At 31.3% G+C, this 72,089-nt stretch overlaps 1 protein-coding gene and 1 pseudogene across 1 annotated transcript; one reads left to right on the top strand and one right to left on the bottom strand.

Moving 5' to 3' along the window:
• Window positions 1-16,541: 16,541 nt before the first annotated feature.
• On the top strand, window positions 16,542-37,778 carry LOC107261982 (probable ADP-ribosylation factor GTPase-activating protein AGD15). Its single transcript, XM_048370672.1, has 8 exons — window positions 16,542-16,718; window positions 19,074-19,132; window positions 19,797-19,887; window positions 22,240-22,294; window positions 23,394-23,484; window positions 25,265-25,454; window positions 29,184-29,352; window positions 37,469-37,778. Coding segments are annotated over exons 1-8 (711 nt in total). The 5' UTR covers window positions 16,542-16,664; the 3' UTR covers window positions 37,471-37,778.
• Window positions 37,779-40,357: 2,579 nt separating this feature from the next.
• On the bottom strand, window positions 40,358-41,564 carry LOC107261981 (annotated as a pseudogene).
• Between the last annotated feature and the right edge of the window lie 30,525 nt (window positions 41,565-72,089).

Below are 72,089 nucleotides of genomic sequence, written 5' to 3'. Positions count from 1 at the left end.
TCCAAAAAACTAGTATGTTTGTCAATCTGAGAAAACAACCCCGTAAGAGGGGTATATCTTTCGACATGAGAAAAAAACCCTAAAAATGTAGTATATTTGTCAATATTTGAAAACAACCCCGTAAGAGGGGTATATCTTTCAACATCAGAAAACAATCCTAAAAAACTAGTATATTAGACAATCTGAGAAAACAACGCCGTAACAAGAGTATATCTTTCAACATGAGAAAATAATCCCAAAAAAGTGGTACATTTCGTAAGAGGGGTATATCTTTCAGCATGAGAAAACAACCCCAAAAAAGTGGTATATTTGTCAATATGAGAAAACAACCCCGTAAGAGGGGTATATTTTTCAAAATTTGAAAATAACCCCATAAGAGGGGTATATCTTTCAACATGAGAAAACAATCCCAAAAAAGTGGTATATTTGTCAATATGAGAAAACAACCCCGTAAGAGGGGGCATATTTTTCAATATTAGAAAACAACCCTGTAAGAGGGGTATATCTTTCTAAATGAGAGAGCAACCCCAAAAAAATAGTATTTTTTGTTAATATGAGAAAATAAACCCGTAAGATGGGTATATCTTTCAACAAGAGAAAACAATCCCGAAAAAGACGTATATTTGTCTATATGAGAAAACAACCCCGTAAGCGGGGCATATCTTTCAACATGACAAAACAATCCCAAAAAAGTGATATATTTATCAATATGAGAAAACAACCACGTAAGAGGGGTACATTTATTAATATTAAAAAATAACCCCGTAAGAGAAGTATATCTTTCAACATGAGAAAACAATTCCAAAAAAGTGATATGTTTGTCAATCTCAGAAAACAACCCTAGATGAGGGGTATATCTTTCGACATGAGAAAACAACCGCAAAAAGTAGTTTATTTGTCAATATTTGAAAACAACCCCGTAAGAAGGGTATATTTTTCAACATGAGAAAACAACCCCAAAAAAGTGGTATATTTGGCAATATTAGAGAACAACTCTGTAAGATGGGCATGTCTTTCAACATGAGAAAACAACCCCAAAAAAGTGGTATATTTGGCAATATTAGAGAACAACTCTGTAAGATGGGCATGTCTTTCAACATGAGAAAACAACCCCAAAAAAGTGGAAGCGTATATTTGTCAATATTAGAAAAGAACCCCTTAAGAGAGGCATATCTTTCAACATGAGAGAATAACCCCAAAAAAGTAATATATTTATCAATATGAGAAAACAACCCCGTAAGAGGGTTATATTTGTGAATAGTATAAAAGAATCCTGTAAGAGGGGTATACATTTCAACAAGAGAAAACAACCCCAAAAAAGTGGTATCTTTGTCAATATGAGAAAACAACCACGTAAGATGGGTATGTTTGTCAATATTAGAAAACAACCCCGTAAGAGGAGTATATCTTTCAACATGAGAAAACAACCCCAAAAAAATGGTATATTTATCAATGTTAGAAAACAACTGCGTAAGAGGGGTATATTTATTAATATTAAAAAAAATCCTGTAAGAGGGGTATATCTTTCAACATGAGAAAACAACCTCAAAAAAGTGGTATACTTATCAATATGAGAAAACAACCCCGTAAGTGGGGTATATCTTTCAACATGAGATAACAATCCCAAAAAACTGGTATATTAGTCAATATGAGAAAACGACCCCGTAAGAGGTGTATATCTTTCAACATTAGAAAATAACTCCAAGAAAGTGGTCTATTTATCAATATTAGAAAATAACCCCGTAAGAGAGGTATATCTTTCTACAAGGGAAAACATCCCCAAAAAAGTGGTATATTTGTCAATATTTGAAAACAACCCCGTAAGATGGATATATCTTTCAACATGAGAAAACAACCCCAAAAAAGTGATATATTTGTCAATATGAGAAAACAATCCCGTAAGAGGGGTATATCTTTCAACATGAGAAAACAATCCCAAAAAACTGGTATATTAGTCAATATGAGAAAACAACCCTCTAACAGGTGTATATCTTTCAACATTAGAAAATAACCCCAAAAAAGTGGTGTATTTGTTAATACTAGAAAACAACCCCGTAAGAGGGGTATATCTTTCAACATGATAAACCATCCCCAAAAAAGTGGTATATTTGTCAATATTAGAAAGCAACTCTGTCGAAGGGGTATATCTTTCAACATGAGAAAACAACCCCAAAAAAGTGTTATTTTTATCAATATGAGACAACAACCACGTAAGAGGGGTATATTTGGTAATATTAGAAAACAACCCCATAAGAGTGGTATATGTTTCAACATGAGAAAACAATCCCATAAAAGTGGTATATTTATCAATATGAGAAAACAACCCCGTAAGAGGGGTATATTTATTAATATTAAAAAAGACCCTGTAAGAGGGGTATATCTTTCAACATGAGAAAACAACCTCAAAATAGTGGTATATTTATCAATATGAGAAAACAAACTCGTAAGAGAGGTATATCTTTCAACATGAGAAAACAATCCCAAAAAACTGGTATAATAGTCAATATGAGAAAACAACCCCGTAAGAGGGGTATATCTTTCAACATTAGAAAATAACTCCAAGAAAGTGGTGTATTTGTCATTATTAGAAAATAACCCCGTAAAAGGGGAATATCTTTCAACATGAGAAAACATCCCCAAAAAAGCGGTATATTTGTCAATATTAGAAAACAACCCCGTATGATGGATATATCTTTCTACATGAGAAAACAACCCCAAAAAGTGGTATATTTGTCAATATGAGAAAACAACGCCGTAAGAGGAGTATATCTTTCAACATGTGAAAACATCTCTAAAAAACTGGTATATTTGTTAATATGGGAAAACAACCCCATAAGAGGGGTATATCTTTTGACATGAGAAAACATCCCCAAAAATGTGGTATATTTGTCAATATTAGAAAATAACCACGTAAGATAAGTATATCTTTCAACATGAGAAAACAACCCCAAAAATGTGTTGCATTTGTCAATATGAGACAACAACCCCGTAAGAGAGGTATATTTGTAAATATTAGAAAACTACCCCGTAAGAGGGGTATATCTTTCAACATGAGAAAACAATCCCAAAAAAGTGGTATATTTGACAACATGAGAAAACAACCCCGTAAGAGGTGTATATCTTTCAACATGAGAAAACAATCCCAAAAAACTAGTATATTAGTCAATTATAAAACAACACCATAGGAGAGGTATATCTTTTAACATGAGAAAATAATCCCAAAAAAGTGGTATTTTTGTCAATATGAGAAAACAACCCCGTAAGTGGGGTATGTTTGTTAATATTAGAAAATAACCCTGTAAGAGGAATATGTCTTTCAACATGAGAAAACAATCCTAAAGAAATGGTATATTTGTCAATATGTGAAAACAATCCCGTAAGAGGGGTATATTTGTTAATATTAGAAAACAACCCTGTAAGAGGGATATGTCTTTCAACATGAGAAAACAATCCCAAAGAAGTGGTATATTTGTCAATATGAGAAAACAATCCCGTAAGAGTGGTATATTTGTTAATATTAGAAAAGAACCCCGTAAGAGGGGTATATCTTTCAACATGAGAAAATAAGCCCAAAAAACTGGTATATTAGTCAATATGAGAAAACAACCCCGTAAGAGGGGTATATCTTTCAACATTAGAAAATAACCCCAAAGAAGTGGTGTATTTGTCAATACTAGAAAACAACCCCGTAGGAGGGGTATATCTTTCAACATGAGAAGACATCCCCAAAAAACTGGTATATTAGTCAATATGAGAAAACAACCCCGTAAGAGGGGTATATCTTTCAACATTAGAAAATAAGCCCGAAAAAGTGGTGTATTTATCAATACTAGAAAACAACCCCGTAAGCGGGGTATATCTTTCAACATGACAAAACAATCCCAAAAAGTGGTATATTTATCAATATGACAAAACAACCCCGTAAGAGGGGTATATTTATTAATATTATAAAATAACCCTGTAAGTGGGGTATATCTTTCAACATGAGAAAATAATCCCAAAAAAGCGGTATATTTGTCAATATGAGAAAAAAATTTCGTAAGAGGGGTATATTTGTTAATATTAGAAAAGAACTCCGTGAGATGGGTATATCTTTTATCATGAGAAAACAACCCCAAAAAAGTGGCGTTTTTGTCAATATGAAAAAATAACCCCGCAAAGAAATGTATATTTGTTAATATTAGAAAACAACACTGTAAGAGGGGTATATCTTTCAACATGAGAAAACAATTCAAGAAAAGTGGTATATTTGTCAATATGAGAAAACAACCCCGTAAGATTGGTATATCTTTCAACATGAGAAAATAACTGCAAAAAAGTGCTATTTTTGTCAATATGAGAGAACGATCCCGTAAGAGGGGTATAGTTGTTAATATTAGAAAGCCACCCCGTAAGAAGGGTATATCTTTCAACATGACAAAACAATCCCAAAAAGTGGTATATTTATCAATATGAGAAAAAAACCCCGTAAGAGGGGTGTATTTGTTAATATTAGAAAAGAACCCCGTGAGATGGGTATATCTTTTATCATGAGAAAACAACCCCAAAAAAGTGGTATTTTAGTCAATATGAGAAAACAACCCCGCAAGAGGTGTATCTTTGTTAATATTAGAAAACAATACCGTAAGAGGGGTATATCTTTCAACATGAGAAAACAATTCAAGAAAAGTGTTATATTTGTAAATAAGAGAAAACAACCCCGTAAGATGGGTATATCTTTCAACATGAGAACACAACCCCAAAAAAGTGTTATTTTTGTTAATATGAGAAAACAATCCCGTAAGAGGGGTATAGTTGTTAATATTAAAAAATAACCCCGTAAGAGGGGTATATCTTTCAACATGAGAAAACAACCCGAAAATGTAGTATTTTTGTCAAAATGAGAAAATAACCCTGTAAGAGGTGTATATTTGTTAATATTAGAGATGAACCCCGTAAGATGGGTATATCTTTTAACATAAGAAAATAACCCCAAAAAAGTGGTATTTTTGTCAATATGAGAAAACAACCCCGTAAGAGGGGTATATTTTTTAATATTAGAAAACAACCCTGTAAGTGGGGTATATCTTTCGACATGAAAAAACAATCCCAAAGAAGTGGTATATTTGTCCGTATGAGAAAATAGTCCCGTAAGAGGGGTATATTTGTTAATATTAGAAAAGAATCCCGTAAGATGGGTATATCTATTAACATGAGAAAACAACCCCAAAAAGTGGTATTTTTATCAATATGAGAAAACAACCCTGTAAGAGGTGTATATTTGTTAATATTAGAAAACAACACCGTAGGAGGGGTATATCTTTCAACATGAGAAAACAATTCAAGAAAAGTGGTAAATTTGTAAATAAGAAAAAACAACCCCGTAAGAAGGGTATACCTTTCAACATGAGAAAACAACCGCAAAAAAGTGTTATTTTTGTCAATATGAGAAAACAATCCCGTAAAAGGGTTGTAGTTGTTAATATTAGAAAACAACCCCGTAAGAGGGGTATATCTTTCAACATGACAAAACACTCCCAAAAAGTGGTATATTTATCAATATGAGAAAACAAGCCCGTAAGAGTGGTATATTTATTAATATTAAAAAAAATCCCGTAAGAAGGGTATATCTTTCAACATGAGAAAACATCCCAAAAAAGTGGTATTTTTATCAATATGAGAAAACAACGTCATAAGAGGGGTATATGTGTTAATATTAGAAAACAACCCTATAAGAGGGGTATATCTTTCAACATGAGAAAATAATCCCAAAGAAGTAGTATATTTGTCAATATGAGAAAACAACCCCGTAAGAGGGGTGTACTTGTTAATATTAGAAAAGAACCCTGGGAGATCGGTATTTGTTTTATCATGAGAAAGCAACCCCAAAAAAGTAGTATTTTTGTCAATATGAGAAAACAACCCCGTAAGAGGTGTATATTTGTTAATATTAGAAAACAACACCGTAGGAGGGGTATATCTTTCAGCATGAGAAAACAATTCAAGAAAAGTGGTATATTTGTCAATATGAGAAAACAACCCCGTAAGATTGGTATATCTTTCAACATGAGAAAACAACCGCAAAAAAGTGTTATATTTGTCAATATGAGAGAACGATCCCGTAAGAGGGGTATAGCTGTTAATATTAGAGAACAACCCTGTAAGAAGGGTATATCTTTCAACATGACAAAACAATCCCAAAAAGTGTTATATTTGTCAATATGAGAAAACAACCCCGTAAGAGGGGTATATTTATTAATATTAAAAAAAGTCTCGTAAGAGGAGTATATCTTTCAACATGAGAAAATAACATCAAAAAAGTGGTATATTTGTCAATATGAGAAAACAACCCCGTAAGCGGGATATATCTTTAAACATGAGAAAACAATACCAAAAAACTCGTATATTAGTCAATATGAGAAAACAACCCCGTAAGATGGGTATATCTTTTAACATTAGAAAATAACTCCAAGAAAGTGGTGTATTTGTCAATATTAGAAAAGAACCCCGTACGAGGGGTACATCTTTCAACATGAGAAAATATCCCCAAAAAAGTGGTATATTTGTCAATGTCAGAAAACAACCCCGTAAGATTGATATACCTTTCAACATGAGAAAACAATCCCAAAAAAGTGGTATATTTGTCAATATGAGAAAACAACCCCGTAAGAGGGGTATATTTTTCAACATGTGAAACCAATCCCAAAAAACTGGTATATTAGTCAATATGAGAAAATAACCCCGTAAGAGGGGTATATCTTTCAACATGAGAAAATAACCCCAAAAAAGTGGTACATTTGTCAATATTAAAAAACAACCCCGTAAGAGGGGTATATCTTTCAGCATGAGAAAACAACCTAAAAAAGTGGTATATTTTTCAATACGTGAAAACAACCCCGTAAGAGGGGTATATTTTTTAATATTAGAAAACAACCCCGTAAGAGGAGTATATCTTTCAACATGAGAAAACAATCTCAAAAAAAGTGGTATATTTGGTAAAATGAGAAAACAACCCCGAAGAAGGGGTATATATTTTAACATGAGAAAACAACCCCAAAAAAGTGGTATATTTATCAATATTAGATAACAACCCCATAAGATGGGTATATCTTTTAACATGAGAAAACAACCCCAAAAAAGTGGTATTTTTGTCAATATGAGAAAGCAACCTCGTGAGAAGGGTATATTTGTTAATATTAGAAAACAACCATGTAAGAGGAGTATATCTTTCAACTTGAGAAAACAATCCAAAAGAAGTAGTATATTTGTCATAATGAGAACACAACCCCGTAAGAGGGGTATATTTCTTAATATTAGAAAAGAACCCCGTAAGATGGGTATATCCTTTAACATGAGAAAACAACCCCAAAAAAATGGTATTTTTGTCAATATGAGAAAATAATCCTGTAAGAGGTGTATATTTGTTAATATTAGAAAACAACACCGTAAGAGGGGTATATCTTTCAACATGAGAAAAAAATTGAAAAAAAAGTGGTATATTTGTCAATATGAGAAATCAACCCCATGAGATGGGTATATCATATCTTTCAACATGAGAAAACAACCGCAAAAAAATGTTATTTTTGTCAATATGAGAAAACAATCCCGTAAGAGGGGTATAGTTGTTAATATTAGAAAACAACCCCGTAAGATGAGTATATCTTTCAACATGAGAAAACAATCCTAAAAAGTAGTATATTTATCAATATGAGAAAACAACCCCGTAAGACGGGTATATTTGTTAATATTAGAAAACAACCCCATAAGCGGGGTATATCTTTCAACATGAGAAAACAATACAAAAAAAGTGGTATATTTATCAATATGAGAAAACAACCCTGTAAGAGGAGTATATCTTTCAACATGAGAAAACAACCTCAAAATAGTAGTATATTTATCAATATGAGAAAACAACCCCGTAAAAGAGGTATATCTTTCAACATGAGAAAACAATCCCAAAAAAACTGGTATAATAGTCAATATGAGAAAACAACCCCGTAAGAGGGGTATATCTTTCAACATTAGAAAATAACTCCAAGAAAGTGGTGTATTTGTCAATATTAGAAAACAACCCCGTAAGTGGGGAATATCTTTCAACATGAGAAAACATCCCCAAAAAAGTGGAATATTTGTCAATATTAGAAAATAAATTCCAAAGAAGTGGTATATTTGTCAATATGAGAAAACAATCCCTAAGAGGGGTATATTTGTTAATATTAGAAAAGAACCCTGTAAGAGGGGTATATCTTTCAACATGAAAAAATAATCCCAAAAAACTAGTATATTAGTCAATATGAGAAAACAACCCCGTAAGACGGGTATTTCTTTCAACATTAGAAAATAACCCCAAAAAAAATGGTATATTTGTCAATATTAGAAAACAAACCCGTAGGAGGCGTATATCTTTCAACATGAGAAAACAACCCCAACAAAGTGTTATTTTAGTCAATATGAGACAACAACCCCGTAAGAGGGGTATATTTATAAATATTAGAAAACTACCCCGTAAGAGGGGTATATCTTTCAACATGAGAAAACAATCCCAAAAAAGTGGTATATTTGACAATATGAGAAAACAACCTAGTAAGAGGTGTATATCCTTCAACATGAGAAAATAATCTCAAAAAACTGGTATATTAGTCAATTAGAAAACAACACCATAGGAGGCGTATATCTTTCAACATGAGAACATAAACCCAAAAAAGTGGTATTTTTGTCAATATGAGAAAACAACCCTGTAAGTGGGGTATGTTTGTTAATATTAGATAAACAACCCTGTAAGAGGGATATATCTTTCAACATGAGAAAACAATCCCAAAGAAGTGGTATATTTGTCAATATGAGAAAACAATCCCGTAAGAGGGGTATATTTGTTAATATTAGAAAAGAACCATTTCATTCTAATTTGATGATAACCACTTTTTAGATCAATCTTGGTAAACACAACAGCCCTATGCAACTCATCAAGCATATCATCTAACCTAGGTATAGGATGACGATATTTAATAGTTATTTTGTTAATTGCACGGCAATCCACACACATACGCCAAGAACCATCTTTCTTAGGGACAAGTATAACAAGAACAGCACATGGACTTATACTTTCCCTAACATAACCTTTATTAAGAAGTTCTTCCACTTGGCGTTGTAATTCTTTGATTTTCTCGGGATTTGCTCTATATGCCGGCCTATTGGGTATGGTAGAACTGGGTACAAAGTCAATTTGGTGCTCAATTCCACGAATGGGAACCCACTTGGAATTTTATCGGGAAACACGTCTTCAAACTCCTGCAAAAGAGACTTGAAAATTGAAGGCAAAGAAACATTAAGATCGTTAGTGGTTAGAAAACTTTCTTTGTAAACAAGCACAAGTATTTATTTTTGTGACATTAAAGCTTTTCTCACATCTCTCTCTCTTGCCACAAAGCTCACGTTTCTCTCTTTTGCACTCAACTCACCTTTTTCTTGCACCTCACAACTCAATGTTTTCTTTTTGTGCAAACTCTCTTTCTCTCCTTTTTCCTCTCTTTTCTCACACTCCTTATGGTTTTCCACACAGCTCTCCTTTTGCTTGTGCACCTTTTCTTTTTCACATGCACTCTCTCTCTCTCTTTCTTTTTCTTTTTCATAGGCAGCAACTTTAAGTTTCATTGTACATTGGTCTTTATTAATAATCTTTGGACTTAAAGGTGTAAGAGTATAAAGTTTATTATGAAGTGTAAGACAATAGCAATTTGAATGCCCTTTGTAGATGACATCTCTATCAAACAGCCATGGCCTTCCCAAAAGTAGATGACAAGCTTGCATTGGGATCACATTACATAATACTTCATCTTGGAACTTTTGTACACCAAATGCCACCCTAACTTGCTTTGTAACCTTGATACCTCCCAAATCATTCAACCATTGAAGAGTATATGGTTTTGGATGTTTGGTTGTTGGAAGTTTCAATTGATCTGCCATCATTGTGCTAGCAACGTTAGTGCAACTACCACTATCAATAATTAAAACACAAGGAGTTTTTCTTACCAAACAGCGTGTATGTAAGATGCTCTCTCTTTGGCTTTCATCATCAGCCCTTTGTTGCACGTTCAAGGATCTAATGGTGACTCCACATAGCTTGCCTGAATGCCCCTCTTACTTAGCTCTATCATCAGAATAGCAGTCTTTCAATTCGGCCATTGAATCTTCATCACTTTCAGCTCCACTATCTTCTTCACTAGCATACACCAATTCGCCTCCTTTTAATGCTAAAGTGCGCTTGTTTGGACATTGAGAAGAGATATGTCCATTGCCTAAGTATTTGAAGCATTGGATCTTTTTGGGCTTGCCTTCTTGAGTTCAGCCTTTATTACTTTAATCCCCCTTTGTTTCGGCTTTATTATCTTTAGACACTTCCTTTCCTTTGTTTTGGCCAGAATTTGGACCTTTCCAATTGGATTTCCAATTAGAATTTATTGAAGATGAGTAATTGCTCTTTTGCTTCAATTGCCGCTCTATCTTGATTGCCATGTATAGCATGTCCTCCATCTCTACATAATGCTGCAATTCAACAAGATTAGCAATATCTTTGTTAAGACCATGTGAAAATCGAGTCATAGTAGCCTTCATATCCTCTTCTATATTGGCCCTAATCAATGCAATCTCCATCTCTTGATAATATTCCTCTACATTCTTTCCCCTTGTACCAAACTTTGTAGCTTATTGTACAACTCTCTATAGTAATGAGAAAGAACAAAGCGTTTTCTCATTATTCATTTCACTTCAGCCCATGTTTGGATCTCCCTCTCACCATTCCTACGCCTATTACTCACTAGTTGATCCCACCAAATTGCGGCATAATGGGTGAATTCAACTACGGCCAATGTTACTTTCTTCTCCTCACTATAGTTATGGCATTCAAATACTCTCTCAACCTTCTTTTCCCACTCTAGATACAACTCGGGATCACCCTTACCTTGGAAGGAAGGAATTGTAAGCTTAATACTACCCAAGTTTGAATCTACCTTATTTCTCCCATGGTGAGTTTCGGTTCTATCTCCCCATTCTTCTTCATCCCTCCACGTTTATCTCCTCGCTCTAGACATACTTTCCTCATCTCGAAAGCTCCTACCTCTCGATTCAGATTTGATTTTTATTAGTTCATCCATCATTTCAGCATACCTATTTTCATTATCAAGCCATTGTCGTTCAAGAAGATTGATTAGACATGGTTTCAAGAAGATCGGTTTCTCCCTCACGTGTTTGCACTCAATCAAAGAAAGAGTTTGTTTTTGTGCCCTTCAAAATTAACTCAAATTGTAAAAGTTAAAATCACAACCAACTTAATAAAATACAATTAACAAGTTAGAACAGAAATTAATTAAGCTAAAGATAAATTAGAGGAAAAGGAGAATAAAATAATGAACTAAGAATAAGGATGGAAGTAGAAGAAATATAGAATAACAGAATGATAAAGAGGAATATAAGAAATCGAATAGGAAACAATTAAGGAAAAGTAGAATAGGAAAAGGAATTGAAAAGAGAAGGTTATGTGATATCTTCAAACCTGATTTTCTTTGGATTTTGACCTTGACCAAGTTAATCTTTTTTTTGAATCAGCTCCAAATCTTGCTTTCTATACTCTTTCTTTTCTTTTCTTTTTTCTTTTTTTAAGCCTCACTTCGGATCAATAATCCAGATCCACACATAATTTTTTTTTTTATTTAACCAAACAAGAAGATAACACATGGAGCTTAATTTGATTAAAACGTCTCGAAGACTTTGATCAAGCAAATTAAAGGAAACGAAATAACAAGATAAAGATATCACAAACCAATTTATCTAGAACGTCTCGAAGACTTTAACCAAACAAAAGAGTATGTGAGTAGAAGAACAACGAAGATAACAAATAGGATATGTAACCAAACCTTGTAAGCTAGCTCTGATACCAAATGATGTAAACCTTCTAAGGAAGAGAAGGATACACGCCAAGATCGATACTTATAAGGTTTGCCAAAAGATATTTGCGGAACTATCACGCTTATTTATAAAGAAATAAGATCAATAGCTATAATGGGATTAACTTAATTAATCCTAGAAACTAACAAGTTAATAGAATTAAATTAAGGTAGAAGTGAAATCAAAACCTAAACAATAAGTTTTAATCTCAAGAACACTTAAAAAAACTCTTTAAGCGAAAACAAGATTTTCTATTCAATCAAAGATATGTGTTTGTCGAATTACATAGCTCTATTTATAGAGTTTAAAACATATTAATCCTAATCCTAGAATGACTAGGATATGTGGCCAAGATTCCTAAATAAATAAAACTTTGAATTAAAAGAAAAGAAAACTCCTATTTTAACTTGGATTTGTTAAAAGAAAACTCCTAGTTTGACTTGGATTTTGATTTTGAATATTCAACCTTGGACTTGGGCTTTACGTTTGGGCTTGAATTCAATATAAATCAGAGTTGATCTTCATGTCTTTACGTTGGGCTTTAATCCATGAATGAAATACAATTAATCAAAGTTGAATCTTGATCTTCTAAGTCCAACTCGCTATCATTGCTTCTTGAATGCATCTTATCTATCACGTGGACCATGAAAGAACACAAGGCAGCCTTGAATCTCTTGCTTCTAGCTCGTGTGATTGGACCCTCATACTTCAATGGATCCATTCGTGACTTGCTTGGTGGTAAAGGATCAGCCTTGATTTCATCATTCAGGCATCTCATCCTTACCCCGGTGTCCACTTTCCGCCCTTGTCAGACCGCTTCTCTAGATCAGACTGTTATAATTGTATTTACATTTCATTTAATTTTATATATTATTAATAATTTTTTAATATCAAAAGTATTCCTACACTCTAAGAAGAATAATCTGGAGTATGAGGATATTCTCATCTTTTAAAAACTATATATGAAGTAATATCCATCATGTTAGACATAGAGTACGAAGCATCAGAACGTAGGTGAATTGACCTACTGCACAATTTGAATCTAAAAAAACTGAGCAGACTTCTTCACTAGTCATCACTATTAAAAACTGATAAGAAAAAAATTAATCAATAAAAATAACAATTAATAAATAATATCACGTGTCATTTTACAATTAGTTTTATATACATATAACATAATAAATGAAATCTAAGTTGCACCTTTAAAAAATTTTATTATGTGTCCGTAATCTTAATATTAAGTATTATATTTATGAAATGTGCGAATAAAGGCATAATGGTAATATAATTTAATGTTTATTTATTTTTGATATCTAATGTATATATAATTAATATATTAATTAATGAGTTTCTTTTCTAGTTAGACATGATTTGACCTTAAAAATATTGTAGTAATTATCATAACAGAATTTGTAATGTTGAAATAGGCATGATAGAATAAAATTAAAAATATCAATTGTCTCGTTTCTTTGGAAATTCCTATAATAAACTATTATTTATATACGATTTGAGCTAGATCTTACCAACTGCCGACGAATAAATAGATATACAAAAATAATCTAATTACAAAAGGATTGATTTGATAAAATAAACTAGATGAGTGTCCGTCTTTTAGGTTGGTTAAAATATTATTAAAATAATATTAAATAATTTTAATAGTATATTATACATAAATACTAATAAAATATAATTAAATATTAAAATATCAGATAATTATATATCATAAATCATTAGCTATTGCGCTTCACAACAATTAGTGCTTTATGAATTATTGATAATTTCAGTACCTAATAATCTTTCTTTTAATACTATTTATTTCTAAATAAAATATCTAAAAAAATCAAGACGAATTTTAAAATTTAAAACTTGTATGATTAAAAGTGAGAGAGAAAATTAATATGGATGAACTGATGAAAAAGTTTTAATTAAATCATTAAAATAAAAAAAAGAAAATAATAATACATTAAAAGAACACGCCAAATTAGGAGAAATATCCTCAAAGAATAGAAAGAGCGCCATGTAAGAATATAAAAAAACTCTACTAGAATATGTAATAATAAATTTTTAAAAGAATATACCAAAATGCATAAAAGTGACTTAAAAAAATAGAGAGATGCATTTAGAAAAGAGAAAATATTTTCTAAAACACTATCTTTATACATAGAGAAACTACTTGTTTGAATTTAACTACCATGGGACAAAATAAGTAAAAGAAGATGAAGAAAAATTTATCTGTCCATAAAAAGAAAATCCATGACAAACATAAAAATAATGAAGAAGTTGAGATTAAAAAAATGATAATCGCTTGTGAGTAAAATAAAATAGATTATAAGAAGATAAAAATGAATGATAGAAATATGGAGATTAAGATTTCTTTTTTCTTTTCTTTGAAAATAGGAGAATAGAAATTAAAGAAAAAAGTAATAGTTGTATATAAAAGAAAAAAATGAAAGAAAGAAAGTTAGAAAATTTAGATGGAAGAGCAATGAAAGAAAAAAAAGATGAAAAGTTTAGATGAAATAAATAAATTTTTTAAAAATTTCATTTTAAGAGAAAAGAGCAAACTTAAGAAAAAAAGATTAAATTATTAAAAGAAAAATAGAAAAAATACATTAAAAGAAAATATCAATCAAAAGAAATATCATCAAATAATAGAAAGAGTGCCATGTAAGAAAAGGAAACTATATTAGAATATGTGATAAAAAAATTTATAAAAAATAATATCAAAATATTTAAAAGTGGCTTTAGAAAATGGAGAGATGCATTTAGAAAATAGAAAACATCTCTCAGAATATTCTTTATATACAGAAAGAGACTGTTTGTTTGAATTTAAGTAACCTGACATAGAAGAAGCAAAAAAAAGATAAAATAAATTTACTGGTGCATGGAAAAAAAATCCATTTAAAAGATATGAAAAAGTTGAGTTGAAGAAGACGGTTGTCGCTTGTGAATAAAGTAAAATAGATGACAATAAGAGAAAAGTAAATAACTGAAATAATGGAGATTAATAGTTTTTCTTATTCTTTGAAAATAGGAGAATAGAAGTTTAAAAAAAATTAGTTATATGTGAAAGAAAAAAAATAACGAAACATAGGAAGTCAGAAAGTTTATATGAAAGAGTAATAAAAAGAAGACCAAAAGTTTAGATAAAATAAATAAATCTCTTAAATATCTCATTTTAAGAGAAAAAAAAAAGAGAAAAATAATATATTAAGAGAACGAACCAAATCAAAAGAAATATCCTCAAGAATAAAAAGAGTGCCATGTAAGAAAAAATAAACTATGCTAGAATATGTAATAATAAACTTTTAAAAAACAAACCAAAATGCATAATAATTTTAGAAAATAGAGAGATGCATCTAGAAGAGAAAGCATTTTTTGAATACTCCTTTTATACGGAGAAACTACTTGTTTGAATTTAACTAACTTGATATAAAAGAAGTAAAAGAGGAAAAAGATAAATTTACTTGTTCATGAAAAAGAAATTCATGGCATACGTAAGATTAATGAAAAAGTTGAGTTGATGAAAATAGTAGCCATTTGTGAATAAAATAAAATAGATGATAAAAATTAATAATTAAAATATAAAGATTAAGATTTTTTATTTTTCTTTAGGAATAGGAGAATAAGAATTAAAAAGAAAAATTAGTTATATATGAAAAAAAAAAGGAAATTAGAAAGTTTAAATGGAAGAGCAATGAAAGAAAGAAAGAAAGATAAAAAAATTTAGATAAAACAAATAAATCTCTTAAATATCTCATTTTAAAAAAAAAAATTTTAAAAAGTAATTTATTAAAATAGTATATTTAAATAAGAGAAATACCCTAAACAAATAGAGAAAAAAGCCATATAACTAAAATATGTCTAAAACATTATTTTCATATATAGATATTATTAATTTTAGCCACGTTATATGTATATAAATCTCTTAAATAAAAAAGTGTAGTAAGTATAGTTTTTATTAATATATATTTAATTATTATTAATCAAACTTTATATGTATAAATTTCAACTCAGCTCTTTTTTTTGTATGCAAAATTTTTTCAGACGTAGGAGGTCGATAGGCTGCATTTAACTGGGTTTTGGATACCGCAATCTCGGCGCCCCTTTGTGCTATAATCTCATTTTGTCGGGCCAAGGCTGCTCTAATTTCCGCCAGTTGTTCTTCCACTGTCTGTACGACAGAAAGGGCCAGAGAGAATCAGTCGTAGTCATTGCGTGTAATAAAACTAGCCCACGTTGTGAAGGGAAAGAAGTCGAGTCTAACTATTTAATTAAGAAACATATTTATAATGAAGATAATAACAGTACATGCATTATCCGGATAAACAGATAATTAAAATAATTTATAGCTAAATTATTTTGCAATAAATGAATAAAAGAACCATTAAATGTAAGTGCAAAGTGACCATCAACGCTTAGTTACAAATAAAATCAGTCCTACACCTTTTAAGGATTCCCAATCATTTTCCCTTTGTTTCTGGTTGGCCATACATCTCAAGCATCAAACACAGCCAAAAAGAATCTAAAAATATGACAACTTCCTCTTTCTTCACTTCATAAATTCTATCTTTTTATTGCTCTCTTTATTTATTTATAAATTTGTTTTGGGGATTTTCAGTTTCTTTATCTAAATTTAATTGTTCCTTTTTTAAACTTCTTGTATTAGAAATTAATACAATTTGATAATATATATATACACATAAGAAAAAGAAAAAGGAAAAGGAAAAGATAAGGAGGCAAACATGATGAATGGAAAGGCCTCTGTCTCCAAAGAGCTCAATGCCAAGCACATTAAGGTCTGTTGCAGTCTAACCCTCTTTCATATGCTTATTGCAATTTCTAATTTCTTCCCTTCTTGTTTCACATATATTCATATTATTATTGTTATTACTTGTGAACTCTGCATTGCTTTGATTTCCTTTTGTTGATTCTGCTTTCTTTTTTGACATAATTTACATGCATCTCTTGACATTATATTATATATTTTTTAGCTCAGTTTTTATTTTTCACTGCCTAGTTGTTGGTTTAAGGTCGAAATTGGATTAATGGAAAATTGGAAAAAAAAAAAAACTTATGATATACTATATCACAAGATAATTATATTTACCTCTTAATATTTATTTTATTATGTACTTTTGTTCTTCCGTTTTTCAAAATATACACTTTCATCTTTTTATTTTATGCTTTGTTCACCATTACTTTGTTAAAGTTTTTGGTTAAAATATTGAATTTATGAAATTTGTTCTCTTACAAAAAAGTTAAGCCTAGATTTATTTTATGAACAAATTTTCAGAAATAAAATTAATGTGTATAATTGAAGTTAAATTTTCAAGGTTCTCCATTCACAAGCCAACTTTTTGTTAATTACTTATATTGACTAGCTCTATTATATTTAGGGGAAGAAATCAAATGTTTTGAAATCGTTACATAATATTTGTTCCAATTTATTCCAATTCCAACCTGTTACCGGGAATATCAAATAATTCCTTTAAGATAATTTTTAATGCTATATTTAGTTGAAATCTATTAAAAAATTTATTTCTTTAAGAAAAAAATAAAAATAAAAATAATAAATTTGAAAGAGATATTTTGATGTTATAAAATGTATTGATAAACTACTATGAAGTTTATTTGGAAATTCTATCTACTCTGTTATTCACAAAAGCTTGATTATGTAAAATTCTGAAAGTTAACTTTCATTTTATCCAAAACACATAAACTTTAAATTTTAAATAAATTTTATAAATTTTATAAATATTAGCCAAAGACAATATAAAAAAATAAAATTTTATCATAATTTATAAAACTAAAATATTTTGAGACAAAATTTTATGAATGTCAGAAAAGATTCACTAAAGACGTTTATGGAAAATGTTTTAGTTTTAAAAGTGAATATTAAAATTCAAACCTCGCCAAATAAAAATAAAACACTATAAAAAAGATAACAGGTACCTTTAAAGACATTTTACGGTGCATAGCTATTTATTAATCTTTAGGGGCGCCCATAATTTTAGCTTTTGCAAGAAATTTCATTGCCACAGTGGAAGTACAAGCCTCTGACACTTTTGAGATTATTTTACCAGAAATGTTATCTTTTAAGGAAAGGTTTTGTTCTGTTACAAAATAAATCTTCCCAAATCCCCCAAAAAGGCTTCCAAAGCAGCAAATTTCAGATACAGCTCATGAGCACCGACTAGCACACCAAATTCAAGTGTCTTATAAATTAATTTTGTACCAATTTAATATTTAATAAAAAATTAAAATTTACTTATAATTGCATTTGGTTCCTTAATTACACGAAGATATAGTTAATTCTATAAAAATAAAAATAAAAATTTAATTTAATAAAATCGAAATAAATAATAGTCAACATATTAAAAAGATAAATACATAAAAATATCGTGTGATTTTATAATTTGAAAATTTTTAATATGTGATTTTATAATTTGAAAATTTTTAATATGTGATTTTTGATCACACGAGTTGTCTCGATTTGTAAGGATCCAGTTATCTTTATACTGACTAGCCATCATTATCAATGTTATTTGTGTGTGGTTACATGAGTTTATCAATGTTATTTGTGTGTGGTTACATGAGTTTGAAGCTTAACAACTCTTAATTTTATTTGACTACTAAATTACAATTTAAAAAGTAATTGATTCGATAATATTAATTTAAGGATTAAATTATAATGTTTTAAGTTATTAAGATCTAAATTTTTATTATCAAACACGAGAAATATAATAATGATGGCTGATTAGAGTGAAAATGTCTAAATTCTTACCGATTGAAACTTTTTAACGGTGAGATATTTTTTATCATAATTTATAATTAAATATTTTTTTATTTGAAAAGAAAACTATACTTACCAATATGATGCTTTTATGTAATTATTTGGACATTAAATCAAACTCCACAAAATAGATGAAGGCAATAAATAATTCCTTACTTTTACATCTCACGAGAAAATGACAAAAGGAAAAGACACTAATACCATAAATGAAGAAAAGAAAAAAAGGGAAAACACTAATCCATCTATTTGTGCTGTGGGTCTTCATTCTTGATTTCAAGAAAGAGCTTCACAAAAATTATACGTTATTTTTATTTTTTCTTTCTTATAAATTGATATTTTTTGTTATGTTTGCATGTAGATTCTGGAGGGTCTTCTAAGGCTACCAGATAACAGAGAATGTGCTGATTGTCAGAGCAAGTACTGTTCATAATCATTTTTTTTAAATATTAATTATCAAAATTTTTTTATAGTTTTTTATAGTTTTATTTCCATTATCCGCCGTTGGAAAATAACCTATAACTTCTTATGGAATTTTGAAAAATTACTTTATAATCTATTTGTTTTTGTAAATTTTTTTATTAAATATAGGTACATAAATACTAATAATGCAACCAAAGACTGATAAAGAAATAATATATTACTATATACTACAAGAAATTTAGTAATAATATTTAAAAAGAAAGTAGGAGATTAAGTAGTATAATATAATAAAACTTTAAAACAAAAATAGTAGTGGTTTTTTTTTCTATTTTGATAAAATTAATTGAAGGGTATTTTTATTCTTTTTTTCTTCTTTCAACTTAAATAAAAATAAATAAACAGAATTAATATATTATTATTATCCACAAGAAAAAAATTAGTATAATATTTAAAAATGAAGTTTTGATCCGTATGGAAAATTTTATTCTATGAAAATTGTGGTTGCAAATCGAGCAATTTATAATTTATTTTTTTATTAACCGGTTCTGATTTGAATTTAAATTCATAAAATCGATTTCAATACCGAAATTGAGTATTTCAAATTATTATTATACTCATCAACAAAATATTAATGTCAAATTTACCTTTCTGTTTTTGTTAGGGCACCGCGATGGGCAAGCGTTAACCTTGGAATATTTATATGCATGCAATGCTCAGGAATTCATAGGAGTCTTGGGGTGCATATTTCACAGGTTTAATATTCTGTATTTCTTTCTCCCCCTCTACATATTAAAGAATAATTTCATTTAAAATCTTAAGAAATTGCTAAACAAGATTTCAGTCAAGGAGCAATTAATATTACCTTTGTGCTAATTATCATTTTTCAATTTTATTTTTTGTGCTTTGATAAACTTGTTTATCACATTACTCTTGCTTTCCAGATGGATAACTAAAAAGTATTATGAGTGGGATATTACAATAATAATTCACTAATCCATATATGAGTGGAATGTAATTTTATTGAGAGATGTCATCATTGCTAATTGCCCATTATTGATTTTATAATTGAGTAAATTTCTTTTTATCTAAATTAGTTTCTCACGGTAGATAAATAGATTTGATGTGTCAAATTTAGTATTCGCAAGTGGACAAATACTAAAAATTAATTATCAAAAAACTATAAGGCTACTTATTATAAAAACTAATTATCAATATAAAATAATAAAAATAAATTTAATATTCTAAAAAAATATTTTAAGAATAACAAAGATAATTAAATAATTAAATAAACTAGTAAAGTAAATATATAAATAAGATTATTTTGATAAACTAAATAATAAAAATGATATCTAGTCTAGCCAATTATTTAGTACTATTTTTTTTTAATACTAAATACAGATCTAATAAATGAAATGGTGATTGTCATATTCTTTTCTTTAATCACTCAAGCTAATGATGTAGAGTGTTTGGTTCAGAAGTTTGATGCAGCTCATAGCTGTTTTTCACTAAACAACTATATTAAAGCGTTTTGTAAAATTTAGAAAACAGCAGTTGATAACTGATTTGATTTTATTTATTTATTTGGACATTATTATATTTATTAATACTTATTAATAATAATTTACTATAAGTTGATCTCATATAATTATATTTTTCTATTTTATAATAAATAATTATTATTTTGAACATTATTTTTAATAGTTAAATAATTATAATATTATAATATTTATAATTATGGTATTTAAAATTATAAATTTTTATTTCTACAATTTAAATTTAAGTCTTTGCTCTTAAAATATTTTTTTATTTTTTAATAATAAATACAATTGAACTAAAAAATTAACTATAATATTTGTAATTATTATAAATTATTTTTATTACTTTGTATCATCGAATATAATATAATAAGATAAAATATATTTAACGATAAATTATATCCTCAATGGTCATTTAACATATTAACAACAACCATTAATAAAATTTTAGCAAACGATTTAATTTATCAACCATCACCACCAGTACCAAATCTTGATCATAGAACCAAACAGTAACTAAAGTTCCTTATATCAACATAGATTGAAGCAAATATAGTATCTCTAATACATTCAATATAAATACTTTCATAACAATTATTATTACTGAATTAATATGATGATTAAACAATATAAATAAAACTAATAAAGATATACTGATAAAGAAATCATTCACTAAATATAAAAATAATAAAATTCATACAAAGTAATAAGGCTAAACTAAATACTAAAGAAAATTAGCCTAACATATTTAATACTATAGTTATAATGATTAAATAGTTAAATATAAAAGTAAAAGTGAAAATAAAGCTCACTCTATATTCAAAATATCTTCAAGGTAGGAAGATGACACTTCTTAAAACTTTGGTGATCTTAAAAGAATAATAAAAACATAAAATTAAATGTTTATAATGAAGAAATGTAGAGAAAATTATAGAGATAAGAATGATGGAAATATATTAAATAGTAAGTAGTGTATCTGATATCCAATAATCATCTAAATCTGTATAGATTCCTCTTGCAAAGTTTTTCTTTTAGCATAAAACTTGTAAGAGTTATTCTTATCACAACTCTTAATTATTCTACTTGAATATTTAATTAATAATAATCTATAAATATAAAAACACTAATTTGTCCCCTTTAGGCTATATAATTTTCAGCTAGACTGTCTACACGTTTTAATTTTGAGCCTTGACAATAACACATTCCATTAGGTTCATTTGTAGGTATTTTTTTCTATATTTTTTGGCTAATATTATTTGAAATTATACAATTAGCTTAAGTGGGATAAAAAATTCATATATATATATATATATATATATATATTTACCTATAAAAATATATGACAATAGATGAGTCAGAATTTTTTTTTGAAATACTTAATTATTTAACATGAATATAAATTACTTCACTGTAGATTTAGAGTATCTATATGGACATATTCCTAGATCAGGTAAACAGTTTGTGTTTATTTTAGCGTTAGATTTGTTATTGCTGAGTTTGGTATTACCAGATTCATAATCATATTGTGCATATTTTAATGTAACCTGAAATAATTTTTCCTGCATTCAGGTACGTTCCACTACATTAGATACTTGGTTACCTGAGCAGGTTGCTTTTATGCAATGTAAGAATATATTTTACTCTTTGTATCAAGCCAATGTGAATAATATAAGGAAAAGTATAAAAAAAGATGTGCATGTGTTTTGCCTGATTTTTAGTCTTCTGTATGCATTCTTTTTTATATAAATTAGTATATGTAATTTAACTGTTAGTAAATTAAATATATTAATTGTTTATTCATGTTTTGTATAATTTTTATTATTATTTTAATTATAAAATTAAATTAATAAATATAATTTAATAAAAATTTTAATTTTTAATATTAATTTATAATATTTTAAAAATTATACGAAACTGATTATTTTAAATATTTTTTAACTTTTAAAATTTTAAAATTTTATTAATACAATAATATAAAAATTATTTTAAAAATATTTATTAATTATTATACAAATTAATACTATCAATATAATTTATATTACTAACTTTTAGAATTAAAATTTATTTTATACTTAAAAATTGATTTATTATTGGATGTAATATCAAAGATATAATTTAAAATTTTATCTCTAAAATTGTAATTATTATCTAATTAAAAAATTATTAATTAATATATATTAAAATATAATTAATATATGATTTCTTAAGATAAAATTAATATTATTATCTGATTACTAAATTATAATATTAAAATATTATTTTTAATTAAAATTAGAATCAATATTTAATTAAAAATATAATTTATTAGTTGATAAAAAATATATAAAATAACATATAAATCTAAATTTTATATATTAAAAATAAATATCAAAACAAAAATTTTATATATTAAAAATAAATACACATATTAAAAAATAAATAAAATATCAGAAACTAATATATAAATTATTATAACACCTAAACGATTTATTTATTTTTAATTATTGATATAGCACACCTTTTTTTTTTTTTTTTGCCATGCAGAAAAGCAGTCCATCAGCAAACTAACAGTGTTATTATAATATACTCAATTTACTAACCACACACATCAATTTATCGAATTATACATATTTAGTGCTACATATGTTCTTTCTCTATTGGGTTAAGTTTGATTATAAACGTTGCTCACTAACGAAATATCATGTTTGATTATTAGATTCCTAATTAGTTTATTTGGTGGACAGCTATGGGTAATGAGAGGTCCAATAAGTATTGGGAAGCAGAATTGCCACAGAATTTTGATAGAAGTGGAATTGAGGCATTCGTCCGTGCCAAGTAAAACACAATTACTTTAGCTTATTATATATTCTCATTTGAAAAAAAAAAGCACATTTATACATCTAAATATAAATGTTAGTTATTTAATTATTTTAAACTTTAATTTTTAATTTAATCTAATAAATATTTAAAGTTTGTTTTATAATTTCTTAAATATATATATGTATGTATATATAATATAAATATAATTTATATATATAACATCTAAATATAAACACATCTACAAAAAATATATATATAAAATAGACTAAGTTTTTCATAATACTCCACTTGGCAGTATTTTATAAAGCTACATTATGTATAATTTCAATAAAAAATATATGTGGCTTTAATATAATTATATAATACTACTCAAATAAAATAATAATATTAAATGCATTCTAATATTAAATATTAATAAAATAAAATAGTATAATAAGTGCTTATTAAAATAAAATGATAGTTAAATATAATAAAAAGGTTAGTAATTATATAGTGCCACTAATTTCTATATATTTATTTATTATTATTATTAAATTTTAAAATTATTAAAATAAAATTATAATATTAAATACTTATTAAAATAAAATAATAGTTAAATATAATTATTTTCTTATAATATAATATATTTATAATTAAAATAAGATATTTTAAACTAAAAATTTAAATTATAAGATTATCAATAATTGTATATTAATCAAGTAAATAAAATGATATCATTAAATACTTATTAAAATAAAATGGTAACTAAATATAATAATAAAATTAGTGATTATATAATGACACTAATTTATTATATATCTATTATAAATTTTCTAATTATTTTTTATAACTGTTAAATTTTAAAGTTATATAAGTAAAATGATAATATTTAAGTAGTATTAAATAAAATAATAATTAAATAAAATTACTTTTTTATAATTACTAGTTTTTATTAAAATAAGATATTTCAAACATACCATAAAGTTATTAATGATTATACATCAACACACAAACATATTGCTAGGTATATATATAGCCAAGTTGAATAGTATTTTATATTAAAAATATTTAAATATTATATAACAAAGTTAAGAAGTGTATTAAGTTATATTAAAAAGTTAAAATTCTTAAAATAACCAAATAGCTAAAGTTGATATATCCAAATGTGCATTTATTTAAAAAAATATTTACGTGTTCTTTATCTTTTAATTAAAGTTAAAATACCGTGGACCATGTAGTTTAATAAAATACAGGAGTCAGCTTTTTAGATTGAATAATATATTATGAACCCTTCATATTTGATTCTACTATCAATTCAACACCTCCTTAAAGATTTAGCGCATAATCTGATAGTTAATAACATTATTAAAAGTTAATGTTTTTTTTAATAAATTCCTAAATTAGCCTCCGAAGGACTCAAATTGAGAAAAGTAAAATTTAAGATAATCTTTTCTTCTTTCTCTATAACAAGCTTCTTCTTCTTCTTTGATATTGTATTGCTTTCTTGCTCTTGATAATAATGTTCTTGTCTTCCTAATCAAATCCTTTTGTTCCTTCTCTATTCCCTTCAATTTATTACTTAATAATAAACTTTATTGAGGTTATAACAAATGTTAATATTAGAGTATAGCAGTTATTAGTTACTAACGATAATTTCTTGTAGTAAGGATAAAATTATGTATTATAAAAACATAATGGCTATCATAATATATTATTCAATTTAAGAAGGTTGAGTCGTATATTTTAATGAATCTTAAAGGTTATAGTATTTTATCCTTTAATTAATTACTTAATAATTTTTTTTTTTAATCTATAGATACGAAGAGAAAAGATGGGCTTCAAGAGGAGAAACACAACCTTACAAGGTTGGTGAAGTTAGATGCAAGAAGGGAAACTTGACAACCAAGAGTGAAATTCCACAGCATATACGAAGTCATTCTCTTGATGAAGGCAGTTTTGCTAAGTTCATGGCACAATCTGCTCCTCTAACTACAAGACCTCGTGGGGTAAATTAGTGTTAGTTGTTTATTCTATAAATTAATTGCTTTTTGATTGTGCTTACATACTATGCCGGGTATGTCTTGGGCGAAGCCAAAATCTAAAATTAAGGCATTAAAATAATATTAATATATTTGCACCAATTTATTAATTTAATATTTTAATTATTGATTTAATTTAATAAGTATCTAAATTTTATTTTATTTTAATATTTAAATATTAATAGTTTTTAATTTAATCTAACACATATAAATTTTATTTTTTTAATAAATATTTAAATAAATTCGTGCAATACATGTGGACGTCTGGAATGAAAACATATACTAAAATGTATAAAAATATTACATAAAAATAAATGCAAACATCCGTTAGGCTACATAAAAAAACTAGAATGATAGCCAAAATTCAAACACAGAAATATGCATTTTGCTTAACATTAGTTTAACTGAAGAGAGTTGGGCAAGGCCGTCAATTTGATTTTCATAAATAAGGGAATAAGACATAATGGAGTCAATACAAAATATTTTAGGATAATTGCAAATTTGATATGTTAACTTTTTAAATTTTTATATTTTAGTCTTTAGAACTTTTTTTGTTTCAATCAAGTGTCTAAATTTGATAAAAGAATATATCAAAGAAAGGCTTTTGAAAATAAATTTAATATATTACTAAAAAACTGAAGATTTATATATATTGTAAAAATATATTAATTTAATGAAATAGTATAATAATATTGGAAATTAATATTTCTAAAAAGAGTAATATAATAGGACTCTCTCTATTTGAATTTTTCTTTCATCAAACTTTTCTTTTATTAAAGGTCTAATCTAGAACTAATGTACATTAAATTTTACTTATCACTTTTTCTTTCAATCTTTTATCTTCTCTAGTTTTGATTTTTTTCTTATTTAATATATATATTTTTCATAAAATTAGTTATCACTATTGTTATAAAATTAGTATTTTGTCGACCACATAACTAAATAAAACTGAAGTTTAATTATAAAATATGTCTCAATATAACTAGAGCTTAATTATATTCTAATAACTATAGTCAAAATAGAACAGTATATCCTTAACTAATGTCATAGCCAGTACATTGCAAAAACTTATCTAGTCGTTGCCATAATATATTATTCGATGATAACAATAATAAACTGTATGCAAAATTTATTTAGTATCTGCCAAAGTTGATACTAATTATATCAAATATAAGTCATATGCATACTGGACCCAATAAGCCAACATATTAACAAAATAAATCTAAATTGTAATGATTTTTCGTTTTGTTTTCTACAAAATCTTTTATAATTTATTTTTATTGACAATCTTTTAATATTCTATCTTTGCTACCATATATTAATTATTCAATACCATGATAATATATGCTGCCAAGTAATTTATTGACCACATATATGGAAAATATGGCATATGCATTAGTGAGAAAGTCCATTCCAGAAATGTTAATTGCAGGAAAGTGGTACTAAATGTATTTAAAAAAATTTCTACTCTTTCAAATTGTTTTTTAAATAAAATTTTCTTTATTTTTCAATTTATAATCTTTTTATTATCCTAGTTGTATATAAATTTTATCCCTATATTACTACCATATATTACCTTTTTTATTGATTATAAAAAAAAGTAAAAAACTAATTCAATTAATCTTAACAATACTAATTATAAGACCCTTTCAATAATTTTATTTATTTCCCTCTTCACACTTTTGTATATGTTATAATATTGAAAATCAAGCTTATTAATTTTAAATTATATTTGTTCATAGAAATGTAAGTTTAGTTCTTTTAAAATTCTCATTAGGTCTACTTAATATTAAACTTCTAATAAAGGCTAAAAGTGTCATTTGTCTCATAAACTTGGAGTCAATAAGCGATTATTTTATATTTTAATTTTTAGGCCAATTTGCCGAGTAACTTGATGAAATTAGCCAATTCAGTCCAATCAAAGTATTTAATTTATAAAAAAATTCAATTTGATCCTTAAGCTTCATACTAAATGTCAAGTTGTATAAAAGTAGTTTTTTATTGAATTAGAGTAAAGTTATTTAATTTCAATGTAAGTTAATCCTAATATTAATGAATATAATTACATAATATTACCCCTCCTAATAAAAATTAATGAATATAAATTGCTAAATTTATAAATATAAAATTGCATTTGTTCATGTGATAAATTTTATTGCTATAAACTAAATAACTAATTAAAGTTATTGAATATTTCAGCAATTTTCTTCTTGAAAGAAAAAAACTTCACATAGAGTATACATGTGGAGATTTTGAGCATTATTTTCTCTTTTGAATTGAATCACTACTCTAGTAATCTCTAGGCTTCATTTTTCAGTATTCTCATGGATTAATTAATTAATTATCATTAGTTATTATACAATTTTCCTTTTCTTTTTCAATAATAAAAAATAGTCATAATTTATTTAAAAAGAATTTTGATTTCACTAAATGCTCTATGTTTTTTCTTCTTTTTTAATACTTTAATAGTTTAAAATTTTTACATTATAACCAATTATGAAAATATTAATAGAATTAGATGTCTAAAATTAGACATGTATTGTATTGTCTAATTTCTTAATATCATAGTTGTATACAAATTTTATCCCTATATTACTATTATATATTATCTTTTCATTAATTATAATAGATTAGTTAAAGACTAAATTAATTAATTTTAACAATATTAATTAATAATGTCTTTTTAAATAATTTTGCATGTCCTCCTCTTTGCACAATAAACACCTTATTTGACGTGTCATAAGAGCTCTCAAAAAATTAAAATATCTATTGTTAGCACTTTTATTGTGGGTGTATTTTTAGTATTTGACAGCTATTAGGATGTGACCATTCACTTAAGTAAATGTGGATCTTATTTTTCTCTAGTTTGAATGAGTTCAGGTAAATTGTTGTGTTGGTATCAAACTTTTAATTATTTTTTTTTGGTATTAATATTTTCTTTTAACAAATATCAATATTTTTATTATTGTTTAATTTAGAGTACTTATTATTTTTTCAGCTAAATTTTTTTATTGATATAGCCGTTGAAAATGAATTTTTTTTACTAATTTACTATTTTAACAATGATAACTCACTAATAACTTATTCTATTAAGTATAAGGAATCGACTTTTAATTTTTTATTTTTTTTAAATTACACATATTTGAAAGTAGACCAAATGTGTTTAGTAAGAAAAGTTATTAGTAAATTGACATTATTAATGTAGTGAATTAATATTATATTTTTTATGAACATGTTAGTAAAAATTAGTCTAAAAAATTATGAACCCTCTATATTGAAACAGAAATAGAAATATTGTAAAAGAGAAAAAAGAAAACTAAAGCTTTAGTACTATTTTAGATATCATGTTCACAGGTTTAGTACCAACAAAGTAATTTACCCTTTGATTTCTTAACCTCAAAAACCTTTTTACTTTAACGTAAAAAAATAAGAAAAATTCTAGACACTAAAATAGGAAGAATTAAAAAAAGACAAGTCATCAACTTTATAATTAATTCTATTAATTTTTTAAAAGGTAATCATAATCTTTCCAATTAGATATATTAATGGAAATTTGACAAAGGAAGCAAATGCCCTCTTCTTATTTATTACATGGCTTAGTCGTTGGGTTTAATTCATATATAATATTTTATACCTGTGACATCCTTAAATTTATTAGGCTTTTGTTTTCAAATTGTTATATTTTTCTTCCTACAGCTCTCTTTAGACCTGAAGAATCATGGAAGTGGTTTAATTCCTCCAAAAGGGCAATTGGAGGAGTCAATAAAGAACAAAAATGGTACTACACAACTTTTCAGCCTGTGCATCCAAGAACCAAAACAAGAAAAGCCTAGTCAACTTCCGGCTCGTTGGGCAACTTTTGACTGTAAGTATGTTATAATTAAATCTATATAGTACGCTATACTTGGAATCTTTTGAAAAAAATTCATTTCAGGATTCAAATAATGAGTAACATCTTTAAAAATCCATTCCATACTAAAAAGAATTGTAGGTTCAAGAATTTAAATAAATTATTATAATATAGAGATTGACTTTTTAGATTATGTCCAACCTCACCTCTAATTATTGGATTAGCAAGTCATGTAAGCTCGGGATTTAAAAGTAGTACTAGAGCAACTTCTCAACTCTAGTACAGAACTAAGTGTTATAAGAAGGCAAGTGCTACACTATGAAAAATTGGTTTGAGCCATCTATAGAATTCTTACAAGCCACCCCTAGAATTTATGACTTACTTGGTGGATTACGATTCTATGTTATTGGCCTGTGGATTGACTATGACTAGGACGTCAGAACTTTACATGAAGGAGTTTGTAATATCTCATTCTACATTAGAAAATGATTGTGGATTTTATGTGGTTATAAGAGTTTAAATGAGATACTACTGATACATAAGAGTTACTTTTGGGCAGGTAGACCTCAACTTCGCTTGTAATTATTACATTAGTAATTCATTTAATCTTGCGCTTTATAAATAGTATCAGTGCAACCTACTAGCTCGAATATAGAACTAAGTATTATAAAGAGCTAAGTGCTACGTGGTAAAAATCAATGAGAGCCACTTCTCGAATCAATATTGTGCTATCGCTAGAATCTACGACTCACTTGGTAGGTTATGATTCTGGGCTATTAGGCTATAGTCTCACTTTGATGAGGATATCAAAACTTTGAGTGGGTAAGTTTATAACACCCCATCTAACATTGGAAAGTGATTGCATATTTAATGTACTTATAAGATCTTCAATAACTAATTACTAAAATCTAGAGGTCTACTTTTGGATTATATGGACAGATCCAACCCCGACTCTAGTGGTGGAGTTCAGTAATATATGTAGGCTTAGATTTTATAAATGGTGTCAAAGCAACCTGCCAGTTTGAGTATGATAAAATCCATAACTCGCATGGTGGTGGCTACAATTCTAAGAATATTGTATGCATCTGACCATGACACATACTTTGAGTGGAGAAATTGGTAACAACCCATCACCAAGCTGAAAAGTGATGGTAGATTTGGCATACTTATAAGAACTTAAATAAGGTACTACTAGCACTTAAGAGTTGACTTTTGGACAGTATGAATAAGGCCCAACCCACCTCTATTTGTTGAATTAATAATTCATATAGGCTCAAAACTTAAAAATGGTATGAGAAGAGTAATCTGCCATTCCACATATAGAACTAAGTGGTTGCCAAGAAACTAAGTGCTATATTATAGGAAGCCGGTAGGAGCCACTTCTAAAATCTTTTTACATCATCGTTAAAATCTGTAATCCGCCTAACGGGATATGATTTTGAAATATCGAACTATGGTTTGACTCTTATAAGGACATCAAAACTTTGAGTGGGACAGTTTGTAACACTAACATTCCATGTCTGAAAGTGATTGCGAATTTGATATGCTTATAAAAGCCTAACAACTTGTTTGGTTTATGGATTCATAATCTTTAGGATCAGTCTTAATCCTAGACTTAGTTAAACCATAGAATTGCTCATATTAAACCTTGACTGGTACAAACATCTTAATCCATAGGTATAATTAATTCTGTTTGGCTGAATTATCTAAAAATTTCCTAAGGTTACACGTTTTAATAATTTTAACTAATTTTTACAGTTTTTTCACAAAAAGCACTAAATTTCTAATTTTTTTAAAATACAATTTGGCCATCAGATAAAAGAGTCTTGTGATGGTTTTTGCTGACTAAATAGTTACTTTTATTTTTTTCAAAAAAAGATTGCTCAGTCATCTAATAAGTAAAAACTCTCACACCATCCCCCCTCTCTATCCGCATGCGCGTAATAGCTGTCCCACTTCTATCCTGCACTCCCTAATTCTCAACAACCTCTACAAACAACATGTTACCTCAGTCGTCGCCGCAGTTCAACAAGATACAACTCTCTGGTCCCATGCTTTACTCTCCTTAATCGAACGCAGAATCTCTCTTCCACATAACAATTGACGGTACCTCCTTACTAAACTCATCCTTTAATCCCATCGTCTCCTACTGCAATCTCCTTTCTCCTCTTTCTGCCTTGCCCCTTTCCCTTCCCACCAAACTCGACGAACTTTGAACCTTACTGCTCAATTGAGTAACCCAACTCATGCAGTTCCACCAATTTCGAGTTTGAACCATCAATGTCGACACTTCCTCATCCTCTTGAACCAACAATTACCTAACCCGAAATGCATTTTTTACTTGTTTATTGGTCTTTTCCTTTTTATTTTTTACTTTTTATGAAATTGAGTGAGTGGTTTTGATTTTACCATGTTGGTAAGGAAGACATCTTAGCTGTTTTTTCTATGGATTGTTCTTGTTCTTGTTCTTGACTAGGAGACCTAGGTACAATTCTCTCACTCCTCCATTCCAAGCTGTTATTGCCATATTTTTCAGTACTTATACCTATAGAAAAATTTCCGAAAGCTCCAGCAACGACCACATTGATAGTGGTGTTGCTTTCTGTGGAGGTGTCGCTGCTGATGCCAGCACAATCAAACATTACATACGTCACGATTTGTTTGCAGAGATAAGGAGTTGTATTATAAGAGAACCGATTGTGCTGTAGGAAAGGAGAACCATGACAATATACGGTACGGAGATACAAAATTTTCTAAAAAATTAAAAAATAAAATATTAAAAAAACGTTATATATATATATATATATATATATATATATATCAAATACTTAAAAGCCATACTAATATTTTTAATAAAATTTAAATAAATAAAATTTATTTATAAAATATTAAAATAATAGTAAATAATTATTCTAGATATTTTACTGTCTTATTGTTTTTATCATCGTAAAAGATATAAATTAGATATAATTCATACAATTAATATAATGGGTCATATTAGTATTTAATAAATATTATATAGCGTGATTTGTCTATTACTAACTGGTAGTTAATATGTTTTAAAAGAATAGTTACTTTCTATTGACCAAGAGAAAATAATGTATAAAAAAATATATGTATATATAAAGACTTTTAAATGTAAAATAATTAAGAATTAAAAAGACTAATATAAATAAATTTATTAATAGGAAAAAGTTAAAAATCATCTATAAATAGAAAGTAAAATAAATAAAAAAATTAAGTCTTTCTTAAAGTAAGAAACTCTAATTAAATAGATAAATTTTTTTAAAATTTTTTTTAGAATTTTAAAAAATAAATAAAAAATATAAAAAATAATGGAAAATAATTTTTTAAATTTCTAAAATATTTTCAAAAAGTTTCGGTGTTCAAAACATATGCTGTGACGCATAAACATAATCAACTTTAAAGTTTCCATGCAACTTAGAGTGGTGGTGGTGGTACAATCAGTGCTTAAGATTGTAGATTGAGAAAAATAGGTGGTGGTGGTGTAGTTTCATTTGACGACACATTTTCTCTTTATATTACATAGTGTTTCTTAGATTTAATGAGCCAATTTGTTGTAGATGATTGGATTGGATTTTATGGTGGGATTGGATTTTATAAACAAAATTAAAAATTTAAGTCTTTTTATAAAAAATCTAGAAAATGAGTTAAAATTATTAAATATGTAAAGTTAATGAATTTTTAGATATAGTCCTATATTTAGTATGATATTTTAACCAATAACATAAATTATTCAAATAATATTTTTACCTAAATACCAGCCCCATATATAAAATTATGTCTCCCTAGTTTCTTCATTTTATTTTTGTCAAAAAGTCCTTAAATCTTTTCATCCAGTCTGCATGGACTTTTGACTTGAAGCACCATTTATAATTTTAGGTATTAATCAGTTTCTGTAACATTATCTTTTTGCTAATTTATTATCGCATGATTTATTAGGGGAACTTTAGTGATTAATTTCAAAATTATACCATCATGGCCACATTAACAGTGGAAGACTTCCTCTAAATTTTGGTAAAGCAATCTAATTTAAGCTTTTTCATTTAAAACAAAAAAGAAAAATGGATTGTATTAGGCTATTTTGAAAATAAAGTAAAGGAATAAGTAAAAAAAAAGTATTTTTTAATTTCATAACTTGATAATCTTCATGTGATTGTTTTTAGAAAAAAAAGATATGTAGTTAAAAATTATAAAAAAAAGAAGTATTTTGCCGATCAACTATCATTATCATATTACTCATGTTTGATAATATATATTTAGAGCTTAACAACTAAAATATGTTATTGTTTGACCATCAATCAATCTGATTAGATTAGTAATTTCTTAAACGGCGATTTAATGGTCAAACAAAGAAATTATGAGTGCTTAAGCTCTAAGCTCACTTTATCAAATACAGACAATATAATTATGATTGGCTAATCAAAGTAAAAATTGTTGAATCCTTATGAAACATTAATGGTGAAATACCTTTTCTATATCATGATTTGTTACTCTTTATAAAAAAAAAAAAAAATACATACTAAAAATGATAACACAGTAAAATCATAGGATATTTTTGTATTTATCCCTAAAATAAAAGATCAAGGTTGTTTTAAGGATTAAAGTTTCATTAATTATTGGATTAGTAATCTCACTGGAGATGCTTACTAAAGACATGGAGGGGCTTGATTTTAGATAAGAGTAATCTAATCAGTTAACTAAATCTTTGAGATTATTAAGCTATTTCTTTATCATATGTATTAAATACAGTGTTATTTATTAATTCTATGGTTTAGTTAAGCAATTCCATGAACTAAACAGGCTGTAAATGAGTTATTATTAACACCTAAGAGTTGATTTTAGGCCACATGGATACAATCCAAGCTCACTCTAGTTATTGGATTAATAATTTATGCAAGCTAGGGCTTTATGAATAGCATTAGAGCTACCTGCTAGCTTGTATATGGTACTAAATGTTGTCAGAACTAAGTGGTACACTATGAGAAATTAGTGGTAGCCACCTTTAGAATTCGTATGAGCCCCCACTAGAAATCATGACTCGTCTGGTGGGCTAAGATTTTAGGTTACTGAGTTATGGTCAAAAGAGGATGAGAATGCTAGAGATTTGAACGGGGAAATTTGTAAAATTCCACCCTATACGGAAAAGTGATTATAAATTTAATGTGCTGATAAAAGTCTAAATGAGTTATTACTGACATCTAGAGATTGAATTTTTGGCTATATGGATAGTTCCAACCTCGTCTCTAATTATTAAGTTAGTAAGCATGCAGGCTCATGCTTTACACTATCATCATTAGTGACCTAAATTTTGATTTATAGCTTATGTGTATGTTGAGATGGAAATTTAAACTTTCTTTGGGAGGTTAATATGATAAAAAGAGAACAAGAAAATTGAAATGAAAGAAAGTATTTTTACTTAGGGATAAGTATAAAGAAATACCTTATAGTTTCACCATTTGACAACTTTCAGTATGTGGTTTTCTTCAAACAAAAAGAGACATAAGAAGTATCTCATTGTTAAAAAGTATCGATTGGCAAGGATTTAACCATCTTTACTCTAATCAGTCATTATTATCATATTTTTTGTGTTTGCTAATATTATTTTAGAGCTTAATAGCTCAAGATGTTAATGTTTGACTGTTAAATCGATTTTATCGGATCATTGACTTCTTAAATCGCGATTAAAGTTCAAACAATAAAATTAGGAGTTGTTAAGCGCCAAACTTTTATTATCAAATACGGACAACATGATAATAATGACTGATCAGAGTGAAGGTAGTTAAATCCTTATAAATCGAGATATTTTATAATAAAATATCTTTATTTGTCACGATTTGTAACCACATACCTCTCTTTGCTTGAAAAATCACATACTAAAAATTATAAAACAGTAAAATACCACATGTTATTTGTTTCTCCTTATATCGAGAGAAATGAAAGACATTAGGATAATGTAATTCTTTAATTTCAGGTATATTGCTCTTAAAAAGAATTTATAAACTATTGAGTAATGTCTATAACTTTTTCTATAAAGTTATTGTGGTAGGGATAAGAAAAGACATAATATTTCTTGATAGGAACCCATTATTAAGTATTTTGATTTTATTTATTTTTGAAATACTAATTAATAATATATAAAAACTTTAAAAAATATCTAATAGCTTTTCAAGATATATAAATTACGAATTTTAAGATTAAAAAAGGTTTTCACCTTCACCCTCACTCTCACCCTGCCTTTCACCTTTAACCTCCCTTTCACCCTGTCCTTCATCTTTAACCTCCCTTTCACCCTCACCCTCACCCGGCCCTTCATCTTTAACCTCCTTTTCACCCTCACTCTACTCTCTTGTAATGGCTGCTTCAAACCTAAGATTTTTATCAAATATGCTACTAGATGCCCTAGCATTTGTATTTATTGTATCTTTCTGATTTTTAATAGAAACCCTAGCACAATTCCTAATGATATTACTAAAGACACTCAAAGCTACTACTGGATTATCATCTACATCATCAACATCAATGACTTCTTCTGCCTGATCTACCACATGAGTAACATACAAGTCCACAGTCTCATCATTCACCAACCTTTGTATAAATTTCAAAATAACTTGATCATTATTTAAAGATAAGGACTTATTACTACATTATACTTTATAAAACACTCCACCTATTGTCATGTATCCAAAATCACGTGTATACCCTAATAACTCGAATAAAGACAATTTCTCAGTATCAACATTATGTATATATTCAACATGGGTCTCACCAACATACTGTGCTGGTGGTCCTTAAAGAATATGCCTACTAAAGTGCCACTTTAGGTTGATAGCAACATCAATTTTCTATAACAAATATAAAAAAGTGTAACTGTCATTAACTTATATTAAAATTAAGCTAACTTTTATTTTTTTCTTCCAAAATACAGAACCCTAATCTTTTAACACACACACACACATTAGTAAGCCTTAACATTTTTACAAAATAACAATAATTCCATTTTAACATATACAAAAGTAACAAAAATAAACATAGTTTCCAACTCAGAAAAAGCTTACATTTTTTCGGCTCCAATTCTAAAAGCTTTCTTTGAAATAACTTTTGTAAACTGCACAATGAGCAACTCAATGGGTTTCTTTCTTTGAAAAAAAGCTTTTGTAACTTCTCCTCTAATCAGTGGCTTTTTCCACTACTTAGTCGAAATGCAGTCCCTTCAGTGGCTTCTTTCTTCAGATTTCAGTTTCTTTTTAAACTATCACAATGCAGCAAAATCATGTTCTATTTAGTTTGTTCATTAGGGACTTCAAGTTGAAAAATGAAATTAGGGATTACAAAATCGATTTAGGGAAATAGCTTAAGGAGAGAGGAATAACCTGACCATTTGATATTAATGAGCTGAGAGAAGTTGTGCAATAGCACTTTATAACGTGTCTGTCATATCACTATAAAATGCCCACGTGTCCGTCTAACTATGAGTCAGCGCACGTATATATTACACCATTATCTAAAACCCTGCAGGTGTTTATGCATGAGCAATTAGTTAAGTAGAGGTGTCTAATAAGTCAATTTGAAGTTTAGGGTGCTATCTGACTATTTTGGACAAATATAAGGGCTAAGGATGTATTAGGCCATTAAAAAAAGTATCAAAATAATATAAGCGGCGATCCATATTTCCGCTCTAAATATTATCTATTCTTCACCACTCTGCTCGATCTGCCTCGATCTATTTCTGTGGTAGGGATAAGAATTTCAATATTTGCGCCGTCCCACCCTATTGCTATTCTTATATCATGATATAGAGACAATAGGAATGGGAAATAAAATTCATCTCCACTTTTTATCTTCTTTCTTATAATTTAATTTCTTTCCACAATAATGAAACAAACAAAGAATTAGTAGCCACTTAGATAAAATATTCCCATCCTTGTTAAAAGTTGTCAAAATTGGTTGGATTAATTAACATTGTGTTAGGTTGTTATAGATAAAATTATAGTTCTAACTCTTAGTCTTACCTTGAAGACACCTAATAACACATAAACATAGTGCACTAACTTAGAGCAACTTAGAAAAGCTTACTTTTCAAACTCTTACAATAAATATGTTATTGCAGGAAAGATGTGCATCAAGATTATGAAAATCATTTTTCAGGTTTGCTCTAGAGGTAAATGAGATTACAAACTTGTACACTTAATTGTGGATAATAATCTTTAGAAAAGTGTTGCAGGTTTTACTTCTTTTTGTAGGTATATGATGTCATTTCTTAAATCTATAAAAATAATAACAATTCAAATAATTCTTGATATTTTTTTATACATGTATAAAAAAATCTAATGTCAAGAAATTACAGAAGAACAAGATAATTGACAATATTTTTTGAGTTGTAAGATATAGATAAAGTATCTACTCAATGTTGTTTTGTATTTTTCTTTTATATCTTACTCTACCTATGATAATATATTGAAATAATGAATGGTTCACGAATTGCAACCAACATCCAAATATTAATTACTAATATTTAAATGAAATCATTTTTTTATCTTTATTTATTTATTTTATTAAATTCAAAAAGAATACTTTCAAACTATATAATACTTTTAAAATCTCCCTAATTCCATTCAAGTGCAAACTATGTATAAATGGTTTTATAACTATGGCTATTGTATCCATTTGGTACCTCAATTCATTAATCATGAAAAATGGTATCTCAACTAACCAACAATCAATCCAGTTATACTTTCTAGTTATTATATAATGATGTGGCAACTAGGTTCTTTCACTAACTACTATATCACCTCTTATTTGGACATAACTAATTCTAGTTAGATGTTGAACATTCTCTTTGCTCCTCTACGTTGAACTCATACCTTACAACTATATTTGGAGGATTAGGATTTTAAGCTTACTACTATTAATTATATACAGATTAATAGTGACATGGAAGCTAGAAAAAGAAATGGTTGTCATATCAACACAAAATGGTCGTGAAGTAGAATGGTACTTTAGCCCGATTCATTAATGGTGACTTAGAATAAATTTTTTATGATTATTGAGTTGAGATACCAAATGGATATAAATGATATAGTTGTAGTACCATTTACTTCTACTACCTGCAAACTATTTAAGATAAGATATGTACATTTTTTTCATATTTCTTTTTCTGCATAAAAACAACCATTGTCATTGTAAGCAACATAAAGAAAAATATGTCAATAATTCAAAAATAATTTCAAAAAATTCTATTTGCCAAGTAACTCTTCAATATGGTTAATTGGGTAAAGAAGGTGCAAAAATCAATACAAGGGAACCTTTTATACCTCGAATACTAAAAATTAAGGCTTGTATTGTCTACTGAAAGTGAAGTTGAGATGTATCATCCAAGGTGATACCTAAACCCCATTATCCAATCTCCTCTATTTTATAAAAGCCTTTATTTATAAAGGGAATTTCGCATGCGTTTTGATTCTTATTCAATAGAATCTGCAAACATACTAATTATTCATATCTAGTAGAAAATTTTTAAATAATATTTTGCATTCTATAGTACACTTTTTATAAAGCTTCGTAATTTTTATCATTCAAGATTATGTTGAATATACTTTGCAAATCATACCGAGTTCTTGAACCTATTTTCTTAAACGAGATTAATTTTTTTATTCAAATTATAAATAATAGAGTTATATGGGTAAAATACATAAATGATATCATAACTATGTCTAATGTATACATTTGGTATTGCAACTCATAAATCAAATTAGTAGTATCCCTCCTCTTCATTAATGAATCAGGCAACAGTATCTACATACTTTCCAGCTATTTTGTATAATTTCTAATTGTTTTGTGCTGATGTGACAACCAAATCTCTCACTAGATAATATGTCATATTGTCTAATATATCAATTTAGCATGTTAGACTATGATAAATTGATACACTAGGTAAGGCGATACGCTATCTGGTGAGAAATTTGGCTGCCATGTCAGCACAGAACAATAAAAAACCATTGTCTAATTCATTAATGGGGAGAAAATGCACTATTGCTTTTAATTTATGAGTTATTGTACCAAATGGATATATGGGACATAATTGTGATACCATTTGTGCATTTTACCCAGAGATATAACACAAGATTTTCTTATATTTGTAAAGTAAAGATGGTCTTTCAAATTCACATTCACACATTATACACCAATGGTTCTAGCTAAGTTTTCCAGGATATAGTCTCTTCCATATAAAACTAAGCTTTATACAAAATATAATTGAAATATAAAAGTAGAAAGCGTGGTTCTCACAAGTACCTTTTCTTATCAATAATGAGATATCATTAAGTGAGAGGATTACAATCCAATAGAAGCAACTGAGAAAGTTCAGTGGGAGGACTGAATAACTAGCCTAGATTATAAAGAACATAAGAATTCTTAATAACCCAATCAACAATGTGGACATTCCTCTTATCCCAAATCATCTTGTTCCATTTCAAGTAGCTTGCACATCTGATTGTGCTCGTAAGGGCATTTGCTTTTGCAATAAGAGCTGTGTTACAGAAAAAGTTATATACATCAACAAAACTGAGCTTTCCTTCATTATTCTACAAACCATTAGTGATTATGCAATCTCAGTTGAGTGATTGTATGAGGCATTTTTTTATGAATCTATGTTGAGGAGTCGACTAACCTATTACTACTGAATGGGAACTGCCTACACGAAACTTGTATGAGAACAAGATCGAGGTGCTAGAGATAGACTTTCAGATATCTGATTAGCTATGAAGAATGATAAAAAATAATATGAAGAGAGGAATATGAGATTGTATTAACTTCTATATTACATGCCTTGGTACAGGTCTGTATATATATAGAAAACAAGAACTAGAAATAGAAACAAATAATCACTAAATCAATCACCTAAAATCAGCCCCTCTAATTGTGGGTCAAGAATATAAACAAATGACTAAAATCTTGAAGTAGATTATTGACTAATATAATCTAACATCCCCCCTTAAACTCAAGGTGGCAAAGAATTTAGTAAATTGAGTTTGCAAGATAAGTCATGAAAACGACCAGGTGGATGAGCTTTAGTAAATATGTCAGCTGTCTGATCAATAGAAGACACATGAGAGAGTTGAAGAGTGCCATTGATGAGATGATGCCGGATGAAGTGACAATCAATCTCAATATGTTTGGTGCGCTTATGGAAAACGTCATTACGAGCAATTTGTATGGCACTGTGATTGTCACAGTAAATATTTATGGCATTAGATTGTGAAACTCCCATGTCCTGTAACAACCATCACAACCAACAAACCTCGGAAGTTGTGTCAGCAAGGGCCCTATATTCCGCCTCCGTACTCGAGCGGGAAACTACTGTTTGCTTTTTACTCTGCCAAGAGATGAGAGAATCTCTCAAAAAAAAAACAGTAGCCAGACGTAGATCTTCTATCAGTAGGATCACCTGCCCAATCAGCATTTGAGAATGCATGCAATATGAGTGAGGATTGTGAAGAATAGTGAAGGCCATGAAACAAAGTACCCTTGATACAACGAAGAATTCGAAGAACTGCACTGAAATGAGAACTGCGAGGGGCAGCCATGAACTGGCTAACCATGTGAACTGCATGAGCTATGTCTGGACGAGTGGCGGTGAAATAAATAAGGCTTCCAATCAATTGCCTGTAAAGAGTAGGATCATCCAAAAGTGTGCCATCTATCGGTAAAAGCTTGACATTAGCTTCAAGGGGAGTATTGCAAGTCTTATTATCTGTCAGGTTGGCACGAGTTAAGAGATCAGTTGCATATTTTGCCTGAGACAAGGAATAGCCTGAGCTATGAGATGAAACTTCAATCCCAAGAAAATAACTTAAACGACCAAGATCTTTCATCTCAAACTGCTTGTTGAGAAATTGTTTCAACTCTGTAATTCCCTGCAAATCATCTCCTGTAACAATCATGTCATCCACATATAACAGTAAAAGGGTGTATCCCTTATCCGTTTTGCGAAGACACAAAGCGTTATCATACGAACTAGAAGTAAATCCAAATTTGTGAATTGTGGAGTTGAATTTGGAAAACCATGCACGAGGAGCCTGTTTAAGACCATATAAGGCTTTATGAAGATAACAAACTTTACTAGTTGGATGATCATAACCTGGCGAGGGTTTCATGTAGACTTCTTCGGAGAGATCCCCATTAAGGAAAGCATTTTTAACATCCATTTGGAACAATGGCTATTTTTGTACAACAGCTATAGCAATAAGGCTTCGAACAGAAGTAAGACGAGCTACAGGTGCAAAGGTTCCTTCATAGTCAATACCATATTCTTGAGTAAAGCCCTTGGCCACCAAACGAGCTTTATACCGTTCTATTGATCCATCAGCATGAGTTTTGATCTTAAAACCCATTTGCATGCCACGACAGCTTTATTAACCGGAAGATCCACCAAATCCCAAGTTTATATCTTTGTTAAAGCCTGCAATTCTTCTTTCATAGCTTGCTGCCAAAGAGGATTAGTACTAGCTTCCTTATAAGAGGAAGGTTCATGTAAAGTAGCAATTGTAGAATAACAATGATAATCACAGAGATAAGATGATGGTTGGCGTACTCTAGGAGGAAGATCATTTGAATAAGTTTCTAATAATGTAGAATCCTCAGACGTGTTAGATCCTGCAGGATAGGCAATAGGTTGGTCATCTATTTGTCCTACAATAACAATATTAGGAGAAAGAGGAGAATCCTCATTTTCATTATGGACAGTTTGTATTTCAAGAAATAAGTCAGCGGAAGGATCACAGAAGTAAGGTGGACTATTTGTAGACGTTTGAAACTCAGAGACTGTAGAAAATATTTTATGTTCCCAAAAAGTAACATGTCATAAAATACGCAGACGTTTAGAGATAGGGTCCCAACATCTATAACCTTTATGTTCGATTCCATAACCCAAAAAGCAACATAGACGCGCATGAGGTTCTAATTTTGTGCGTTCATGTGGCTGTAAGAAAACAAAGCAAGCACATCCAAAAACACGAAGTAGAGTATAATCAGGAGGGGTACCATATAATCGCTCATAAGGAGTTTGATTAGTAATAATCGGAGAGGGGACACGATTAATGGTATAAACAGTTGTGAGAGCAGCTTCGCCCTAGAAACGCTCAGGACAAGCAACAGAAGTCAAAAGAATGCGAACAGTATCCAAGATATGTCTTTGTGTTCGCTATGCACAACCATTTTGTTGAGATGTTTGTGGACACGGATTGCAGTACCATATTGTAACAAAAGTTGTAAAAGTTTAGAGTCTTTGTATTCCATGGTATTATCAGTTTGAAGAGTTTTTATGCTACAAGAAAATTGAGTTTTGAAAAAAGAAGCAAAGTTAGCATAGATTTCATATAATTGAGAAAGATTTTTAAGAAAGTATATCCAGGTAAACTGAGAGTGATCATCCACAAAGATTACAAAATAAATTGCATCACCCATTGTGGCTATAGGGGATGGTCCCCAAATGTCAGTATGCACAAGATCAAAAATAGCAGAAGAAAAGGAAGTACTTTTATTAAAAGGTAAAGCATGTTGTTTTCCAAGTTCACAAGAAGCACAATCAAAATTTTGATATTTAATATTTTCTAAAGCACCGCTAGAACATAAAGATTTGAGTCTAGAAGAAGAAACATGACCAAGGCAAGAGTGCCAAGTTGACGAGGAGACGTAAGCGCATTGAGATACAGAAGAAGGGACAACATTTGTTTGTGAAAGGAGTTGAAAAGAAGATAGTTCAAACAGACGACCAACTTTACGGTCGGTCCCAAGGATCTGCCCCGTTTGTGGATCCTACACATAACAACCATGATGAGAAAAATGTAAGTCAAAACCTTTCTGACAAAGTTGTCCAACAGAAATAAGGTTTAGTGAAAGCTTAGATATAAGAAAAATGCATGGTAAGAACAAATTACGAGTAGCAATGTGACCCATATGGCTGACAGATAGACAAGAATTATCACCTGTATGTATAACAAGAGCATAAGATATGACATTTTTAGTTTGGAATAAATGAGGATCTACAGTTATATGATTACAACAACTAGAATCAAAGAACCAAGAGGAAGTTGTACCTTTGGTGGCAGAAAAGGCAGAGGAAGTGGAGTTACCCGTAAAGGATTGAGCTAGAGCTTGTTTCAATGTGTCAATGTCTATCTGGCTTAGTAGCTCATTCAGAGATTAGGAATTACCAGGTGAAGAATCCTCCTCAATGGTAGTAGCTGCAGAAGTATGAGTAAATGCCTTACCAAACTTGGATCGGCATTGGGTGTACTTTCCTTGCTTGCCTTGTAACTTGAAACATTCAGAAATAAGATGCCCATCTTTATGACAATACCTACAGTTTTTCCCTTTATTTTGCGAATATGCAGTAGTAGCCAGGATTGTATCAGTAGAGAGGACTGACTGATGAGGTTTCAAATTTATTAAACGAGCTTCTTCGTTCAATAACTCTGTAACTACAGTGTCAAGATCTGGAAAAGGATTCCTATGTAACAAAGCGGACCTTACTGACTTAAAGTCATCATTTAAAGCTAAAGTGAACTGATAAACTCTAAATTCATTTCTTTGTTTAGCATAGAGTTCAGCATCACGAGAATCATGCCAAATTGGTTCAGATAATGATAATTGGTCCCATGCAGTAGTCATTTCAGATAAAAAATCATTGATGGACTGACCTGATTTTTTATGCATTCGAGTAAGAGTACCGTAAAGGTGAAATCTGTGAATGGCGTTTGTTGTTGAATAGCGCTTTGACAATAATTCCCACACCTCTTTTGCAGTATCAAAGCATCCAAACTGGAGCTTGATGGATGGGATACAGGTGTTTCGAAACCAAGTAAGAATTTGATGATTCTTACTGTCCCATTCTTCAAACTGCTGAACATATTTGGATTGCTCCTCATCTTTGCCCTTGATTGGTTTTATTGCAGCGCCATTAACATAGCTCCATAGCTTTCTTCCTCGAAGAAAGCTTGACATTTCTTGGGACCAAAGAACATAACTTTTCCTATTAAGGATAGTAGTAATTGGATGTGAGACGTCAGATTTCTCCATGAAATAAATGAGTCAAAATATCATAGACCTGGAAATATAAATTGTTGAAGTAACAGCAACAAATGGATTCCTTTTGTTTAAAGAAAGTGAAATTTCCAGTAATGTCTCTAATGATTATAATCTTGGTTTCTGGAAAGTATGATTTCAAATGGATTGAGTGATAGAAGTGTATGATATCATATGAGAAGTCAAAAGAAAGAAACCAAAGTAAAAATACAAACAAACAAAAAAGAGATTAAAGAAATTTAAAGTATAGAGCCTGACTCTGATACCATGAAAAATGATAAAAAATAATGTGAAGAGAAGAATATGAGATTGTATTAACTTCTATATTACATGCCTTGGTACAGGTCTGTATATATACAAAAAATAAGAGCTAGAAATAGAAACAAATAATCACTAAATCAATCACCTAAAATCAACCCCTCTAATTGTGGGTCAAGAATATAAACAAATGACTAAAATCTTGGAGTAGATTATTGACTAATATAATCTAACAAGCTGCTTTCCTAGCTGTGAGTTGACAATAAACTTATTCCTAGCTAACTAGATTTCCTAGCAAAGACTAACCAACTGGTCACATCTTTAACTTAATATAAAAGTATCAAATTATTAATATATTTTATTAATTAATATAATATTTTTAATATATTGATATAAATAAATTATTATATAAAATTAATACAATATTCATATACAGTACAAGAATCTAGCAGTTTAGCCATGAATTTTTCCATTGCTAGCAAGAATTAGCGATAGATTAATGATGGGAAAGAGCAAAAAAAAAAGATGACTAATTTTTTTCCGTCTCCAAATATAGTGATTGAAGTTCCATCGCTATATGTCGAGCAACGACACCCATCACTAGGTATAATGACGACATCAGCTAGGACATTATCATTACTAATTTATCAACAAACTACGACCGTTGTTGAATCCTTTACTAATTCAGTGACAGGCTTTCCCGTCGCTATTCATGCAATGTTTAGAAAATAATTAGCGACCCACGGCTAATTCGTTGCAATTTTTTTCTATTTTTTTGTATTTTAGTTAATAATTTTTAAATATTAATATATTAATATTAATTAATAATTCAAATTTGACATCAATATAAAAAAGCTAATATATAGAAAAATATAATATAATAAAAAATTAGTATTATTCATGTTTATTGTGATGTACATTAACGAATATGTAGAAAATATAAAAAAAATGTTGGATTGTGGGTCAGTGTCTAGCTAATCCTATTGATGCTGCTATTGTTGTTGCACTGTACCAAAGGACAAGGCAGCCAGAGTCAAAAGTCGATGAGGACTGCTCTGATGATATGTCACACCTCAGTTTGGATATTGGCGGCAACCTCTTCCTGCTCCTAGTGGCGGACAAGCCTCTCCTTATTTAAAATAGACCACACCTACTGGTGCTCAGTCTCAATGACTCGAGACTCTAATTATGAATTTGGTATGTCTGTCGCTTGGGACCGGTAGTGGATTTGCAGGACTATCCATGGCTGAAAAAGGAGGGGTGCCTTAGCACCCATGCTATAGATGCGATACTTCTTCTCCCTTGGCCACCTGAAGGAATAATTTTGTCGTGTCTGGCTCTACTTATTGTGTAGATCCCTTAGCTGGCTGAGAATCAAAGTCTAGAAGCTCATAGTAGAGTCCTATAAATAATAATAAAAATATGATTAATTGAAGACCTATATGGAAAACATGTATACTTCAGTTGTGGTTTTAGTCTTACAGCAACATCTTGAGATCGCTTGACGGCCTCTATCTAGTGTTTTCCTAGTGTATGTCGCTTCGAACAACTCAATAGGGTCGAGGTCCCAATCTAAGTCACGTGCTTGCATATACATTTATGAAGAATTTAATATAAAACTGTAAATAGTAATTATGCCAGTTGTTTTTAAAGAAAATGTATAAAGTTATATTAAATAAATAAGAATTATTATCCTCTTGGCGCGCTCAACCATAGAAATCGAACCCCCAATGTGAAGGGAAGGTCCTGATCCCTCCCGCCAATCTCATTGCGCTGATTCTTGGAGGCAACAGCATGCTTCCTCTAAAACTGCTTAGAGGACCAATGGGTCATCCAGCTATTCCAGACCTCTTCTCTGACCCTATTCGGTCTCTGATCCTTGGCCTTCCACTTGCACAGTCTGTCACCGTAGCGGTGCTAGCTTGTGTATACCATCTCCGATACACTATCATATCTAGGCGAGGATCCTAATGCCACACCTTCTGCAATTTATAGAAAAAGTGAAAAAAGTTAGTTAAAATGTTAATAAAAATCAAGCAAAATTTCAGCTGTAAATTAAAGATCCGGACCCATATTTGAGGTCTCTAAACAACCATACGAACAAAAATCATTACACTACACAACATATTTTCTTATAACATAAAATACTCATAAAAAAATAACAACAGATGTATCTATTTTTGGTTACATAAAAATTAAGATTTTTTACCTTGAACTTCTCCTAGTAGAAAGCAATGATGTCATTAGGCACGCTCTTCTAATCATGTCCATTCTCATAAAAATTCAAAAGAAAACTTTGAAACATAGTGGATGAAGCAGCATGTGACTAATTGAACTATCCACTGCAACAAGGTAGAAAAATAAAATAATTTGAAATTTTTATAGTAATTACAATGAAACCAAAATAGAAAAAGTAGTATGATAACAATACCTTGTTGGATCAATATCAAGGAGGCACAGTCCATACCTTGTCGTTGCACTAGCTGCTAGTGCTGGTGGTCCAATGGCCATATAAGACTTAATTGTTGGACTCCTAACAGGTGTACCATGCAGCGATGTGTCACACCGTGGAGCTTCAAATCCAAAATTTTTTGCCGAGAGTGCTAGAGTAAAGCAGAATTCTCCAGAACACTCTAGACTAGTGTAGAATTCTCTAAAATACTCTAGAACTCTCTAGAAAGGTGTAGAACCTTCTAGAACACTCTAGAATAGTCTAAAACTTTCTAGAACAATCTAGAAGGATGTAGATACTTCTAGAACATTCTAGAAGGGTATAGATATTTCTAGAACATTTTAGAAGAGTGGGGATAATTATTGTATATACTAGAATACTCTAGAATATTCTAGACACACGTAGGCTATTCTAGAATATTCTAGACTTGTATGGATATAAGTAGCACCTAGAACATTCTTTTAAGGAGGTGGGATGGTGGCCATCCATGCCTATAAATACCCCCTCCATGCTTCATTTGTAACATATAGAAAGATAGAAATAGATAGAGAACTAAGCAATATAAGCTTACACTTCCAAAACTCTTGTGCTCTCTTTGTGCCACTTTCTTAAGCTTACTTCCGTTGGCGTAATTGCTGCCATTTTGCCGAGTTTGGCATCCGAGGGAAGGCTGACTAACAATCTTGACTTCAGGGGAATCAAGTGAGCTAGGCCGCACATGGGCAAAGTTTGGGGATAAAACAAAACTCACGTGACAGATGTCTCTAGCAGTTGTATGCCTGGAGGTGGTAGGATGATAGGTCGTGGTGGAGCTAGAGTAATAATTATAGATGTTATTATAGGTGGTGATGGTGCATAGACAATGAATAGTGGAGACGGTGATACAATCACTAGTGGTGGTGGTGGTGGGTGTTGGCGCTCGGATCCACTACGGGCTTTTACGCTCTATTGTTTGCCTTCAGACTACCCATCTTCACTGTCACTTGTGGAACCTCTAGTCATTTACGAGAACTTATTACCAATTAAAATGCAACAGTTTAATATAATTAAATATATGTTATGGAAGTCATTACAAATTAGTACGAAATCTAGTAATATATTATCAAATGTTCAATTATAGATGAATTATTCTAATAATGCCAACTAATCACTATCAGTTTCATTTAGCTCCAACTCATCCTCATCAGTATCATCATAAGCGTCATTTGTTTCTATATCTTCTTCTTCCACTGCTTCGAAATCATTATCATCTATTATTCTATGTACCCACCATTTGGATTAATTAAATTTTCATTCTCTACATCACCTTCCAGTGACATAAATTGATCACCAATGTCATCCCCTTGAAAAACTGGTATTGTATGAGCAATTGCACTAGTTAAGGCATCGGGTATATCATATTCAGCTTGTACTTTTTTGCAAATAATAAGGCAATAGACTCTGTCATGTTTGAGATTGGGATATTGATAATAATAAACTTGACAACCTGAATAATTAGAACAAATACCTCATACCTATTAAATTGATGTTTTTGATTCACCTCGACCAACTTGTATTCTAGATGAACTTTTGTTCCCAAGTTAGGCATAGGATCAAACCATTCACACTTGAACAACATCATTCGCTTTATCAGCCATGCCGGATACTCAACCTCGATCACTTTAATCAACCCGCCATAATAATCGCTTTCATACTCATTGTAGTTCCACCTTTAATGCAAACGCCGCTATTCATTGTTGATTTACCAGAACTGTGGCTTTCAGTGTGAAACTTAATTCGTTTATGAAGTAATCATTGTATGATGTGATTTTAAGCAACGACCCTTTCACTAAGTCTTTCAAGAACTGGTTATGCATATTGTTCATAGGATTGTGTGCCTATGTCATGAAATTTTTTTGAATTAACGAAATTAAATTAAAATTATAGAGACTTGCATAAATTCTAGATACTTACATAATTGTTGAACCAGTATGAGAACTCAACTTCAAATTTTGCATCAATGTCCGCCCTTGAGATGTTTGGTTCAAACATTTGCAACTATTCAATAAAAATCCTACAGATTGGAGTATAATAACACCATATATAAGTCTCATAAAGTTATTAATATTTGATTAACAAAATGCTAATATGGTATGAGGCATACCTTATGAAAGGTTAGACTTCATTACAATTCAATAAAATATCTGCTTGCCAAGCCGTATATTCCTCTTCTATCAGCCATCATGATTTCCTTTTACTAAAGGATCAGCCTGGGTCGGTGAACATTGATAGATTTCCTTTGTAGCAAACACTTTGATCACCCGACACCATCATCGTTTTATGACACTATACGATGCCTTATAGTAATATAGTCCTCAAAGTAATGAGAACCAAATAATGATGCTTCCTTAACTAATAGGCATTACAAATTGACCATTCAACCCTCGCTTTGTTCCGCATGTTATTCTTCAATAGATGAAGGTACCTCTCAAAAGGTTATATCTAACGACACTGCACTGGACCAACGATCCTCACTTTATAAGGCAAGTGTACCGAAAGATGTTCTATAAAGTCAAAGAAGCTTGGAGGAAATATATGTTCTAGCTTACAAATTATTACAGGTATCTTTTCCTTAAGTTAGGTCATATCTTCGTTCGTAATAACTGTGGATGTTAGATCCTTGAAGAAAATACTTAATTCAGTTAATGATTTCTACACATTTCATAGCGGTAATTCACAGAAAGAAATGGGGAATAATATCTACATGAAGACATGGAAGTCATGACCTTTCAACTTAAACAACTTCAGTTTTTGCATGTCCACACATCTACCCATATTTGAAATATAGCCATTATAAAATCTGAGATTCTTCAGCCACTAACACAAAGCTAATTTAGACAATTTATCCGAGTTATAACAAGCTTTTGGGTACCTTCTAGTTATTGGATATTTTTCTAACTCAAGTCGCCTACAATACTCATTTAACTCTCGTCTCGACTTGATCATATCTTTTGTTTTCCTATCAATATACATCATTGTGTTAAATATATTATCAAACACATTTTTTTCTATATGCATAACATCTAAGTTGTGCTTTATAAGATTCGAACTCCAATAAGGCAAATCTCAGAATATGCTTCTCTTCCTTCATCCGCAGGTTTTACATATTAGACCATTAGTTTCATTAGCACCTAACTTGGTAACTTTTCCAACCCCAAACACTCTATCTCTTCTAAAATTTCCACACCGATCTGTATCGGGGGAGCTTCCGCCATTATTGTCTTATTCTTCCTGAAAGCAGTTTTATTTCTATGAAATAGATGATCTCAAGGTAAAAACTTACGATGATTATCAAACCAAGACTATTTTATGCTCTCTTTCAACGTAAAAGCATCAATCAAATCCATACAGTACAGATAAGCTAACCTTCATGCAATACTCTAACCAAAAAATATTGCATATATCAGGAAATTACTAATTGTCCATATAAGTGTTGCATAAATCTAAAAGTTTTGTTTCGATGAGATACCATAAGTGTTCACCCCTTCATTTTATAATTGTTCTAGTTTTGTAATAAGTGGTTGTAAATACACATCGAGCTTGTCCTTTGGATTTTTAGGATTAGGTACTAGCATTGTTAGAAACATTTATACATCTATCATGTATAACCATGATAGCGAATTTTGTGGAGTTACTATTGTTGGCCACGAAGAATACTGCTACCCTAATTGCCCGAATGGTTGAAACCCATCGGTAAAGAGGCCCAAGTTGACATTCCTATTCTCAGCTGTAAAATTTGAATGCATATCATTAAATTGAATCTAAGTAAGAGAATCCGAAAGATGACGCATCACACCATCTTCAGTTTCATGCTCAGCATACCACCACATTTCCTTAGCTATTACCTTCGATGCATAAAACCTTTAAAGGCGAGGACTCAGAGGATATTAGTACATCTTCTTGTAAGGGTCTACTATTTTTCTCCCCCTATATTGTCTCTTATACCATAGATGTCCATAAGAACTTACAAGTTGTCAAATCACTATCTTCTCCCTTGTAAATCATGCATCCATTGTTACAACAATGGATCTTCTCAATTGGTAAACCATACCCTACATAAGCTTCTTCGTTCTATAAAAAATATCTGGCACCAAACTACCATCAAGTGCAATCTCCTTCATCAATCGGACCGCTTCACCCAAATTTTCTTTCAACATATAATGCTCTAACTTCATATGCATCAACTGAGCAACCAACAAGAATTATGAATGCTTTTTCTTACAACTAGGGCATAAGTCCTCATCTATAGCCTTCATCGTATCATAAAACTTTTGTGCCTCTGAATTTGGTGTTTCCTCCATATTAATAGAATTAAATGAAGGACCAGGAGCATCATACACGATTGATTAATATAGATTTGATGGTTCATCATAGTCATATGTTGAATGACTGTATTCGATTTGCTCCAAAGGGCTAAAGAATTGGGGAGCTTTCTTGTGTAACATCTATTCATTATAATTCACTACAAATCCATGCCTATACAAATGCAATGCCACTATTATTTTATAATGGAAGTTTTAGTTCTGGCACTGTAATTTCTTACAAGGACATCTTATTTTCTCCCCATCCATCAATTCAAGATGACTACAAGCCAATTGAATGAACTCTACGACATCGATAATGAAATCCGGGTTTAGCAAGCTAGTGAAAAGCCTTTTGTCCATCCATTGACGATCTGGTCTCATCCTGATTATTTAAAATGGATAACTCTATTTAATGAAATATTTGTAAATTCTTAATATTTACTAAGTAAATATATTTTAATTAAAAATATTTTTATTCACTCCTTATAACTCTGTAAATTATTTTTTAAGGTAAGAACCTACTCATTTAGAAATGCAATGTCTTATAAGGGTTAACACATAGTCATACGCTTTTTTAGAAATTTTGGTAGCATTTTCCATGGTTCTCTGAATGCACCAACTTTAAAAATATGACAACTCACACAAAGGACATATATTTTGAGGTCTTTATGTGAACCGACACATTTCTCAAACTATAATCGAAGAACGATAGGAAATGATACCGAACTTCCTTCAAAATGAATGAATTACGACTATGAACATTAGTTTAACATGCAAATTTAAGATTCTGAACTATCCACTTTGGACAATTCAGTTAATTCTCACGATCCGGCGAGAAAGACACTGAATGAGATTTTACGGCAATGAATACACTAGTTAATGTAGTGTAGATCTTACAATTATGCTAATTACTGATTTATTTTTCAAATGAAGTACTACAATAATTTCTATAAAATTTCGGCAGCATTTCTCCTAATAATTGACCTAAACTCTCCGTAAAACAGGTCTATATTCCTGCAAAAAACACACTTCTAATATAATCATCGAATCAGGCCACCAAATTGCACATTTTTACCCAACCCTGCATGCCACAAATTTATGTTTATTTTTATTTTTTCAAACTCAAGAGTCTAAATTTATAAATTAATATGAAGTTTTTTACAATCAATTTTAAATTAGTACACTAAATTGAGACCAACCTAAATTACTCTAAATTAACATAAAACTATATTTTTATATAAATTTATAAAAATTAAAATAAACTAAACTAAATTAGCACAAAAACAACCATATTAAAATATATTAATTATATTTAATTAAACTAAAATTTCATCCCAAACAACCATTTTAAAATATATTAACACAAAACATCAAATAGACTAAACTAAATATACTAAATCCTAATTAAATTAACATAAAAAAAATCATATTAAAATTAAATTCCATAAAGTAAATTACAGAACAAGATATAGAAAAAAAAAATTTAAATTGCCTTAATCTGCATAAAAAAGTCCTTCTTCTACTACAATTAAATAAAAATAATTACAGATTTTTAAAAATAGAATTTCTGAAATTGCTAAAAAAACTAATTAATTAACTAAAATTACAGAAAATTTAAAGATAAATTATACATTTTAAAAAATTACAAAAATTAATTAAATTTGTAACTAACCTCCTAAATAAAAAAAAAATATAGATTTTAAAGAAATAAATTACCTTCTTCTTATTCTTCCAACTAGACTAAACGTATAAAAAATTAAAAAATAAATTACACGTTTAAAAAGTAAAAATTTTATATTAAACTAAAAAACAATTTAGATGAAAGAATCATCACTTACCTTTTTTTCTTTTTCTTCTCCTTCTTCTTTATCACACTAATTGGGAGGGACGACACAAAGAGATAGAGAAAAAGAGAGAGTGAAAGAGATGGAAAGAGGGGGGCAATGAGTTAGGGTTTCTTTCTGAAAAGGGGAAGGAAAGTGTTGCCTTTAATATTTTTACCCCATTAACAATGAACCAACGATGGAATAATCGGTCACTAACTGAAATTAAATAATACGGCGTATGTTGCATTCCAAAATAGAAATGAATTGCCAAGATATTTAGTGATGAAATTATATCTGTCGCTATCTTCATCATTGAATTACTTTCTCGCTAGTTTTGTGATGGAACACAATCCGTCGCCATTCTATTTTGTCGCTATACGATGCTAATCCCTCGCCAACCTTGGCGCCAAAATCAGCAATAGATTTGGCGACAAATTCAATCTGTCACTATATTTCGTTGCTGATTTTCTACTATTTCACCTCTTTTACTTCCATCGCTAGGCCCTCTTCATTTTGTTGCGAGTAGCGAATGACAATCCATTACTATAAATCCAAATTCTTGTAGTAATAATATAAATAATAATATACAAATATTAATTAACTGGTAATCAATATATAGTATATAAGTGCATATAAGTATAATATATAATAATATAACCATATACAAATAATAATATTAATTTTATCAATTAAATGAACATATAAAATGTTAAATATTATATTCAACAACAAAAATATAACTTTTCAAATCAAGTATAGAATAAAGGTACAGGAAAATAGAGAAAGAAAATAAAGAAATCTTGCCTCTCAAAACTATGCAGCTGGTTCAAATTCTAAAGAAAAAATAAACTCTTCTTCCTTTCTTAAAATATATGGAGAACAATTTTCTTTCAATCGAAAGGTGTGAATTTAAAAAAGTAAAGTTCCCTTAGAAATTATCTAAATTTTATATAACATAAGCTAAATTAAAATTACCTATTTAGCCAAATTAAAGTAATCCAACTCTATAATTAGAATTTTTTAAATTTATTCAACTTAGGAGGGCTATGTCCCCTTTGGCATTGAGGTCAACCCCTTCTTTGGAATTCCTGCTCCATTCACTGAAAGAGGCATTATTTGATGGAAGCTGATACCCATCTAGATATTACTAGATGAATAATGCCAAGTGTTATTGGGGGTAATTATATCTACAATTCCATAATTGGATTATGAGACTTTCAAGGTAGGTTCATATGGATGTAAGCTTTCTAACTAACTTCTAGAATGAATCTCCTAAATCTAAATAAACAAAATAAAAGAAATAGCTAATATTATTTAATACTTTAAATTTTTTAATACCATAACCAAAATATCCTTGAACAATGAACATATCCAGCTTATTGTTTAAAAATGAAATTTTAAGAGTTCAATGATTCTCAAACATAATACAATATTATTAAGTTGAAAATGGCAGCTTTTCAGTATGGATCATATCATCACAATATGATCTTAGTCTAATAGTATTACGCGCATGTAGTTGCTTAAATACAAGGTATTATATTTTTAATAAATTAATTTAATAAATAAAATCTAGAAAACTTATTGTATGAATAATATATATCTTAAAACTATATTAAAAACCAATTATATGATATTAAAAATATAAAGGCCACCCAATTGCAAACGTTTCAATAAATTCAATATGTTACACTTTTTAATATAAAGCCAAAAATAAAAAAATTTAATATCTATAACAACAACAATAATAATAATAAAAACAATAATAATAATAATCAAAGCAAAATAATTATTTATATGCTTTCTATAATCCATCCAACTCTGCCTATTATTTTTAAGCAAATAATTAAATATTTCTAAAAATAATTATATGCAATAATAATAATGTATATGATCTCTTTATTAGTGATTAAGATTTTAAAGAAAACATTATCACAATATGTGTAGTTAAAATTTTAATAAAATTAAAGGCATTTCAAAATGCATGAATTATAAATACATGATCACAATATGTGTAGTTAAAGAATAATTATTTTAATGAGTTTAAAAAATTATATTTTTAATGGTAGTTTGTATTCAATTAATTTGAATTAATTATTATATGTGTGATGTATTAACTGAGAAGACAAGCTAAAGTGTTTATCTGGTCTTTTTAATTCTTACTTGATTTATATTTTTTTAGCTTTTATATTTTTTAATAATTTTAGAATTTAATAATATTGAAGAAATAATCAAAGATAAAAAAAAGAAGCACAATAGACATGCGGCAAATTAGTGGCATTTTCTGGTCACTAGTTTAATTTGGTTATCTATTTTTATTATACTTAGATATCATTTTAATTTTATTTTAATAAATATTTCATATTACATTTTTACTTTATTAGGATTAGATATTATAATTTATTTAAAAATATCATACTATTTGACTAGTACTTAATTCATAATAAAACTCTTATATTACGACATCAAAGTCATAGTGTAATGTTATATACTGTGGTTTTATAAATATTAGCAATTTACTCATATACTCATATGTTATTTTATATTTAAAAATCTTATTTTATATGAAAATAAAAATCATGTTTCTTTTTAGATTTCATTTATTTCGCTTAGGACTTCTAGTTTTATTTTTCTTTCAATTAGTGCATAAAATGATAAACAAATATACATATGTTTGATAACAATTTTAAACGACTGTATTCATTTAGTAAAAACCCAAATGGGTACATTTTGATTTTTAATGATATAACTCATGTCATCAGCCAGTCTTTCAAATTTTCTAGCTGATTATTTTCTCTCTTATGCTCTGACTTTTGCCTGACCAGACTTTTTAAGTTTTTTGTTCAGCAGACTATTTTTTCCATTATTATTATTATTATTTTTTTATACATGGTATTTCTTGAGACGATCTATGTTGATTGGCTTAATGAACTCGTTCCCCTCGAAGTCTGAGATCTTAGCAGCACCTACGAAAAAAAATCTTCTTTACCAAGTACGAACCTTCCTAGTTCGGCCTGAACTTCCTTCTCGTGTCGAATGTAGTTGGTCTTGTATGCTTTAATACCAGATCACCAACTCTGATCTTTCATGGATTTACTTTCTTGTTGAATGCCATGGCTATCATTTTCTGATACGACTGTATGTGGTATATGGCTTTCCTTCTTTTCTCATCAACCAAAGCCAATTATTGGTAAGGTACTTCGGTGTTTCAACCTTCAATACAACTCTCAAAGACTTCAACTCTAACTCAACTAGCAAAATTGCTTTAGTTCCGTAAACCATAAAGTATGGTGTTTATCCGGTCGATGTTCACTCAGTTGTTCGATATCCCCAAAGTGCAAAGGGTAATCAAAACGACTAGTCTTTGTGATTCCATACCATCTTCAAAGTTTTTCTTCAGATTCTTATTGGTTGCTTCTACCGCTCCATTTGCTTGAGGTTTATACGGAGAAGACCTGTGATGCTCGATCTTGTACTCCGCTAGCAAGTCTGCTGTCTCACCCATGAAATGTACCCTGTTATCTGTTATAATGTGGTGTGCGACTCCCTACCTGCTGATCATGTTTCTTTCTATAAATCTGGCCATTTGCCTTGCCCCAATAGTGGTGAATGACTCGGCTTTGACCCATTTCAAGAAGTAGTCAATTGCTACAATTGTGAACCTATGACCATTCGAAGGAGGTTTTATTTCTCCGATGATATCGATCCCTAAGCTGTAAAAGGCCAAGAAGATGTCAAGTTGTGCAACTCAGTTGTAAGCACATGACTCAAGTCACTGTACAACTGGCATTCACGACATTTCCTCACCAGCGCTATGTAATCCTTCTCCATTGTTAACTAGTAATAACCTTCCCGCATGATCTTCCTAACACTATGCCGCTCATATGAGGCTCACATACTCCTTTGTGCATTTCTTCCATCACTACTTGAGCTTTTGCTTTAGGCACACATCAGAGCTGTACACCAACACCATCCTTTTATACAGGACTCCCTCGTGGCTGATGTAGTTTTTGGCTTGAATGCACAGCGCATATCTTTCCTTAGCAATCGCTTCTTCTGGGTACTCCCTACTTTCTATGAATCTTTTCAGATCGTAGAACCATGGCTTCTCTTCTAGTCCTATATAAACTTGCATTATCCGATCTCCTTAATAACAAAATGCACCTCATTTATGATTACCAAAGGCTTCATTGATAGCTGCGAGGGATTGACCTATACATATGATAGAGTAGCTAGTGCATCCGCCACTTGATTCTCGTCCCGAGGCAAGTGTCCAAAGGAAAAATTAGAGAAGTTGTATACTAATGTTCTGAGATAATTGATGTTCGACTTCAACCTCTTTTCTTTTACTTCCCATTCCTTGAGGGCTTGTTGGATTACTAGTATGGAGTCTCCATAGACCATTAAATCCTTAGCTTCTGCTACCACAGTCACTTTTAATCCAAATAAACATGCTTCATACTTTGCCTTGTTATTGGTCACTTTAAAGTCCAATCTCTTGGACATTGGCAACATCAGAACTACTCCTACGCCTGTACCTATTGTATTTATAGCTCCATCGAAGTACATCTTCCACTCTTGGATCTTAATTCCCCCTAGATTCTCACCAGGAAACTCTAGATCCCAACAGTCATCTCTTTCAATCATATTTTGAGCTAGGAACTCAGCTATGGCCCTACCCTCGACCATCTTCTTGGTGATGTACTCAATGTCAAACTCTGTTAGGAGTACTAACTATCTAGCTAGCTTCTTGTAAGAGATGGAGCTTTAAACAGGTCTTAGAGGGTTTATTTTTGAAAGTGCCTGCACCTTATAAGTAGTGCCTCAACTTTCTTGTAGCCCATATCATGGCTAGGCACGTCTTTTCCACGAGGTTATACTTTGACTCATAAGGCAACAACTTCTTACTATAATAATAGATTGAATGCTCCACATCATTGGGTTTGCATTATGCTACCATTGCCCCTATGGCCTCCTCCTCCGAGGCTAAGTATAGGATCATTGGCTTGCCATCCTTCGGCGGCTTGAGTATTGACGACTTTATTAAATTTCTTTGATTCTGTCGAAGGCCTTCTGACAATGTTCATCCTACACCACAGGCTGATGCTTCCTCAAAAGCTTGAAGATAGGAGCACAAACCATTATGAGCTTGGAAATGAATCTGCTGATATATTGCAAGCATCCTAGAAAACCTTTCACTTTTTTTTCCGTTTTCGGCATCGGCATCTTTTGAATAGCCTTAACCTTGTCCGGATCAATCTCTATGCCTCGCTGACTCACTATGTGCCCCGACAACTTCTCCGTTGTAACTCTATATACACTCTTCTTCGGGTTGAGTCTCAGGTCATACCTCTCTACTCATCCTAAAAACTTATCAAGAGCCTAGAAATACCCATCTCTTATCTCAGACTTTACCATTATGTTATCAACGTACACCTCTACCTCCTTATGCATCATGTCGTGAAACAAGGTAGTGGTTGCTCTCTAGTAAGTTGCCCCTGCGTTCTCTAGTCCAAAAGGCATAACTTTGTAGCAATACATCCCCCATTCGGTGATAAACAATGTTTTCAGCTTGTCCACCACTGCCATCATGATTTGATTGTACCCGGAGAACCCATCTGTAAAAGAGTACATCTTATTTGAGGCAGCACTGTCAATTATTACATCTATTTGAGGATGAGGGAAGTCATCCTTAGGGCATGCCTTGTTCAAGTCCTTGTAATCCACGCACATTCAGACCTTACCATCCTTCTTCGGGACTAGGACAATGTTTGCCAACCACGTCAAGAAAATTGGCCTGAACTTACTTAGCAACCTTTTCTTATATTTTCTCTGCCCATTTCTATCTTAGGCTTCTCATCTTTTATTTGACCGGCTTGATGTGCGGATGAGTCGAAATATTGTGCCATTTGTTTATTTACTGTACTTTCAATTTTTAGGGTTTTTTTTTATCAGTTTTAGGGTTTTAATCGTTCAATTGACTCCTATTATTTTTATTTTGATGTTTTCATTATATTTTCTTCCATATCTAATTATTTTTTTTTGTGCATGTGAAATTCGACTTTTGGGATGCAAAATACACTGAAGAACCGATGAAAGACCTTCCTGGAACCCTAGAGTCGTTCGACTAAGTGTAGAGCCAATGGTTGTGCGTTAAGCCGATCGACTCTATGCTTAGAGCCGATCGGTTGTGCAAGACCCAATCCTTTTTTTTGGAAAATTTTTGATATATTTTGATATCCTATAATAGTTTCTAGGTCTTTTTCTTTCGCAATCATAATTAGGCCGAGTTGTAATAATTAGATTTACTTTCTACTTTTATTTTATTTATTTTGCTTACTGTATGATTATCAAATATGTTTTCATGTGATTGATTAATTAAAGTGGGCCATATAGATTTAGGGTTAAAACTGGATCCAATATGAATATTGTAGTCTAATAGGTTAATCAGCATTAACTAGGCCTAAAACCCTAAAATCTAAGTAGACTTAGCGGGCCTTGGCATGCTTTAGTTAGGATTGGGCTTCATTAGAATTAGGATCATAATGAATGGGCCTTATCATAATAACTAGTCCATTAGGTCTAAAGGCTGGAAATCAAAAGCATAATATGTAATTAGGCTTGACTAGGTGGGCTAACACATAATTAATTAGTAACTAGGCTAACAACTTCAATACGGGCTGGACTTGAATAAAATGGGCTAGACTTAGGTGTATTATATGTGTTATTTGGTATGCCTGTACATAAATTGCTTGCATTTATAGAAAATAATTTGTTAAACAATAAAATTAAAGAGTAATATATACAAATAAGGAAGTTGGCTTCTGGATCCATCTCTAGATTTATGGCGTAAGCTTCCTTATGGAATCTGAGAAACGCCACTTATTAGTAAAAGTGTCCCGGTGATTACATGGGTCGCAACTCCCATCTCTGTGCTATTCTCAATGACTAGTTAGCGTGTTCCCGATTAGGTTGAAAAGCCATACAGTACAGCAATCACTAAATACACTTGGGTGCGCGCCCGAAACTGCCGCTCGCAGTGGTGACTCTACTGGGGATAAGAGAAGTTGATTCCAGTGTATGTTTGTCTTTAATTTTATTATTTAACAGATTGTTCTTGCATTACTACACTTACACACAATGTACACATTTGTCCCTATAGCCCTAATGGCGTCGGTTAGAGGTTCTTTGGTTCCACTCGAATCCTAGAATTACGACACTAGCTACCATCACTCATAAGTAACGAGTGAATTTCCTTCATTGCATGGACCTTTGAGTGGGGAGATGAGCCAAGGAAGAACATTTTTTTACTTGTTGGAAACTTTTATCCTTGCCCAAGACTCAGCTCATGGTAATGACTGCAGTAATCTCCCCTAGGAACCCTGTTGCTTGCTATATAAGATGTTTTTTCCTTGTAAGTATCTTAAGCCCAAGTATTGAAGGGCCTTGGCCTAAAAATGTGGAACCAGGCTCTAGGCCTAAACTATAGAGGCTTTTTTGCTTACACTGAGAAACATTGGCTTGTTTGTTTAAATCTAGTTTGAGAGCTTATAGCATGCGCGTCGGGCCTACTATCCCCTGTTGATAGAAAATCCAAACCCAAAATCATAGGAAAGTGTTGTAGAATAATCTAGAATATTATAGAATATGGAGTAATTAATAGAAGATAGAGTATAATTAATTAGAGATAATTCTAGAGATTAGAACATTCTAGAATAATAGAGTATAATTAATTAGAGATAATTCTAGAGATTAGAATATTCTAGAATAAAAACTTCTCCAATTGTATATATTTATATACTTCCATGATCAATAGACAACACAACAATTTCAGATTCATTTTCTACTTTTACATGGTATCAGAGCCTAATCTGATTATCTAATCCTCCTTTGCTTCAGATTGCCCAAGTGAGCAATCATTTGTTAAAAATAATTTTCTGCCCTGGTGAGTAGCACTGTGAGATTCTTGTGGTGTTTCTTTTTTTGTTGCATGTGTCTTTGTTATTTAGACACTGCTATTATCCATTTTGTTCTCTGCTGCCTACTGTTGTAATCATGAGTGGTACCAAATCAGTTTCTATCACTACTGATATCATTCCGGCAATGACGAAAATTATGGATCAAAAATTAAATTGGTCCAATTTTCGTGGATAGAGCAAGACTGTACGTGTGTATTTACGAATCATCAACAAGGCTTATCACCTAATAGATAGTCCTCTGGATGACAATACCAAGGAAGCTTGGTTAACAGATGATGCCCGCATATTCTTACAGCTGAGGAACTCAATTGACGATGAAATACTTCCTCTCATTGACCACTATGAGTATGTTAAGGAATTAATGGATTATCTGGATTTTATGTATTCGGGTAAAGGTAATATCTCTCATATTTATGATGTGTGCCGGAGCTTTCATCGTACTGAACAGCAAGATCAATCTCTCACTGCTTATTTTATGAACTTTAAGCGTACTTATGAGGATCTTAATGTTTTATTGCCCTTTAGTCTTGATGTGACAGTCCAACAGGCTCAACAAGAACAAATAGCTGTAATGAGTTTTCTTGCTGGTCTTCATCCTGAATTTGAGTCGGTAAAATCTCAAATTCTTTCCAGTCCCCAAATTCAATAGGAACATTAGTTGCTCTATCTCAGCCGACTAATGCCCTCATCAGTCGAAATACTGATTCTGGGCGATTCAACAGGAATATTAATAAAGGGGGAAGTTCAAGTAATCGGGTTCCAGAACAAGGGGGAGTTGTCTGCTACTATTGTCATGAGCCCGGACACACAAAACGAACTTGTAAGAAATTGCAAAATAGGCTTCAAAGGAATCCGTCTGCGCATAGTGCAGCTACTACAACTCCTTCTCCTCAACCAACTGATAAGACAATATCAAGAGACATTAAGGTCTCCCTCGCAGCCTATCGCTACTATTGCCGACTCAGGTAATCCAAGTCAATGTCTTCTTTCCTCTTCATCAAAATGGGTCATTGATTCTGGTGCTATAGATCGTATGACAGTTAACTCCAATCTATTTTCCTCTTTTCAACCACATTCCTCTTCTAGCACTGTTAGTTTAGCAGATGGATCGCCCTCTTGTGTTATTGGCTCAGGCACTATTAATGCAACTTCATCTCTTTCTTTATTATCTGTCTTACATCTTCCATAATTTTCCTTCAACTTAATCTCTGTTAGCAAACTTACTCGAGCATTAAATTGCTGTATCTCATTATTTCCTGACTACTGTCTTCTTCAGGATCTTATGGCGAAGAAGACTATTGGTAGAGGACATGAGTCAGGAGGACTATATATATTGGATACTCAGGTGCCTAAACCCATTGCATGTTCTAGTGCCCTCAGTTCGTTCGATATTCACTGTCGATTGGGTCATCCACCATTTCCACTACTTAAACAATTATATAATCAGTTTTCTAGTATATCTACTTTAAATTGTGAGTCTTGTCAGTTTGCCAAACATCATCGTGTGTTTTCAGGTCCAAGAGTCAATAAACGGGCTAGTAGTCCTTTTGAGTTAGTTCATTCTGACATTTGGGGTCCTTATTCTGTAGTGTCTAAAACTGGATTTCGTTATTTTGTCACTTTTGTAGATGATTATTCTCGTGTTACTTGGCTTTATTTAATAAAAAATCATTCTGAGTTATTTTCACATTTTTCTAATTTTTGTGCTGAAATTAAAACACAATTTAATCTTTCTGTGCTTAACTTAAGAAGTGACAATGCAAAAGAATACTTATCCCACTCTTTTCAAACTTACATGACGCAAAATGGTATTCTTCATCAAACTTCTTGTGTTGATACACCTTCTCAGAATAGTGTAGCTGAAAGAAAAAATTGACACCTCCTTGAAATAGCTAGAGCTCTTCTATTTCAGATGCAAGTTCCTAAATCATTCTGGGCTGATGTGGTTTCAACCGCTTATTTCTTAATCAATCATATGCCATCTTCTGTCCATCATGGTAAGCCTCCTTATAGTATTATGTTTCCTAATAAACCTTTATTTCCTATCGAACCACGAATCTTTGGGTGTACATGTTTTGTCAGAGATGTCCAGCCTCATGTTACAAAATTAGATCCTAAGTCTCTTAAGTATGTCTTTATTGGTTATTCTCATCTTCAGAAGGGATATCGTTGTTATTTGTCTGATCTTAATTGATACTTAGTATCTACTGATGTTACTTTTTTCGAAAGCACTCGGTTTTTCTCTGTATCGCCTTCTTTAGAACAAGTTGAGGATGATGATTGGTTGATTTATACGACTACCAGCATAGTAGCTGCGGACTCCAATCCACCATAAATTTAGTAACCACCTATTCACCATGTCTATTCCAGAAGGCCGGATTCCAGCGATTCATGTCCTGTACCTATAGCTTCTTCATCATCAGATCCTTCTCCCAATTTGGACCTTCTGATTGCCATTCAGAAAGGTAAGCGTCAGTGCACTTACCCCATTTCTTCCTTTGTATCTTATGATCATTTGTCACCTTCTTCCTATTCTTTTATTGCCTCTATTGATTCCATCATTATTCCCAAAATAGTGCATGAAGCTTTATCTCACTCTGGTTGGCGCCACGCCATGATAGAAGAGATGAATGCATTAGATGCAAATGGTACTTGGCAATTGGTTGATTTACCTGCAGGCAAAAAGGCGATCAGATGTAAATGGGTATTTACCATCAAAGTTAATCCAGATGGGTCAGTGGCTAGCCTTAAAGCCCGCTTAGTAGCAAAAGGTTATGCTCAGACTTATGGAGTGGATTATTCTAATACTTTCTCTCCTGTTGCTAAAATGGCATCTGTTCGGATTTTCATCTCTCTGGCCACTACACATGACTGGCCATTATATCAACTGGACATCAAAAATGCCTTTCTTCATGGTGATCTTAAGGAAGAAGTTTACATGGAGCAACCACCTACATTTGTTGCTCAGGGGGAGTCTGGGAAAGTATGTCATCTTCACAAATCATTATATGGGTTGAAACAAAGCCCGCGAGCTTGGTTTGGAAAATTCAGTGAAGCAGTTGAGACATTTGGGATGAGAAAATGCAAATCTGATCACTCAGTTTTTTATAAACACTCGAAATCTAGCATCATTCTGTTAATGGTATATGTGGATGATATTGTAATCACTAGGAGTAATTCTACAGGCATTTCATCACTTAAGTCCTTCCTTCATTCTCAGTTTCACACGAAGGATATGGGAAATCTAAAATAGTTTTTGGGTGTTGAGGTAATGAGAAGCAAGAAAGGTATTTTTCTGCCCCAGCGAAAATATGTCCTTGATTTATTGCAAGAAACGGGAAAACTAGGGGCAAAACAGTGCAATGCACCAATGCATCCTAATATGAAATTCACAGAAGATGGTGAATTATTTGAGCATCCTGAGAGATATAGACGGCTAGTTGGGAAGTTGAATTACCTTACAATAACTCGACCTGATATTGCCTATTCAATTAATATTGTTAGTCAATTTATGGCAGCTCCAACAGTTCATCATTGGGCAACCTTAGAACAAATATTGTGTTATCTAAAAAGAGCTCCAGGACGAGGAATTCTCTATCAAAATCATGGGCACACTCAAATTGAATGCTTCTCGGATGCAGATTGGGCAGGTTCTAAAATGGACAGAAGATCCACTACAGGCTATTGTGTTTTTCTTGGAGGGAATCTAGTCTCATGGAAAAGCAAGAAGCCAAATGTTATATCCCGATCAAGCGCGAAGTCAGAATACAGAGCTATGGCAAAAGCAACATGTGAAATTATATGGATATACCAACTTCTGATGGAAATTGGTATAAGAATGTCTTTGCCGGCAAGACTTTGGTGTGATAATAAAGCTGCACTTCACATTGCTGCTAATCCAGTGTTTCATGAACGAACAAAACATATTGAGATTGATTGTCACTTTGTTCATGAAAAACTACAACAGGGTCTAATCACTACTAGTTATGTGAAGACAGGAGAACAGATAGGGGATATATTTACGAAAGCTTTGAATGGAGTTAGAGTGGACTACTTTTGTAACAAGCTGGGCATGATTGATATCTATGCTCCAGCTTGAGGGGGAGTGTTGTAGAATAATCTAGAATATTATAGAATATGGAGTAATTAATAGAAGATAGAGTATAATTAATTAGAGATAATTCTAGAGATTAGAATATAATAGAATAAAAACTTCTCCAATTGTATATATATATATAAACATACTTCCATGATCAATAGACAACACAACAATTTCAGATTTATTTTCTACTTTTACAGAAAGAAAGACTCATCATGAACTGTGTGCGGAAATAATAAGGTTGGAAGGATGAATTATATACTGTTGTGTGTGCTAACTTCTTTTTCTTTGTCCTTGTGCATTTCACGTGTATCATACATCTCATGCATCATACTAACCTTTGATTTTAGCCATATAGACTCTCTTGTGGGTTGGAAAAGACAAGATAGTAGGAGATTGGAAAGAGTGCCCATTTCTCCGAGAATTAGAGCTCTGTTAGAGCACCTAGAAAGACCAAGACTTCAGGCTATCAAAGAGATGGTCGATGAAAGAGCTAATGAACAATATGTCGAGATCTTGAAGAATGCTGTCATTGATGACTTAAAGAGGGTGATTTGGGAAGAGCTCCAGCAACTCTTAGCTAGGGTGGTTGCAAACCAAGCTCCACTTGTTGCACCGGCTAAACCTTTGTTGTTGTTGACCCGGTTGTGGTTGCCGCCATCACATTACAATGGAATCGCTGCACGCCAATGCTAATGCTGAAGACCCAACTAGAAAAGGGGAGTGCCCCAAAGTTTTTGGGACTTTGATGAGTTCATGCTAGACTAGGCTAAGAAGGAGAGTGTCCTTGCCACCAATGAGGCTTTGAGTGGTTTGAGTGCCCAGCTTAACAAAATGCAGGGTATGTTGGAAATCAGAGGTTTCGACCCTACCTATGATTTTGAAGAGCTAGTTTGACGGGGGAAAACAAGTTGCCTGCAAAGTTTTAGAACGCCTGAGATGAATAAGTTCAACGGGACTAGTGATTGAAGGTTCATCTGAAGCAATATGGGACCATCATGAACCCTAAAAATTTTATGGATCTGTATGATGATAGGCTGCAGGTCGAGGAGATAGATAATGACGAAAGAAAGATAGTAAGAACCTAGTGGAAGGGCAAACTACCAGGCTGGAGGGAGCAAGACTATTGATGTGAATGCTACATAACAACCGAGGTAGTTCTCTAACTTCAAGCAACCTCTCTCTAAGATATTTGAGAGATTGGTTCAGAATGGTATGCTCCAACCTACCACCCTTAAGAACCCACCAAACCTTAATGCATCTGAATACAAACCCAATACCTACTGTAAATTCCACCAAGCACCTAGCCACCACATTGGTAACTGCATCTGGCTAAAACACAAAATCCAAGACCTTATCAATGCCAAAAAGCTCACTAACCCTGAACCAACCCAACACCAGAATAAACCACTTATGAAACTATAACACACCATCGTAAACCAAGTGTCCATGATCAACCTTGATTTCAGTGAAGAGGAGATCATGAACTCTTTCATAGACGTATCTCAAACCGAGCCAGAAGCCAGACTAGATAGCCCATAAAGAACCTTCACCGAGCTGGGGACACCACTATCTGTGGTATTCTAACACTTAAAATGGAGCGGGAAGTTTAAGCCTCAATTGCCAAAAGACACTCCTAAGCCTCATAATGGTTAATATTATGAGTATCGCTAGGCTTTCGGGCATGTGACGGAATAGTGCAACCGTCCCAAGCATGAGATTCAGGACTTAATAGACTCTAGAGAATGGAAGGTTGAGCAACTTCCTCGTATGGGTGTGAAGACTTGCTTGGGCAGCCCTCGAAAAATTTGACTTCAAGGTTTGATATTCAAAGCCGCCCTCGACTGATATTCGAATTGAGGATATTGTGCCAAGTGGTTGAGGATTAGATAATGATTAAGCCACTTGTGAGCCTTGTCTCTTGGAGGTCTAGAAAGAAGGGGAAAGGAAGTCGGTCATGGCCATAGGCAACTGGTATAGTTCTAGAGATTTGAGTGAAATTCAAGACGCCGAGGCTAAGGACATCTAGGTAGACAGTGATCTAAAACTTAACCAGCGGGTAAGGGTAAGGAAGCCAGGGTACAAGAGATGAATTAAGAGAAACAAGCATCTAAAGATAGGGTTGCCATGTTGCTAACACAATGGAGGAAAGAGAAGAAGGCAACCAATGTCTGGGAGCTGCTGATGTATTTATCAGACCATAGAAAAGCTCTAATTCAAGCCATGTCTGGTATAAGTGTTAGCATAGCAGCTACCCCCGAAAAGATGAACAAAATGGTAACTGACAAGACCACCAGGATGATCACTTTCTCGAATGAAGACCTATTATAATAAAGCCCTCTACATAGCAGAAAAAGTAAAAGGGAAGAGAACCCCATGTGTGATGGTTGATGATGAGTCAACTATCAATGTGTGTCCTTCTTGCATACTCCCTAAACTGGGATGACTGCGAAGGACCTAAAACCATCAGACTTGGTCATAAAGGCCTATGATGAGACCAAAAGAGATGTAGAAGGAATGCTTTCAGCATTGATGAAGACGGGTCCTATTAAATCTTAGGTGGAGTTACTGTCTTGGACATCCTAGTAACTTTTGCATTGTTATTAGGAAGGCCATGGTTCCATGCCCTAGGAGGAGTCTCTTCTACAGTACATCAGATGGTAAAATTCCCTTATGAAAGCAAGATTGTCACCATTAACGCCGAAGGTGGTAAGGTTGTCTTAGTAATCCAAGAAGCTGCCAAAGAGCTAGATACCCTTACTGAATTCTAAGTGGTTGTTCTCTCTGAGGACTACATGGATCCTAAAGTAGCCAACATGTTCAAGAGAATGAACTTCATTCCTGGAATAGGGTTGAGAAAGAATTAGCAGGTTATCGCGGAGCTGCTAGACTTCAAAGGTCAGAAGACTTGTCAAGGTTTGGGATATTAAAAAAGAAGACGAGGGCAAACCAAAGGGTGAGACTCTAAAAGACGTGTTCGTCTAGGAGTACAAGCCCTACTCTAGGGAGCTCGAACTTGTCAGTGTACTTGGGACTGAGGTACCAGGGTTCGAGATTTTTAAGAACTAAATTATCGACAGGATGGTCGAGCTGAGTATCAAGAAGGTGCAATATAAGGTCACCACCTAGATAGGAGAACTGAAGCTAGAAGAACCTACCACTCAACTAGAGAAGATAAGCCAAGAAGAACTAGCTGCTCTTATTGAGAATAATATCATTGATGTTTTTATGATGATGTAATAATGTGAGGACGATGCTTCTTTTCTCTTTAAGATCAATGATATGAAAAATTCTGCTTACTTATATGCTGTTTTTCCTGATGGTAGTGTGCATTTTGATAATCATGACATGTGCATGTTTAACATCAATTCCATACAAGTTGATCCATTTATTTTAAGCACAGATGCAAATCCATGGAAAATTCTGATAGCTCATGATATAACTCTTGAAGAGAGGAGATAATTTGAGAAAATAATAGAAAAAAGAAAAGTGGTATTTGCTTGGTCCTACGACGACATGCTAGGTCTAAATAGAAAATTAGCAGAGCACTATATCCCGACTCATCTACACATCAAGCCGGTCAAGCAGAGGTTGAGAAGATTGAGGTCGGAGTGGGCAGGTAAAATATGAGAAGAGGTCGCTAAGCAAGTTAAGGCTAATTTCCTCGATATAGTGGACCACCCCGAATGGTTGGCAAACATTGTTCCAGTCCCAAAGAAGGATGGTAAGGTACAAATGTTTGTGGATTATAGGGACTTGAACAAGGCATGCCTAAAGGACCACTTTTCATCTTCCCCACATAGATGTAATAGTCGATAGTGCCGCTTTGAATGCTATATACTAATTTACAGACGGGTTCTCCGAATACAATCAGATTATAATGGTAGTAGTGGACAAGCTGAGGACATCGTTCATCACCGAATGGGGGACAAATTGCTACAAGGTTATACCTTTTAGACTAAATAATACGGGGGCAACATATCAAAGAGCACACACTACCTTGTTTCATGACGTGATGCACAAGGAGGTAGAGGTGTATGTTGATGACATGATGGTAAAGTCTGAAACAAGGGAAGGGCATTTTCAAGCTCTTGATAAGTTTTTAGGACGAGAGGAAAGGTATAACTTGAGACTCAACCCGAAGAAGTTCATTTTTGAAGTTACATCAGGGAAGTTGTTAGGGCATATAGTGAGTCAGCAAGATATAGGGATCAATCCGTAGAAGGTCAAAGCCATTCAAAAGATGCTGGTGCCAAAGATAGAAAGAAGTCAAAGGTTTTCTAGGGTGGTTGTAATACATCAGAAGGTTCATTTCTAAGCTCATAATGGTCTGTGATCCTATCTTTAAGCTTTTGAGAAAACATAAGCCCGTTGTGTGGGATGAACACTATCTGAAGGCCTTCAACAGAATCTAGGAGTATTTGGTAGTCAAGCCACTGAAGGATGGCAAATTGCTAATCCTTTACTTGGCTTTGAAAGAAGAAGCTTTAGGGGCAATGGTAGCATAGTGCGAACCTCATGATGTAGACCATGCGGTCTATTATCTTAGTAAGAAGTTGTTGCCTTATGACTCAAAGTATAACCTTATAGAAAAGACATGCCTAGCCATGATATTGGCTACAAGGAAGTTGAGGCACTACTTTTAGTCTTATAAGGTGCAAGGAATTTCAAAGATAGACCCTTTGAAGTACTTATTCGAAGCTCCATCTCTTACAAGAAAGCTAGCTCGATTGCTAATGCTCCTAACGGAATTCGACATTTAGTACATCATTAATAAGGTAGTCAAAGGTAGGGCTGAAGCTAAGTTTCTAGCCTAAAACACGATCGAAGGACACGACCTTTGGGATCTGGGATTTCTTTATGAGAATCTAGGGGTAATCTAGATTGAAGAGTGGAAAATGTATTTCAATAGAGCCATGAATGCAAGTGGCACAAACTTAGGAGTAGTTTTGATGAAGCTAGAAGGGGAGATGCTGCCGATGGCCAAGAGATTGGACTTTAAAGTGACCAATAATATAGTGGAATATGAAGTATGTTTATTAAGATTAGAAGTGGTCGTGGTAGTAAGAGCTAAGCATTTGATGGTCTATGGAGATTCTATGCTAGTAACCTAACAAGCCCTCGAGGAATGAGATGTAAAAGAAGAGAGGTTGAAGCTGTACGTCAACTATCTCAGAACTTCTCCAGGTGTTCCTTTGTACACTTGCCTCGAGATGAGAATCAGATGGTGGATGCACTAGCTACCCTATCGTCTATGTGGGTTAATCCTTCATGACTTTCAATGAAGTCTTTGGTGACTGTGAAATTAGGTGCGACATGTAATTAAGGGGATCAGATAATTCAAGTTCAGATGGAACTAGAAGAGAAGTGTGGTTCTACGATCTGAAGAAGTTCATAGAAAGAAGGAAGTATCTAGAAGAAGCGACTGCTAAGGAAAGATATGCTCTACGGATTCAAGCTAGGAACTACATCAGCTACGAGGGAGTTCTATATAGAAGAATGGTTTCGGGTGTACAACTCTGATATGTGACTAAAGCAGAAGCTTAAGCAGTAATGGAGAAAATGCACAAAGGATTATGCGGGCCTCACATGTGTGTCATAGTATTAACCAAGAAAGTCATACACTAAGGTTATTACTGGTTAATGATAGAGAAGGATTGCATAGGACTAGTGAGGAAAATGCTAGGAATGCTAGTTGTACACTGACTGGAGTCATGTGCCTCTATCCGAGCTGCATAACTTAACGTCTCCTTAGCCTTTTGCAGCTTCAGGGATCGACATCATTAGAGAAATAAAGCCTTATTCGAATGGTCATAAGTTCATAATCGTAGTAATTGACTACTTCTTGAAATGGGTTAAAGCCGCGCATTCACCATTGTGGGGGTAAGGCATATGGCCAAATTTATAGAAAGGAACCTGATCTGCAGATACGGAGTCCGACATCATGTCATGACGGATAACGGGGTACAATTCATGGGTGAGACAGCAGACTTGCTAGTGAGAATACAAGATTGAGCATCACAACTCTTCTCCGTACAGACCTCAAGCGAATGGAGTAGCAGAAGCAACCAATAAGAATCTGAAGAAGATACTTTCAAAGATGGTGTGGAATCATAAGGACTGGTCGTTTCAATTATCCTTTGCACTTTGGGGATATCAGACAACCGAGCGAACATCGACTGGGCAAATGTCACACTTTATGGTTTATGGGACTGAAGCAGTTTTCCTAATTAAATTAGAGTTGAAGTCTTTTAAGAGTTGTATTAGAGGTTGAAATACTTAAGCAAAAGTACCAACAATTGGCTTTGGTTGATGAGAAAAGGATGAAAAAGTCCTATACCACATACAGTTGTATAAAAAAAGGATAGCCATGGCATTCAACAAGAAAGTAAAGCCAGGAAAGATCAGAGTTGGTGATCTAGTATTAAAGTAGACAAGACCTACTCCATTCGACACAAGAAGGAAGTTCAGGCTGAACTAAAGAAGATTTTACCTAAAGGTGCTGCTAAGATCTCAAACCTGGAGGAGAATGAGTTCACCGAGCCAATCAACATAGATCGTCTCAAGAAATACCATTTATAATAAAAAAAATAAAAAGAAAAAAAGAAAAATAGTCTGTTTATTGGAAAATCTGAAAAGGCTGGTCAGGCAAAAATCCATGCAAAAGAGAGAAAATAATCAGCTAGAAAATCT

Source organism: Ricinus communis, chromosome 2 (genome assembly GCF_019578655.1).
Source record: "Ricinus communis isolate WT05 ecotype wild-type chromosome 2, ASM1957865v1, whole genome shotgun sequence".
NCBI classification, from domain to species: domain Eukaryota; kingdom Viridiplantae; phylum Streptophyta; class Magnoliopsida; order Malpighiales; family Euphorbiaceae; genus Ricinus; species Ricinus communis.
This window is presented reverse-complemented; position numbering and strand designations above follow the sequence as displayed.

Excerpts from the sequence above, each read along its gene's own strand:
- LOC107261982 (XM_048370672.1), top strand. The coding sequence starts at position 16,665 with ATGATGAATGGAAAGGCCTCTGTCTCCAAAGAGCTCAATGCCAAGCAC. Across the intron at positions 16,719-19,073 it reads TCAATGCCAAGCACATTAAG|ATTCTGGAGGGTCTTCTAAG; the intron begins GTCTGTTGCAGT and ends GTTTGCATGTAG. Across the intron at positions 23,485-25,264 it reads GAGGCATTCGTCCGTGCCAA|ATACGAAGAGAAAAGATGGG; the intron begins GTAAAACACAAT and ends TTTAATCTATAG.